Source organism: Leuciscus leuciscus, assembly GCF_965113295.1.
Source record: "Leuciscus leuciscus genome assembly, chromosome: 1".
Classification (NCBI taxonomy): domain Eukaryota; kingdom Metazoa; phylum Chordata; class Actinopteri; order Cypriniformes; family Leuciscidae; genus Leuciscus; species Leuciscus leuciscus.
In genome coordinates, this window is record NC_138725.1 from 83,028,222 (window position 1) to 83,100,310 (window position 72,089).

General features: G+C 40.2%; 5 long non-coding RNA genes across 6 annotated transcripts; 1 reads left to right on the plus strand and 4 right to left on the minus strand.

Annotated features, from left to right (window-relative positions):
• Positions 1–11,909: 11,909 nt before the first annotated feature.
• LOC309511275 lies at positions 11,910–13,048 on the minus strand. Its single transcript, XR_014210567.1, has 3 exons — positions 13,013–13,048; positions 12,524–12,655; positions 11,910–12,020 (listed from the first exon to the last, which is right to left on the minus strand). It is a non-coding gene; the product is annotated as an uncharacterized lncRNA (long non-coding RNA).
• Positions 13,049–16,458: 3,410 nt separating this feature from the next.
• Positions 16,459–50,544, plus strand: LOC309497747. Of its 2 annotated transcripts, none has more exons than XR_014205693.1 (3): positions 16,459–16,856; positions 34,073–34,174; positions 50,039–50,544. It is a non-coding gene; the product is annotated as an uncharacterized lncRNA (long non-coding RNA). The 2 variants fall into 2 exon arrangements; XR_014205694.1 differs by having other exon boundaries at positions 34,077–34,174.
• LOC309493929 lies at positions 30,718–32,029 on the minus strand. Its single transcript, XR_014204105.1, has 3 exons — positions 31,849–32,029; positions 31,360–31,491; positions 30,718–30,847 (listed from the first exon to the last, which is right to left on the minus strand). It is a non-coding gene; the product is annotated as an uncharacterized lncRNA (long non-coding RNA).
• LOC309482125 lies at positions 46,118–47,516 on the minus strand. Its single transcript, XR_014200203.1, has 3 exons — positions 47,250–47,516; positions 46,761–46,892; positions 46,118–46,247 (listed from the first exon to the last, which is right to left on the minus strand). It is a non-coding gene; the product is annotated as an uncharacterized lncRNA (long non-coding RNA).
• An 11,610-nt stretch (positions 50,545–62,154) lies between the features above and the next one.
• LOC309480919 lies at positions 62,155–63,553 on the minus strand. The gene is made up of 3 exons (XR_014199810.1): positions 63,287–63,553; positions 62,798–62,929; positions 62,155–62,284 (listed from the first exon to the last, which is right to left on the minus strand). It is a non-coding gene; the product is annotated as an uncharacterized lncRNA (long non-coding RNA).
• Between the last annotated feature and the right edge of the window lie 8,536 nt (positions 63,554–72,089).

Genomic DNA, 72,089 nt, shown 5'->3' on the forward strand with positions numbered 1-72,089 from the left:
CATTGATTTAAATTGATGTAAAACAGGTTTTGCTTGGAAAGCCAATATGCGAGGGGGCGTGAACGAGGAGGGGTTTACACCTTAGAATACACCCACTCTGCATAATGATGAGCCATTCACTCAGGTGTGACACTGACTGAGCCACAATGAAAGGACAAAAGATATATTTAGAAGAAGACTTATATTGACCATTTAAGATTTTGCTTACATCTATCTTGTAAATATGTTTTGCTATTTTATTAAAATGGTTACAATTACAACAATAATTACAATTTCAACAATATTTCAAGTGTACTCTTTCTTTGTAAAAAAAAATGATTATAGGCCCTACATTTTATCTATGTATTCATTAGTTTGAATATAACCAACATTGGAACAGCTAACATCTTAGTTGATGACTTTATTTTTGACAAAAATCGTATTTTATATATAGAAATGGCTAAACAAAAGCTTATTTGATGTGGCAGTATATTCTACAGTAAAAACTGTACCCAAATCTACTAAACAAAATGTTGTCTTTCATATTTCGTCTGACTGTAACGTTGTTTTCATGAAATATTAGGGCATATTGTTAATTTGCAGTTTAATACGTTGCTTATACAAATAGCCTACATTTTATTTCAACATTCAGTCGATGTTTACTTATCTCAGTATAGCAATACAGTTTGCTAAAACATCATCATTCATTCACACACGCGATTTAAATTTAAACTGTCTTTGCCAGCTGTGGTAAACAGCGCGCATTCATGCCGTTTATTCATTCATAAACAGAAACCCACGTGAATTCGTGAGAAGGAAAAAACTTACTTGTATTCCTCAGCTCGCTCCTCGATATACCCGCACTTTCTGAGGGACATTTTCGATTAGTATTATTCCTCACAGCGCTGCAAGACGGTGTAAACAATGATCTAAATAAACGTGTGTGTTTTCTCGAGCTGATGGGGGCGTTCACAGGATTGCCTCAGCCATTTGCGTTTGAATAGCGCGCGCTCTCCGTGGGCGGGGCCGATTATAACGTAATGAGATGAGATGAGCTCGACTGGAATCGCTCTCTTTTAATACAGATTTCACAAGATGAGAATAATTGTTTTTTTATATAAATGACTTCATTTAAAAGAAGAGAATTCAAGCTTCATGCCTGTCTGTCTGTATGTCTGTTTGACTGAGTATTCGCTGAGTTATTGTTAATTTTCGGACGCGTTTCAGAATGGACTTCACTGGCAGAGAGAAGGCAGAACTCGCTTCGTGTTTATTTTTCTTTATTTGGCAAAAAGCACAACACTTTGTTTTTATTGTGAGTATACACAAAAATAATACACATTTAACAGAATCGATTGATGTATGAAACTCCTATGGAAAATCAAAGTCAACAGAGTATTTGTGAGTTTCTTTTACACTAATAAAAAAAAAGCGAGCTGGTATCGCCGGCGATACCGTAGACCTCAGGGGGTTAATGTTAATCATGTCTGAATTAGCGAACTTCATTGCGAAACCGACGCAAGCTGAGCTGTTTCAAATTAATAGAGTGGATCTTACGAAGATTGCTGCTTATTTTAAGGTCAGTTTTCGTAAGACTTCAACTAAACATGAGCTTCAGATTCTGCTTGTTGACTCATTGCATGAACAAGGCGTTTTTGGTGATGAGGAAAAGATGACGGATTATCCTGATGTTGAATTTGAAGGTAGTTCCGAAGATCTTGCGATGCAGATTAAAAAATTGCAGTTGCAAGCTAAGGAGCACGATATAGTTTTGTTGAGAGAGAGAGAAGAGTGGGAGCGTGAGAGAGAGAGAACTAGAGATCGTGAGAGACATGAACTTGAACTGAAAAAGCTCGAAATGGAGCAAGCGTGCCGTCTAAAAGAGATTGAGTTAAGCGCTCGTGAAAGGGGTTTATCTGACACTTCTGATTTCGACGTGAGTCGTAATATTCGTATTGTTCCTCCTTTTCGAGAACAAGAAGTTGATAAATTTTTTGCTCTTTTTGAACGCGTCGCTGTCAATATGAAATGGCCGAAGACTTTTTGGCCCATGTTGTTACAGTGTGTTTTTGTGGGTAAAGCCCAGGAAGTTTTTTCCTCTTTATCAGTCGAAGACTCTCTTAATTATGAGCAAGTGAAGACATCCGTTCTCAGAGTGTATGAACTAGTCCCCGAGGCTTATCGTCAGAAATTTCGTAATTTACGGAAAACTGATGAGGCTTATGTTGAGTTCGTTCGGGAGAAAGAATCACTGTTTGATCGTTGGTGTGCTTCCATGAAAGTGACCACTTTTGAAGGGCTTCGTGAACTGATTATTTTAGAGGAATTTAAAAACTGCTTACCAGAACGCGTTGTAATCTATCTTAATGAGCAAAAAGCTTCTAAATGTTCTGTTGCTGCGACATTGGCTGAAGAATATGTGCTCACACATAAGAACATGTTTAGTATTGCACCGAAGTTTTCTTCAGCTAACAGCACTCGGTCTTCTCAGCGTAATTTTGAACGCCCCCTGCCTGTTGATAAAGCGGCGCTAAGTTCTGATAAGTCTGTGTTCTCACCCGTTTGTTTTTATTGTAAGAAACGCGGACATATTATTTCTGAGTGCAGTGTGCTCAAAAAGAAAAACCGTGTTCCTAAACCGGTAGGGTTATTGATGACGTCCATGCCACAAGTGGAAGGACTTGAGTTGTTAGCTTCGGAAGCTGACATGTGTGAAAATGAGGGATATGTGCCGTTTTTGATGGACGGATTGGTATCTTTGTCAGGTAGTGCTTCGCGCAAACCAGTCAAGATACTTCGTGATACAGGCGCTGCTCAGAGTTTTATTCTGGAAGGAATATTGCCGTTGTCTGATGAGAGCTCTGTTGGTTCAAGTGTCTTAGTACAAGGATTTGAGATGGGCTTCGTTAAGGTACCTTTGCACGAGATCGAAATTGAATCTTCCCTTGTGTCTGGCCGCGTTGTTGTTGGAGTGCGACCATGTCTTCCTGTTCGAGATGTTACATTTATCTTAGGGAATGACTTAGCGGGAGGAAAAGTTTTTGCTAGCCCTGAGGTAACTGATGATCCTTTTTTGTGTCTTACTGTTGCTGATGCCTTAGCTCAGGAATATCCTGAGGTTTTTCCCTCATGTGCTATTACTCGCGCTATGACTCAGAGACTAAAAGAGAAAAGCCTTAGTGAATCAGAAAATGAGTGTAATTTTGATTTGAGTGATACATTCTTTTCTAATTCTGATTTTTGTGAAGTGAAATGTTCAAATTTTGTTGACGGTTCAGATAGTGCCGTTAAAGAGTTAGATGAACATTTTATAGGGCCTACTAAATTGTCTCTGTCTCGCGAGCAGCTTATGGTTGAACAGAGGAAAGATGAGAAATTGTCGTCCCTCTTTAAAGCTGTTGTTCCTGCTGAGCAACTCGAACACGTATCGCAAGGATACTTTGTAGAAGATGGAGTGTTGATGAGGAAGTGGAAACCAACTACTGCATCTGCTGATGATGAGTGGCAAATCGTCAAACAGATAATAGTTCCCTCCTCGTACCGCTCTGAAATTTTGAGTCTTGCGCATGATAGCCCGTTTGCCGGTCACTTAGGAGTAAATAAGACGTACGATCGAATACTCCGAAATTTTTTCTGGCCTGGCCTGAAAACTGATGTAGCCAGTTATTGCAGAAGTTGTCATGTGTGCCAAATGACGGGAAAACCGAACCAGAATGTTTTACCTGCTCCGTTGCATCCTATTCCAGCTATCGGTGAACCATTTGAGCGTGTGATGATCGATTGTGTCGGTCCTTTGCCTCGCACGAAGTCGGGAAACCAATATCTGCTCACTATAATGTGCACGTCAACGCGTTTTCCAGAGGCCATTCCTTTGCGTAAAATCACTGCACCAGTGATCGTAAAATCACTTATAAAGTTCTTCTCACTGTTTGGACTTCCACATACTATTCAGTCGGACCAAGGCACGAATTTTATGTCCCGTGTGTTCAGGCAAGCTCTAGATCAGCTGCATATCCAACATTGCACCTCAAGTTGTTATCATCCAGAAAGTCAGGGAGTACTTGAGAGGTTCCACCAGACTTTAAAATCAATGCTGCGTGCGTTTTGCCTTGAGTTTCAAAAAGATTGGGACGAAGGAGTACCTATGGTCATGTTCGCAGTGAGAGAAGTAGTGCAGGAGTCGTTAGGTTTTAGTCCGGCCGAGTTAGTGTTCGGGCATACTGTTCGTGGCCCACTGAAGCTGATTCGAGATCATTGGACTAGTGATATAACTCAAAATAACCTACTTGACTATGTCTCAGGCTTTCGTTTTAAGTTGCATCGTGCATGCGAGTTGGCCAAAGAGAATTTAGAGATTGCACAGCAACGAATGAAGAAGCGTTTTGATCGTCGTGCTAAACTTCGTAGCTTTACTCCTGGTGACAAGGTACTTGTGCTGATGCCAGTGCCTGGGTCTGCCTTGCAGGCTCGTTATTATGGTCCCTATCGAGTGAAAGAAAAGGTGAGTGAGCTTGATTATGTTATCTCGACGACAGACAGAAGAAAGAAAACTCGTCTCTGTCACATTAACATGCTCAAGCCGTACTTTGAGAGATCGCCAGATTTGTCTGGAAGAAAGTCGGCTGTGTTAATTGTCTCACCCACAGACTTTCCGGTGGCCGGAGGACAGGCGCTGTCCAGTGCTGATATACCTGACACCGAGGCGTTGTCCAGTCCTGAATCTTTGATCCACCCATCGTGTTCTGCTGTATCGGACAGCGGCGATGTTTCTTCTTTCGAGGAGGATGTAGAGTTTCCTTCTACCGAACTGGTTGCGGGAAGATTGAAAAATTCTGAGATCATTCTAACCTTAGACTCGCACCTTTCTCATTTGACCTTTGCCGAACGAGCTGATGTGACTAATATTATTCGGACGTACAGTAATTTGTTCTCTGATATTCCATCTCGTACTTCGTTAATAGAGCATGACATCGATATTGGTGACTCGTTGCCTATTAAACAGCACGCATATCGGGTAAGTCCTGAAAAGAGAATTTTGTTGCAAAATGAGGTGACCTACATGCTTGAGAATGACATCGCAGAGCAAAGTTTTAGTCCTTGGAGCTCACCCTGTTTGCTCGTAAAAAAATCTGATAGTACATTTAGTTTTTGTACTGATTTTAGACGCGTTAATGCTGTGACCAAACCAGATAGTTATCCATTGCCTCGTATGGAAGATTGCGTGGATCATGTAGGAAATGCTGTGTTTGTTACGAAGATCGATCTGCTTAAAGGATACTGGCAGGTCCCGTTGTCAGATCGTGCGAAAGAAATCAGTGCGTTCGTAACACCAGATAATTTTCTCCATTATACCGTAATGGCTTTCGGTTTACGAAACGCCCCGGCAACCTTTCAGAGACTGGTCAATCGCGTCATCGAAGGCATGCATAACGTTGAAGCATATTTGGATGATTTGGTCCTTTATAGCGCGTCCTGGTCAGAACATGTGGAGCAACTCGATGCGCTTTTCAGTCGTTTGTCTCAAGCTAACCTTACGGTTAATTTAGCGAAGTGCGAATTTGGCCGGGCTACGGTCACTTATTTGGGAAAGATTGTTGGTAGCGGTCAGGTTCGACCCGTTGAGTCTAAGGTAGAGTCCATCACTCATTTTCCCGTGCCTAATACACGTCGTGAGCTTCGTCGATTTTTGGGTATGGTTGGGTACTACAGAAATTTTTGTAAGAATTTTTCTGTAGTTGCTTCGCCCTTAACCGACCTTCTTAGTCCTAAGGTTCCATTTAAATGGTCTGAGATTTGTCAATCGAGTTTCGAGAGAATTAGAGCACTTTTAGTTAATTCTCCTGTTTTGTCTGCTCCCGATTTTACAACTCCGTTTTCTCTTGCTGTTGATGCAAGTGACACCGGTGCTGGAGCTGTTCTCCTTCAATCAGATTACACTGGCGTCGAGCATCCTGTTTGCTATTTTTCACGTAAATTTAATGAACATCAACGACGTTACTCGACTATTGAGAAGGAGGCGCTCGCCCTTGTTCTTGCTATTCAACATTTTGACGTTTATGTTGGTTCTGTTTCGTACCCACTGACTGTTTACACGGATCACAATCCCTTGGTTTTTATTGATCGGATGAAAAATAACAATCAACGTTTGATGCGTTGGAGTTTATTCCTACAGCCTTTTGAGCTTGACATTCGTTACATTCGGGGTAAGGATAACGTGGTTGCGGATGCTTTATCTCGCATCTAGATTAATTGCAGTCTCTGAGGTAAGATATGTATTCTTTTCACCCTACAATTAATTATTTAAGGGTGAGGGTGTTATGTGGTGGTGATTTAAATTGCTGAATGTTAATTGTTCTATCTGAGATCGCAGGTGCAGTCATGAATGACGTCATGGGAAACCCCGTATTTAAGCCGGTCCGGAATTGAGGCTGGTCTCTCTGGGTTCTCTCTGCTCTCTCGCGATGCTCGCTGCTCTCGTTGCCTCCACCCTTCTGATCAGTGTCAGCTGGGGTTACTTGCCTCATGGCGGGTAGTCTACGATCTTTGCCTCGACTGATCCAGATCATGGACTGATTTTTTATTTGTTATTTTCAAGCCAGGTAGTGGGTATTTTCTTTGATCACTTTTATTATTTAGTTAACACAGCGTAGGAAAGCAGTGGCCCGGAAGACTCACTCTGTTTGTTGTTTTCCTCGGGAGCAGATAAGATCTTGTCTACAGAGTTAGATAGTCAGGTTTTCTGTTTTCCTGTTGCTGCCCTACCTGTGCTATTAGTTTGATTTATTGTTTATTATTGGTGCGCTCTCTCATATGTTTTATTAAAAGAAACGATTCACACCTTGAAACTTCACCCAGTCGTCTGTGATTCTTAATATGTACGGTCCTTGTCTTACATGTGTTTTAACGAGCCAAATTAGATAAAGGGCCGTAACAGATACATTAAAACCAACATTCAAACCACCACTTAAATAGACATGCCAGCAATCAGTGTAATTGGCCAATCAAATACCTTATAGGAAATTAACAGCATGGTAAATAAAAAAAAAAGGATTTATATACACATATATAATGTGTGTGTGTGTGTGTGTGTGTGTGTGTGTGTGTGTGTGTGTGTGTGTGTGTGTGTGTGTGTGTGTGTGTGTGTGTGAGAACGGTCAAATAGGAAAAATTACGCATGTAATTTCAAAGTGAAGGCTTAGAATAGACCCTACACTTAAAATCACTTTTTTTTTTTCTTCTTGGACAACCAACCAATCACAGTCTTCAAAAGATTGTGTCATACATAGCAACGGGGTCAACCCCGCCTCCTTACTAAGATGAAAGTTTTTGTCTTTTCCTTACTCAGAGTTCCTCTCAGATCGGTCCCGAATCGCTTTTAAGCCAAGACTCCTACGTAAAAGTTTTTAAGCTAAATTAAGAGTTTTCTTAGAATCTTTATGAATACGGGCCCTGATTTCTTTGTTAAATCCAATCTGACTTAGTCGCTATTGAGTCCATGTGCTGTCCTGATTTATCAGTGGTTGGGGATTAACATAGCTTTTCTTTTAACCTTTGTGATTTTTTCCTGACAGTACTTCCCTGACAAAGAGGATAAACCTCAACATGAACTGTGAAAGCTGTTAACCCTCTGAGGTCTGAGGGGTTTTTGGGGCCCTTGAGATGTTCTGACATGCCCTGACATTTGTGCTTTTTTCAGTTAATTATAAACATGTTAATGGCAAAGGTGTAAATTCACTCTATATAGCACAAACAGGGCTAGCATAATATGTGAGCAACATGTATGTAGATGTTTGTATTTTTAAGAGAATAATGTTTATGCGTGGTTGTTGAAAAAAATAAAAATGAAAGTTGCTGAAATAAGATCACAAAACTCATACTAAATATGCGTCAATAAGACTTTTGACTAATGGATGTTATCGCTTCGGGTTCTGGCTTCAAAATTATGTGAAAATAGTCTTGCTTTATCGTTCACATAAAACAGTACATTGATTTAAATTGTGTAAGACAGGTTTTGCTTGGAAAGCCAATATGCGAGGGGGGCGTGAAGGAGGAGTGGTTTACACCTGAGAATACAATGTCCCACCCACTTTGCATAATTAGCCATTCATTCAGGTGTGACACTGACTGAGCCACAATGCAAGGACAAAAGATATATTTAGAAGAAGACTTATATTGACCATTTAAGATTTTGCTTACATCTATCTTGTAAATATGTTTTGCTATTTTATTAAAAAGGTTACAATTACAACAATAATTACAATTTCAACAATATTTCAAGTGTACTCTTTCTTTGTAAAAAAATTATTATAGGCCTACATTTTATCATATGTATTCATTAGTTTGAATATAGCCAACATTGGAACAGCTAACATCTTAGTTGATGACGTTATTTTTGACAAAAATAGTATTTTATATATATAGAACATATGAGCAGAAATTGCTAAACAAAAGCTTATTTGATGTGGCAGTATATTCTACAGTAAATAAAAAAATAATCAGTCGGCTATAAACAAAGCAATTGTGAGCGATAAATAAACAAAAGTAAAGGCAGGTATCTCACAGTAAATGCTTATGCCCCGTTGATGCGGGCTCTAAGCAAATCAAATGTGAGCAAAAAAAAAAAAAAAAAAATTCATATCAGATTGATTTCTGAACTCTGATGGTTAGTGGAAGGTGGTCAGCAGAGCACACACATCTGAACACAGTCACACATCTTTATGCCACTCTTGAAAACAGTTCCTGTTCAGTTGAAGACACAAGTGAACATTGCATCCCTGGCATTTCCATGGTGTTAATTGCTTTTTACCACGCACTGCTTTGCAATGCACACATGAGCGGCGACCAACTGTGGCAACATCCCTGTCATTTGATGTCAGCTCAGCTCCTGGAACTGGTACATGGTCACTATCGGTCGGTTTTGGTGCCGTTTTCTGTGACACACCACAGAGCGCTGTGATAAGTTGCTCCATAAACTCTTTATGGGACAAGTTACCATGCAGCTCTTTGTGCACAATGAAAGAGTTGGTGGAAGCAATGTCCAAGAAGTGTAGAAAAATCTTTCTGTACCACTTCATGGTTTTGTGCTGAGTTGTGTAATACTGTATCAGCTGATCAGACAGGTCAACGCCCCCCATGTGTTTGTTGTGTTCAGTCACAGGTGCAGGACATGGAAATGTCTTTGTCCTCCATGTATCTTGCGTTTTCACCCTCCTCTGTGCAGTGTCTCCTGTATAAGCAGGATGGATGGTAGAACAGACAGATACCTCTCGTGTGTCCATCCACTTCACAAATACAAGAGGACCATCGCGAATCAACCTGATGGATCCCCTGGCAGATTTTTTAGAGAGTGAATTAGCTGCATTCCGAGGGCAGTCCTTCCTGTTGTCCCTGTAAGTCCCACATGCACCAAACTTCATTGCAAACAAGTCTTTGAGGAGCTTTGGACTTGTATAAAAATTGTCCATGTACACATGGTACCCAGAACCTAAAAATGTGTGGTCTAAAAGAGATGTTACAGCATCATATGACAGTCCATGGCCTGTGGGAAAGTTGTTCTTTCCTGTGTACACAGAAAAGTCCACAGTGTATCCATTCGATGAGTCTGCAAGAACAAACAACTTGAAACCCCATCTGGTTGGCTTGGCTTTCATGTACTGCGTCATACCTGTGTGTGCTTTGCATGCCACCATTCTTTCATCCACAGCTAAGTTTCTTTTAGGATGATAGATGGATTTACAAACCTGACGGATCGTGTCCATGAGAGGTTTGACCCTGCAAAGACGGTCATGTTCAGGTGTGCCCCTCTTTCTGTCATTATCCATATCTGCATCTGGGTGACTCGTGCACATTCCATGAAATGGTGCGGTATCTGTCCCGGGACATAACTGTAGCTGGAAAGGGTACGGAGAAAACACTGCTTTGCCGCCAGTAGTCGCTGATGGAGCTGACCTTCACCATGGCCATGTAAACCCAATGTATCTATACATCTCACTGATGCTGACATCTGTCCATTTATATTTGCTGCCCTTTGCAGTTGCCTTGGCAGCCTGAGCATTGGTGTTGTGGCACAGAGTTGAGAGCACTTTCTGAAAAAAATTGTTTGAATAGACTCATGGGCGAATGTGAGTCTACAGAGCTCAGTTGTGGTCCAGTGTCCCGTGCAGGACGGAAGCGCACAGTCTGTGGAACCATGTCAACATCAGTCTCTGTTTTCCATGCCAGAGTGGACTGCCTGTTGCTTGCCTGCTGGTTAGCCTTGGCTCTCTTCGGGACAGGTGCTTGGACATGTTCATTGTCACATCTGTAAAAATATATTTTTATATATATTTAATATACAAATATGTTTAAAGAGCAATATTACATTTAAAAAAGTTTACACTTGAGCGTATACACGAATGTTAGGGATACTGTAAGGCAATCGTTCCTGTAAGATGTCAAAAGCTAGCCAAAACTAGGCAAAATATAGTCTGAAAATTCATGAGTTCTATATTATCAGAAAAATAATTATATAGCAGTAAACAACTTACTCAGAACATGTATCCTCGGCGGGATCAATTCGCTCTTGAAAATGCACCCGTTCGTCGTCCGAATTGCAATCTTCCTCTGAGGAAAAGGTGAATTCTTCCTCGCTGTCCAGAATCATCTGAAGGGCGTCTTTACCGGAGAAACGTGCCATCCTCGGAGCGCGATGAACTATCAGTGAATCTGATGAAGAGACTTTGTGTTTTTATGGCATTGATCGGGGGGCGTGTGCGATGCAAATAGATTACCTAAACTATTTACCATGTGAATAGCGCCGGGGGCGGGGCGGCCTCAGCTCATTAAAGTTAATGAAGGGAGAACGTACAAACAGTACCTCTCCTTGCTTTCAAATGGATTACATAAGCTGAGAATATTTGTTTTTTATATAAATTACTTCGTGTAAAAGAAGAGATTTAAAGCTTCATAAAGACATATCTCACGTGTCTGTGTGAGAAGTATTCGCTGAGTTATTGTTCATTTTCGGACGCGTTTCAGAATGGACTACACTGACAGAGAGAAGGCAGAACTCGCTTCGTGTTTATTTTTCTTTATTTGTCAAAAAGCAAAACACTTGTTTTTATTGTGAGTATACACAAAAATAATACACATTTAACAGAATCGATTGATGTATGAAACGTGTTTGTAATATCAAAGTCAGAGCAAAATTAATCTCTTTTGAACTGATAAAAAAAAAAAAAAAAGCGTGCTGGTATCGCCGGCGATACCGCCGACACAGAGGATAACCACATGTATCCACAGAAATGGAGAAGTATTTTTGTTGTACCAAAAACTCCAATCAAGCAAAAACATTTCATTACACAAGATTTATTTGGTGATAAACAAGGAACATTCAATACAAATAAAGTACTGAAATCATCTGTAAAAGAACTTGAGCATGAGTTTGCAAAATCAATGTCACGATTCACATTGGCCATCATGACCGTAGTGGTGATCGTGACCATCATGGTGATCGTGACCGCTGTGACCGTCGTGGCGATCGTGACCGCCGTGGCCATCGTGGCGACTGTGACCGCCGTGGCCATCGTGGCGACTGTGACCGCCGTGGCGACTGTGACCGTCGTGGCGACTGTGACCGTCGTGGCCATCGTGGCGACTGTGACCGTCGTGGCCATCGTGGCGACTGTGACCGTCGTGGCGACTGTGACCGTCGTGGCGACTGTGACCGTCGTGGCCATCGTGGCGACTGTGACCGTCGTGGCGACTGTGACCGTCGTCGTCATCACGACCGCCATGACCATCGTGGCCATCGTGGCGATCGTGACCGCCGCCATCGTGGAGGCCGTGACGACCGTGACCGCCGTGGCGACCGTGGCCGTCGTGGCGACCGTGGCCGCCGTTGCCATCTTGGTGATCGTGATCACTGTGGTGATCGTGACCGCCGTTGCTGCCGTCGTCGTGGTCGCCGTGGCCGTCGTGGGCGTCGTCGCCGTCCGCGTCGTCGCCATGACCAAGGTGTACGGCCCACTCCGGCCCACTTGGCAGTTCGGCCGTATGCTTCACTGCAGGCGTCGGTGGTTCGGCCACAGGCTTCACTGCAAGGATACAGATAGTCATCTTTAGTCTTTAGTCCTTTCAGTGGCATTCAGCACAAAACTCAAATCCTGAATAACAACTGTTACAGAGTGAATTGTATTTTAAATAATCATCTTTATTAATTTTGTAAAGCTATTCTGTGAAACTGTGCTATATGTGCTAAATTCCAGGTACTTTTGTCATGGAGCAGGATATGACAAACGAATTCTAAAAGATACACTGGGAAGGGGAGCACAATTTCCTCCTCCTGTTTTGGTGCTTGGACACTCTCCTGGCTTTGATGTTATGAAGACACATGACAGAAAACATCACTGAATGCTGAAGGTCTAATTTACTGTTTGAATATAAATAATTATATATAGTTCAGTCTTTCTACTTCAAAGTTTCAGGTTTAGTTCAACGTGTTACTTGCAGTTTCTTTGCAATTATTTTGGGAGACCTCTTGCATCCATCATTAATTGAAACTCACTGAAAACAGGCGGCACACACGCGGGCCCACAGGGAAATTGACAGCATTTATGTCCTCCAGAGCAGTCTCTATCAGAAGTACATCCTCGTTTAGACGGCACGACCGTCAGCGTCACCGGACACTGACCGGACTCTACAGAAGAGGATTGTTAAAAGGGACCAGGGAGTGTTGTAACAGTTTCAGTGTTTAGAAGTCAGGGCTTTTGAAATATAGGTCTCAAAACTTGAAAATATGCATATTTATCTGCTTAAAGTCCAGAATAAATTCCATTCATCAATAAACTGTCAATCAGTTTTAAAGACAGAGTAGCGGGGTGTGTAATAAAGCCTAAGCACAATGCAGATAGACATAGACAGTTAATGTGTATTCCAATCGATTGACTATTGCAACTAAATGTACTGTAGCTACACGTTCAAAAGAAGTCATATTTTGTAAGGCACTTATTTATGCATTTCTTCAGACTGTAATTAAGCTAAAAGATCTTCTCACCTGCGACTCCAGCGAGTGTTGTGCACAACCATGCAGACAGGTAGTGATGTTACGTCTGACACCGACGCTCCGAAGCTTGCTTCAAACTCGAACGGTCCTTGCAATGAACCACTGCTTCGGAGCTTGTATCATTACGTCACTAGTCACGTGAAAATGACTTCTGAAGCAAACACACTGGTTCACTCCTGTAGTGAACCACCTGACTGCTTTGACAGCCCAATCCAGTGTTGACAGGTTTGAAACCTGGCGGCTGTATTTCTTTTTTTTAATTATTATTAATTAGAGAACATATGAACATTGTTACATAAAAACATGCATCAAAGACAGAAACTTCAAAAACCCTCTGCTACATTATACAAGTACAACCAGTTACACAGGCACATCCTTTTCAACATACAGTCCCACCAGTTAACAAGTTATAGAGTTCTGCTTCCCACAGCTAAACAAGATAAAGCTTTCACACATGATACTGCCCTGCTAAAAAAAAAAAAAAAAAACTATAGAAACCATTACAGAAATTCTATTGGATTTAATGGTTTTCATGGGAATTTTATTGGTTGTAATGGGAATTATAGTGGTCTCTGTGGGTCTCTACTGATATGTGTTGGGTTCTATTGGTGGGAGCATTAAATCCTAATGGAATATGTCCCAAACACACTACAAAAAATAATTCTGTAGTGGTTTAAATAGTAAAAGCCAATGGTTCCTATTGGTATTTTAATAGAAACCATTAGAATTTCTGTGATGGTTTCCAACTTTTTTTTAAGCTGGTCTGATCTTCTGTCCTTGTCTAAAGAAATAATTACACACACACATCATGCTTAATGTTTTATTATCAAGGTGAACACATGAAATTCATCAGTATATGTAAAATTCACCTACATAAATGAGTTTCACAGCACTAACACTGTTTCAGCTTTGATCGCCTCGGTAAACACGCAATAAACGGGGCGTTAACATATAAGCCTACTTGCATTTTATGGTTGTCAGCTTTGTTGCATTACATTTACTTCACCAGGAGATGGTGCTGCAATTTCTATCTGAATGAAGCTTCGAGTAATGAACCATTTTCGACACAATTGTATCAGAAAGCAATAATGCTTCGAAACGCTTCATTTGGCCATCACTACAGACAGGCACAATAAAACAACTCTCAACGAGCAGTACACTCGAGCTGTCATCCTCTCGACCTGTGATCTCACAATGAGCTCTGCTGCAAAACACGCTGAATTAGTCAGTCAGGAGGAACAGTAAGGCACACAGAACTACACTGGAAACATGTGCTGCTGAATCCTGCAATATAAATCGCTGTATAAAAGTTTCTGAAAACGCGTTTTTAAAGATCCAAGGAGGTCTGGGTAACTCCAACCCTGATCAAACACACCTGCCTGTAGCTTTCTAGTAGCCTCATCTTGAAGACCTTGATTAGCTTGTTCAGGTGTGTTTGATTAGGTTTGGAGGAACGGAGCGCTGCGTTCACGCCAGATGTCGTAATAATAACCGTAATTAGTATTATGACCAATGCCTTGTCCAAATACCCACACTTGCCAAATACCCACTTGTCTACTTGCATGACGTATTTCTTCTATTTGGCCCAAGTGTTCAAGTAGGCGTAAAGACTGCAAGTGTAGAACTTTTGATTACTCGATTGGACACACTTATAATCTTGCAAAAAATGCAAGTGTTTACAGAGCTTTTATTTCTTATTTTCAATGCTTTACATTTAAAAAAAAAAAATCTAAACCTAACCCTGTTCAGTAGTGGTGGGCAGATCGAGGCTTCGTGAAGCAATGAAACAGTTGAACCAAATGGGCCATATTGTTTCGAGGCTTCGAATCAATCCGACACCTGTCTCAACGGTGACACCTAGTGGTCACTTGCAGGTGTTGATCTGAAACAACCTTGACAAGCCATTAAAAAAAATATTTTTTATTTTTTATTATTGTATTTTTCTAATATGTGAAGCTTGTAACCTGTAGGCTCCTCACTGTGCATAATGTTATTTTGGTCCTGCAAAATGAATATTAATAAAAGAAATCAAGCCACAATGTCTCACTTTTTTTGAGATTTTTATTAAAAAATATTAATTTCTCTGCTGTGGAAGGACTTAGCCTACTTCTTTTTTTTACAGATAATGTCTCCAGCCTTTGAAAAAATCCTCTCACAAGGGACACTTGTTGCTGGCATGCAAAGATATTTTTTAGCAAGGACATACAAATGAGGAAAGATTACAGCTCTCTCTTTCCAGTAAGTTAGTGGATCATGAGTTCTGGGCAAATACGCAAATTTCTAATTCTCCTCAAATGGTGCATCATGGATGATGTATTGTTGCAGTAGGCTAGCTGCCGTTCACAATACACACATCTCACTTTATTTGGGGTTTCTAAACGGAAATACTCCCGCACCAATACTGTCATCACCATTGTTAACAATACTCTGTAAATTCAAATTTAAAGTATGTCTTTGGTGGTTATGTTTATTGTTGTTGTTTCTTTGTTGTTGTTTGATTGTTTTACTGTGACTGCTGATCTAAATTGCCCCTCGGGGATAATAAAGTTACCTTGAACACCACAGATGTACGGCATCTCTTCTGGGGAGCCTCCATTTTATCTATCTATCCAAATCTATCTATGTATCTATCTATATGAATCTATCTATGTATCTAGATATGTATCTATAATCTATGTATCTATCTATAATCTATCTATGTATTTATACATGAATCTATAATCTATCTATATGTATCTATCTATTAATCTAGCTGTCTATATATATTTATATCTTTGTATTAGGGGTCGACCGATTAATCAGTCGGACGATTAATCGGACGATTTTTTGCATTTTTTAACATAATCGGCATCGGCCAATATCCAGTATATCAAGCCGATTATTAGGCGGGCGCATCTGTGGGCAGCCTAGTGTTGTTGTTGTTGTGGAACACGAGTTCGACGCACGCTGCGCCTAGAGTCATTCTCCAGCAGAGTGAGCAGACCTCATCCAGTGCCTAAGGAAGGAGCTAAGTTCCTTGCAGAAAACTCCTTTATATTTAATTAAAACCTTTTGATATGTTACTGCCAACTTCGAGAAAAAATATGAATAGGCGACATGACGTTCGGCGTAGTTGAGGTTGCATTAGCACAGCAGAAGGGTTGCTATCATGTCACAATAAGTAAGCAAGAATTTTGCAATTACAGACAGAGAATCTGATACTTTTATTTGTTCTGTTTTGTGTGTCTTATATTTGAGAGGGTTGTCACTCAAAGCAGAGAAATAAGTAATAAAAAAAGTGGCCATAGGTTAGTGAAGAACTGGCTTTGCTTTGCTAGCGTCGTCGCTAGGGTTGGGTAGCTACAGACAGACCCGGTGCTAATACGGCACTGGTGCCTTAACGACCGTTATTTACCGGACCGAATATCAATGCGGATTTCTGTGCTTCATTTCGGTGCTACTGTTATGCCTGTGCTTCTCTTGGATGCTCTGAAAACGGACGTTAGAAACGTGACGCTAGTCAGCAGTTAACTTTAGCATACTGTTAGCTAGTAGCTGAATTAAACACGGTTAAAATGCTGGCCAAACAGTGTAATGTGTGACTGTATTTCACTGTAGACTAGGGGTGGAACATGTATTCGTATTGAACCGAAACGGGGCGTCACGGTTCGGTGTATAAATTTACACGGAGAATACATGGTATAATAATAAATAAAACTTGCGTGCAAATTAATTCATGTAATGCGGAACTACTGTTAGATACGCGGGTTCTTTGGGGACACCTAATCTGTAGCCCCGCCTTAGCTCTGAAGCAGGCTGCGATGTAAAGATTGCAATGCTGGAATATGGTGTGTGTGTGTGGGAGAGGGAGACTCGGGAGAGGGAGAGGGGCGCGGGCGCGATCGAAAAGTCGCGTGTGTTTAAAGTCGCAAAGTGTTTACTTATATTTGTGTGTGTGTGTGTGTGTGTGTGTGTGTGTGTGTGTGTGTGTGTGTGTGTGAGTGTGTGTGTGTGAGGCGCGGATGCGATCGAACAGTGGAAACATAAAAACATACTCCGTCATTTTGTTTACAAGACATCATTCAAACTGCAAAGTGTTTAAGTTACTGTTAATTAAAATTTTAAGGAAAACAAATATATTAATCTGAAATGTAGCAAATTAATTTTCAATTCATTCAGGTACAATTACCAAACATATCTCAAGGTCGCAACAAGTGCAGATTGGTCAAGTGTTCAATAAATGTTTTTGTTGAGAAATCTTGTATTTTATTTGTGTTATATTTTATCTTTCAAATAGAGGTTAAAAACAAGCACATAACCGGCCAAAATAAATCGGCAGCATTAATCAAAAGATCGGCATCGGCCTGAAAAAACCCATATCGGTCGACCTCTACTTTGTATCTATTAATGTGTCACTATATGTATACTCTGTACTGTCTCTAGCCTATCAGTCAATGTGTTGTGTAAATTTAAATGTAAGCCTAAATAGCCTATAACTAATCAAATCGCACTATGTCACTATATCACCAAAAATCCGCTATCTCAAAATCAAACTCCTCTCACAAAAACCCACAAGGTCAATATGCGCTGATTTCACTTTTATACAGATGTGCGATTGTGTGGTCTGTTCCCGACCCTGTCAATCAAACGCTGATTCGGCGGACCACACCTGATGAAACACTTAGTGAAACACTTCGAGGCTTCGTTTGGCCATAGTCACGTGACATGGGTGTTTTGAATCACGCTTCGGATCAGTGTTTCGAAACATCTGCGCTTCGGGATCTCGCAAAGCTTCGGAACGACTGTTTCGCGTCAGCCATCCCTACTGTTCAGTAGTCACTATGTAACTAACCGAAAACACAAATTTAAAATTGTGATGCTTCTAATTAAAGGGTTAGTTCACCCAAAAATGAAAATGATGTCAGAAATTACTCACCCTCATGTTGTTCCAACCCCGTAAGACTTTCGTTCATCTTCGGAACACAAATTAAGATATTTTTGATGAAATCTGAGAGCTGTCTCACTCCTCCACAGGCTTATGGACACTATAACTTGCTGGCCCAGAAAATGTATTAAAGACATTGTTAATATAGTCCAAGTGATTGTGTTGCACGTCACCACGTAGGCTCACTATTGGGCGACGCTAGTCATGTGTGTGATACGTAGTGGCGTGCAACACAGACACGCTACGCTATTAAACTACGTGAAAAGACTCGAGGCCCAGAGAGAAGGAAATGAAAAGTGGAATAAAGTCGTTATTTTTGTTTGTTTTTGCGCACAAAAACTATTCTCGTCACTTTATAAACTTAAGATTGAGCCACTGGAATCACTTGGACTATATTAACAATGTCTTTAATACATTTTCTGGGCCAGCAAGTTATAGTGTCCATAAGCTTATGGAGCAGTGATCCAGCACTCAGATTTCATCAAAAATATCTTAATTTGTGTTCCGAAGATGAACGAAAGTCTTACAGGGTTGGAACAGGATTCTAACCGTAGAGACGGAGCGTACTATTTTCTTTAGCGGAAGCAATACAATCGGGTTTAAATCAATAAACTCCCTTTTAAATCAATATTTTGTGTCAAATTAATTATTTATTTGGTAGGTAGCCATGTAATAAGCGGGATAATGTATTGCGATTATCCCTTACACATTAGCTAGTCTAGTAGCTCATGAGGCATGCATGCTAGCAAAACACAGGTTAACTATATTTGTCTTTGGCTAATCAGCAGTAAATTCGAGCCTCGACCAGTGCCGAGAGAGAGAGAGAGAGAGAGAGAGAGAGAGAGAGAGCTTCAGAACTCCTGACATTTAGATATACTATTCTTCAATAAATATATTTGTTTGACAGGGAAGCTGTGCGCAAACAGGAATATATATTATTTTTCAACAAAAAAAAAAAAGCACCCCAGAAAAAAGAGCACTTTCTTTCCAGGAATAAAAAGGGCAGGTGCTCAAGCCCCCTTTGATGTCTATGTGTGCACGTGCCTGATCCTAGCTGTATATGACATTCTTCTTTCAGACAAATACAAAAATGTCCTGGCTCTTCCAAGCTTAATAATGAGAGTGAAGGGCTGTTTGACTTTTTTTAATATAACTCTGATTGTATTCGTCTGAACGAAGAATGTCATATAGACCTAGGATGGCTTGAGGGTGAGTAAATCATGGGCTAATTTTCATTTTTGGGTTAACTATCCCTTGAGGACTGACTTACACCCAGGTACAAAGCATTGCAGTAATCAAGAAGAAATAAAAGCATGGATTACTTTCTCCAGATCACTGAAAGACAAGACATTTAATTTTAGCAATATTTCGCATTTGAAAGAAACTATTCTATTATAGATAATATATATCTATAATAGATTCTATTCACTCCACCAATAAGGACCAATGGGGGTGCGGTTATGATTTCAGGGAAAAATCTTGCAATGATCAGAAAAATGGTTGGAGAGTATGACATCTGGTTCCGATTTTAGCCCCGATTCACCCCTTCCGACAATCTTAAGGATGCTCCGATTATCGTAAAATAAACTGATCAGATATTCCTGCCGTGTGTGGTGTGTTAAGACTGCTCTCGTCTGCTCGGAAGGACGTCGGGACCGCTCCGATCTCAAATCGGGGATATCCAACATGTTGGATTTTTTGGCCCGATTTCTCGTGTGTGGTGTCCCCCGGGGACAAACGAGCACGCAGCCTGTGGACTGTGGCGTGTAGCCAATCAGAATGATTGTTTACTCTGAAGTCACGTTTGATCTCGAGGGATTTTGCGAGATTTCCCGTCTGACCTGGGAATGCTCGGGAGTCAAATCGGTTCGTGTGTGATGTGTTGATTTTGCCGTGTGGCTGCGCACCACACACTGTACGACCAAAACTGTTAGACCCGTGATCTTTTAATCGTACAGTGTGGTCATACAGTGTGTGGTGGCGCAGCCACACGGCAAAATCAACACATCACACACAAACCGATTTGACTCCCGAGCATTCCCATAAATAGGTCTAAGGTGTTTTTGGGGTCCTTGAGATGTTCTGACATGCCCTTACATTTGAGCTTTTTTCAGTTACTTATAAACATATTAATGGCAAAGGTGTAATTACACTCTATTTAGCACAAACATGGCTGCCATAATATGTGAGCAACATGTATGTACATGTTTGTATTTTTGAGAGAATAATGTTTATGCATGGTTATTGAAAAAACTAAAAATTAAAGTTTCTGAAATAAGGCCACAAAACACAATATGTGTCCACAATACTTCTGAATAATGCATTTTGTCGCCTAGAGTTTTTTCTTCAAAATGATGTGAAAATCATCCTGCCTAATCATTCACATAAAACAATACATTGATTTAAATTTTGTAAGACACTTTTTGTTTGGAAAGGCAATATGCGGGTGGGCGTAAACGATTCAACACCATCATGAATATTGAGTGAACCTGAGAAGTTCACACCCATAATTAGCCTTTCATTCAGGTGTGTCACTGAGCCACAAGAAATAATGCAAGGACAAAATAAATAAATAAATATATATATATAATTGGTTCACAGTTCACATATACATAATATATATATATATATATATATATATATATATATATATATATATATATATATATATATATATATATATATATATATTTAACGTGAGCAGAAATTGGCAACATTATAAGCTTATTTGATGTGGCAGTATTTTACAGTAAAAACTTTATAATCTGAACGACTGACATCTCTCTCTTTTCATACATATTACATAAACTGAGAATATTTGTTTTTTTATAAAAATTACTTCATTTAAAAGAAGATAATTCAAGCTTCATGCCCGTGTGTCTGTATGCCTGTTTGACTGAGTATTCGCTGAGTTTCAGAATGGACTACACTGACAGAGAGAAAGCAGAACTCGCATCATGTTTATTTTTATTTATTTGGCAAAAAGCACAACACTTTGTTTTTATTGTGAGTATACACAAAAATAATACACACTTAACAGGATCGATTGATGTATGAAACTTTGTAAGATCAAAGTCAACAGAGTATTTTGAGTCTCTCTTGCACTGATAAGAAAAAAAGCGAGCCTATCGCGCCGGCGTGATAGCCGACCTCAGGGGGTTAATGGTTTAAGTTTAGCAGAAATCTGCATTATAGGAGGTCTATATACAAGGACACATAATACAGGACAATGGTCAATGTCCACGTGCACCTGTGCGGTGCTGATTGACGGAGATTGGAAACTCCGAACGACAACGCGCAGGCAGAGGGGTATGTTCAACATTAAGCTTTATTGGAAAATCCAGAAACAGTTACATTAATGGATTTCGTTGACAGAACTATATACTATCACCACAATATCAGCTGTCTGAAACATTCTGTCATAGCCGTGTGGTTTACTGGATCACGCTAAAAGTTAAACAAATATGTCTATTGTCATGTCTGACGTTCGGTCACAAGATGGCGATGTTGCACTGGATTCTGAAAAAGAAAAAAGGGTTATTAACCCTCTGGGGACCAAAAACGCGCCCGCGCGTTTTGCTCGTTTTTTTTTTTAGCAATGAAAAATAAACACAAAATGCTCTGTTAATTTTGATCTTTCATTTTCGTGTAATACATCAATCGATCCTGTTCAGTTTCTATTTTTTTTCTGTATACTCACAATACAAATAAAGTGTTTTGCTTTTTGACAAATAAAGAAAAACTAACATGATGCTATTTCTGCCTTCTCTCTGTCAGTAAACTCCCATTTGAAACGCGTTCGAAAATTATCTATAACTCCGCGAAAATTCAGTCAAACAGGCAAACAGACCCACGGGCATAAAGCTTGAGATCGCAGCTTTTAAATGAAGTAATTTATATAAAAAACAAATATTATCAGCTTCTGTAATCTGTATAAAAAGAGAGCGACTCCAGTCGAGCTCATTACGAGCCATTCAAAAGTAATTTGACCACGCCCCGGAGAGCGCGTGCTATTCAAACGCAAATTCTGAGAACCATTTCAGTCTGTGAAACGCCCCCACATCAGCTGTAAACAAAGAGGCATAATATAGCCTACCTTATGGAGAAAATTTTCCGTGCTGATATGAGGAGCAGATCCCGCTGAGGAGTGAGGTAGGCTAAGTTATCCTTTCTCAAGTGTTAATGTGGAATAACGTTATGGAATAACGTTGTAGGCTTATGTAAACAAAAAGATGAATCGCGTTTCTATAATATGAATCGCGCGTCTATTTGTAAAGAGTGTTTAGCCTAAATATGAATCGCGCGTCTGTGTGTGAAAGAATAAACTGCTTTTACAGTTACAGTTACTGCGTTACAGTCAGGCGAAGTATGAAAGACAACATTTTGTTGACTAGATTTGGGTACAGTTTTTACTGTAGAATATACTGTCACATCAAATAAGCTTTTCTGCTCATATATATAAAATACTATTTTGTCAAAAATAAAGTCATAGACTAAGATGTTCCAATGTTGGCTATATTCAAACTAATGAATACATATGATAAAATGTAGGCCTATAATCTTTTTTTTTTTTTTTTTTACAAAGAAAGAGTACTTTTTTGCAGAAATATTGCTGAAATTGTAATTATTGTTGTAATTGTAACCTTTTTAATAAAATAGCAAAACATATTTACAAGATAGATGTAAGCAAAATCTTAAATGGTCAATATAAGTCTTCTTCAAAATATATATTTTGTCCTTGCATTGTGGCTCAGTCAGTGTCACACCTGAATGAATGGCTAATTATGCAGAGTCATTATGCAGAGTGGGTGGGACTAAGGTGTAAACTACTCCTCCCCCTCGCATATTGGCTTTCCAAGCAAAACCTGTTTTACACCATTTAAATCAATGTATTTTTTTTTGTGAACGATAAAGCAAGACTATTTTCACATAATTTTGAAGCTAGAACTGAAAGGGACAACATCCATTAGTCAAAAGTCTTGTGGGCACATATTTTGTATGAGTTTTGTGGTCTTATTTCAGCAACTTTCATTTTTATTTTTTTAAATAACCACGCATAAACATTATTCTCTTAAAAATACAAACATCTACATACATGTTGCTCGCATATTATGGTAGGCCTGTTTGTGCTATATAGAGTGAATTTACACCTTTGCCATTAACATGTTTATAAATAACTGAAAAAAGCACAAATGTCAGAGCATGTCAGAACATCTCAAGGGCCCCAAAAACAGCTTGGTCCCCAGAGGGTTAAACACACTGCTAAAGGTTTGGAAATGTTCATTGAAAACTGTCAGAAAATAAGAAACTTGAAATGTAAACAAGCTAAAAAGTTAATGGAATTGCTGAAAGAGCTCATGAAATCAAAGGAGAATGCAAATGAAGTGCAATTTAACTTGGTTAAATTAATCAACATCTGTGATGAAGCCAAAATAAATCATGAGTCATTGGTGAAGTTACCACTACCTGAAAATGAACTTGAAAGGCAAAATCACTGGTTTCAACAAAAAATGGAAACTTTTGATGGTTTTATACAGGATGTAAATGTGTGGTTTTCAGAGGTTGGATGGCACAAAAAACACACCATTGCTGAAAGTGTAATCACAGATGACATTGGACCGGATGACAGTGTTTCTAATGTGTCAAAACATAAATCAAACCACAAATCAAGTTCTTCATCACGTGCATCTTCAACATCCTCTGCTCGCATTAAAGCTCAGGCAGAAAAGGCTGCTCTCATGGAACGGGTTGCCGCTCTGCAGAAAAGGCATGACCTTGAGGCACAGGAAGAACAACTGAAAAAGAAGAAAGAACAACTGGAATTAGAGACTGAACTGGCAGCAACCAATGCAAAAAATGAATGTACTTGAATCAATGGGATCAAGAAACAGCTCAAGAGTATCTGATGGGATGAACTCGTATTTGAGAAAAGGAACTGCTCAAAAGAAAACGTCAGTCAAATTAAATCCACATGCAAAGACCTATTTACCTGATCAAGTGCAACAAAGACAGAATGTGCGGATGGGAACTGAATCTTCTTCCCAGCAACAGGTTGTTCGACCAAAGGAAAGAGCTGATGAACCATCTCTGCTAGAGCTCAGGATATGACTCATCTAACACAACAACCTGTATTTAATGATGATAATCAAGGTGATGTCTATCACATAATTCAAAGGCAAAGTGACATCACAGCTCTTCTCACTCAACAAAATCTCTCTTCTACTTTACCACCAAGAGACATTCCTGTTTATGATGGTGATCCATTGCAATATGGAGTTTTCATCAGGGCATTTGAGAGAGGAGTGGAAAGAAAGACTGATGACTACAGTGACTGTCTGCATTTCCTAGAGCAATACACCAGAGGGCATCCAAAAGATTTAGTCCACAGCTGCCAACACTTGCCTTCAGCTGAGGGCTATAAAAGAGCAAAAGATCTGCTTAAAGAACATTTTGGTAATGAACATAAGATTGCCACAGCATACATGGACAAAGCATTTGCCTGGCCAGCGGTCAAGCCAGAGGATGTGAAAGCATTGCAAGCGTTTTCATAATTCCCGAGAGGTTGTTGAAATGCAATGCGACAGCTCACCTATATGGAGGAGTTGAATGTTGCTTCCAGTATGAAGACCATTCTTCTGAAACTGCCTTACAAGCTTAGAGACAAGTGGAGGAATAGGGCATGTCAGCTCCAAGAACAACATGTACGTCGAGCTAGTTTCTCTGACTTGGTAGACTTCATGGAGAGACAAGTGAAGATATTGTCAGATCCACTTTTTGGAAACATCCAGGATGCTAAGACAATTACATCCGTCAAAAGCTCCACCTTTGTCAAAGCAAGAGAAAAGCCGAGACCAAGAGGAAGCAGTTTTGCAACTACTGTAACACCTGTAGAAACAGAAAAACAAGAAAAATTACAACAAATGGAACGAAAAATGTATCTGCCACTAATTCTCAAAATTGCTGTTTGTTCTGTGATAGAGGTTGTCACACATTGGTGCGGTGTCCACAAATCAGGAAAAGGATGCACAGGGAAAAAATAGACTTCCTAAAGAAAAGGGGAGTCTGTTTTGGATGTTTGAAGGTAGGACACATGAGCAAAGACTGCAATAGTCGTTTGACTTGTGACGTGTGCAATAAAAATCATCCTGAAATACTTCACATTGAACAAAAGGACATGGGAAAGAATACAGAACTGAATGAGAAATCAATTGGGAGCAATGTCGTTCTCTCACCTCATACATGTGGGCATATTGGGGCCGGTGAAGAAGCCTGTCTCTTCTCTATTGTTCCAGTACAAGTAAAGACCCCCAAGGGAGACACAGTGTTGCAAACTTATGCATTTTTGGATCATGGAAGCTCATCTACCTTCTGCACAGAAAGCTTGATGAGAAGACTGAATGTTACAGGACAAAAGGCTAGTATTCTTCTGCGTACAATGAACCAAGAGAAACCTGTGACCTGTCATCATATCTCAGGTTTAGAGATATCAAGTCTGGACAAAAATGATTTCATACAACTGTCCAATGTATTTACACATAAGACCATGCCTGTTTCCAAGCTCAACATTCCAAGAAAGGAAGACCTGACTCAATGGCCTTACTTGAAGGACGTCAAGATTCATGAAATAGACGCCGGTATTGACCTGCTCATCGGCACAAATGCTTCCAAGGTATTGGAACCTTGGGAGGTGGTCAATAGCCAAGGGAATGGACCACACGCTGTGAGGACCCTACTGGGGTGGGTCATCTATGGTCCCTTGAGAGGACACAACAACGTCAGGGATGAGAATGGCTGCCCTGTTGCTGCTGTCAATCGAATGTCTATTGTGAATCTAGAGGAGCTACTGGTTAAACAATACAATCATGATTTCAATGAAGTAACCAGTAAGGAAACAGAGGAAATGTCCAGAGAAGAGATAAAATTCTTGGATATTGTGAATCACTCAATAAAAAGTACAGAAGGTCACTACTGCCTAGACTTACCTTTCAAGCAAAAAAAAAAAATCACAGCTTGCCAAATAACCGTTGCAGAACAGAGCAGCGCATCCAAAGCCTGAAACGCAAGTTTGGTAAAAATGAGATGTTTCACAATGAATATACAACTTTTCTCAAAGAAATGATTGACAACGGCTATGCTGAAATGATACCAGTAGATCAACTGAATCGTAATGATGGGAAACTCTGGTATATCCCACATCACGGGGTGTATCACTCAAGAAAAGGAACCTTAAGAGTGGTCTTCGACTGCGGTGCTGGCTTTAAGGGAACATCGCTCAATGAACAATTGCTACAGGGTCCAGATCTTACCAACTCACTCATCGGAGTACTCATCAGATTCAGACAAGAGCCGGTTGCCCTGATGGCTGACATCAAAGCAATGTTTCACCAGGTCAAAGTGTCAGAAAAACATATTGACTATCTGCGATTCCTGTGGTGGCCTGATGGTGATGTGCAGCAGGATATTGTCGAGTACCGGATGAAAGTACACCTCTTTGGAGCAGTGACATCACCGAGTTGTGCAAACTTTGCACTAAGAAAGACCGCTGAAGATAACAAAGCTCACTTTCCAGCAGAAGTTACAGACACCGTAAAGAACAACTTTTACGTACATGATTGCTTGAAATCCATGTCCACAGAACAGGACGCTGTTCTTATGGTGAAAGACCTTACTGCTCTCTGCCAGAAGGGAGGTTTCGTACTGTCAAAGTGGATCAGCAACAGCCATAAAGTATTGGCATCCATTCCACAAGAAAACAGAACCAAAGAGACAAAAGAGTTGGACTTGGACAGGGACAACCTGCCGATTGAAAGAGCACTAGGATTGCACTGGTGCGTTGAAACAGATGTGTTCATGTTCAGAATTACTGCACAGCCACGAGCATACACCAGACGCGGCATCTTGTCCGTGGTTGGCTCTGTATACGACCCTTTAGGATTCCTAGCACCATTTATTCTGCCAGCCAAACTGATTATGCAGGAACTCTGTAAAAAAAAAACTCGGATGGGATGAAAACATACCCCAAACTGTTTCTCAGCAGTGGACAGGATGGTTGGCAGATCTGAACAAGATGACAGAGTTTAGAGTGGACCGTTGCATGAAGCCCACAAGCTTTGGTCAAATCAGAAATGCAGAGTTGCACCACTTTTCAGATGCAAGCGAGAGTGGATACGATACGGTTTCATATCTTAGACTGGAAAACAACGACAAGGAGGTACATGTTGCTTTCATGATAGGGAAAGCAAGAGTATCACCATTAAAGCAAGTAACGATTCCCAGATTGGAGCTCACAGCTGCAGTTCTAGCTGTCAAGGTTGACAGAATGCTTCGGAAGGAATTACATCTTCAGCTGAACAAATCCATCTTCTGCTGAACAAATCCATCTTCTGGACTGATAGCACAACAGTGCTGAAATATATCAACAACGAAACCAAACGTTTCCGAACATTTGTAGCAAACAGGATCTCCTTTGTAAGGGATACTACTGATGTGTCACAATGGAGATATGTTAGCACAAAGGAAAATCCGGCAGATGAAGCCTCTAGGGGGCTAACAGCAAATCGCTTCTTAAGCTGCAAAAGATGGATCAAGGGACCAGAGTTTCTCTGTCAACCAGACAGAGAATGGCAGAAACCTCATTTGGAAACTGCAATCTCTGCCAATGATCCGGAAGTCAAGCAAGACATCACAAGCAACCTCATTGTTAAAGGTCCATTGAACCCCACCAGCTCTCTGATAAGTTATTTATCTTCATGGAGAAGTCTGATGACAGCTGTAGCTTGGCTACTTAAAGTAAAAACAACTATCTTACTGCTGACTAGAAAAAGAAAGGAGATTCAGACCAGAGTCCTGCAACGGGTACCCGCATAAAAGTGGCTGAAACGGGTGGATTGTGACATTCCTAAAATTCACGGGCGGGGACGCGGGCGGATAATGAACTCCTTGCGGGCGGGTAGCGGATGAAAAATATGTGCAATATTTGTATGTCTAAATTACCAGCATTACACATACGCAAATATGTGTTTTAGTCAGGCCATCCTTAAAAATAATCTTGTTTGCCGTAACCCGACCGACCCTGTCAATTTAGGACCGACCCAATTACATTTTTTTCTCCCCTTTTAGTCCGACCAAGTTGCGACATTAAATTTCTCTGTACTGTAGGCTAATAGGCCTATGTGTTGTAGCCCAGTCATTAAAAAACGATTTAGTTTCATATTCATGTTTAAATAAAATAATATAATTTGTTTTATATATTTCATGTTGATTATATGAAAAGTGAAAAGCATGAATAAGATAAGATGATCCTGAATATCGTGAGACAAATGGAGTGGGCAGACATGATTTTGACCACTTCATTAAGTTTGTTCAGCCTTTCTTTAAAGTGAATTTCGTTTTGTATTAATTGTATCTTAATTTTAATCAATGTTTCATCTACCAAATTCCGGGATTTAATAAATAAGCAGTAAAAATAGCAGGCAGGCAATATAATCAGGACACGGCCGGAGGCGCCCGCGCGTGAACTGATCGTCTCTTAAATGAACCGAAACTCATCGTATAAGCTACTTGCCTCACAGACCTGAGAAATAGAAAGCATGAAATGTGTACTTTTAAACAAAACAATTCAAAACGAAAGAAAACAGACTGTTCTCTGCTTATAATCCGTATGAAATGTGCATTTCTCTCTGGCGCGTTCACTACTGCGAAGATCGCGAGTCAGCATCGTCATCTTTGACACAGAAAACACTTGCTTATTAATAAACAATTGAAATGTCTCATTGATATATTTGACATAGGCCTATTAATAATCATTACTTTTCCAAGTTCTTTGTGACAGCTTTTAGGTGCGTTATTGGCAGCGCACCCTTACATGTTGTTACATGAACGCGTCACCTGTGTGGTTTATCGCGGGCACGGGTCGGGTAACGGGCCAAATATTAACGGGTCTGGGCGGGTGCGGATTTAATTTTGATATTATCACGGGTGACGGGTCGGATCTGGCGCTGAACTTTGCGGGTACGGGCGGGGGCGGGTCTCCAAAAATGGACCCGTGCAGGACTCTGATTCAGACTGCTGCGAGTAACTTTAAAGATCCGGTGTTGGATGATGGACTTCTGAAAGTAGGTGGTCGCCTGAGTAGACTAGCGATGCCTGAAGAGGCCAAGCATCCAGTTATTCTCTCGAAAGACCTGCACATATCCACACTATTGCTACGACATATCCATGAACAACTTGGCCACGGAGGAAGAAATCATATGCTATCTCGACTCCGTAAAAAATACTGGATAATCAAAGCTAACTCGGCAGCAAGAAGGATCATAACAGACTGTGTTGTGTGCAAACGGCAGCGGGGACGAGTTGGAGAACAGAAAATGTCAGACTTACCCCTGGAAAGGATTGTACCAGACAAGCCTCCATTTACAAATGTTGGAGTAGACTACTTCGGTCCTATAGAGATCAAGAGAGGACGAAGTCTTGTTAAAAGATATGGCGTAATCTTCACCTGCATGGCAAGCAGGGCAGTACATCTTGAAGTTGCATATACTCTTGACACAGACTCCTGCATCCATGCATTACGAAGATTTATTTGTCGACGAGGTCAAGTATTGTCTTTAAGATCAGACAATGGCACAAATTTTATTGGAGCTGAAAGAGAACTGAGAGAAGCACTCAATGCCTTGAATCAGGACAAAATCCAGACTGCTATGCTTCAGAAGGGAATAGAATGGTACTTTAACCCCCCAACAGGATCGCATCACGGTGGTGTATGGGAGCGTTTGATCCGCATGGTTCGAAATGTGCTGCACCAATAACAAAGATATGTCTGATTAAAGAGACTGAGATTGAGAAGGACTGATGGTAAAGACCAGATCCCACCATGTGCCATGTTCTGGACACCTTTGGCCCAAACAAAAAAAAAAGGGTGTAATGTATATAGCTCCTTTCATTATTTATTTTAAAAAAATTTGGGTAATTGTTATGTTACATAAGACAATTAGGGGCCAGTGTGTAGGAACCATTTATGTTTGCATAATATTTTTTTGTTTGGATAGATTTATATTAGTATTTGGGACACTGGGTGACAGTGATTAGATGCACATGGTTGTATATAATGGGGCATAGGTGACAGGAAGTGATAGCCACAGGTAGGGGGAGCACACACAGTTCTCACCAGACCACAGATTACACGCAAACAACTGGAAACAAGATATGAAATCAACTGGCATGTTCATCTGTTTGCACAATTTATTACAATAAACCACAACTGCAATAATCTCTGTGTGTCTGCGTAAAAACTTCACCCCTACCTGTGCATGATGGCAAAGATATGGTTAAAAAAAAAAGATAAGGATTGCCAAAACACAGAGGATGAAACTTCTGTTGACACAGAGGATAACCACATGTATCCACAGAAATGGAGAAGTATTTTTGTTGTACCAAAAACTCCAATCAAGCAAAAACATTTCATTAAACAAGATTTATTTGGTGATAAACAGGGAACATTCAATACGAATAAAGCACTGAAATAATCTTCAAAAGAACTTGAGCATGAGTTCGGCAAAATCAATGTCACGATTCACATCGGCGACCGTGACCGCCGTGGCCGTTGTGGCGACCGTGGCCGCCGTCGTTGGCGCGACCGCCATGACCATCGTGGCGACCATGGCCGTATTGGCGATAGTGACCACCGTGGCGACCATGGCCATATTGGCGATAGTGACCATCGCGGCGACCATGGCCGTATTGGCGATCGTGACCGCCGTTGCTGCCGTGGCCGCTGTCGTGGTCGTCGTGGCCACCGCGGCGATCGTGACCGCCATGGCCAAGGTGTACAGCCCACTCTGGCCCACTTGGCGGTTCGGCCGCAGGCTTCACTACAGGCTTCGGCGGTTTGGCCACAGGCTTCACTGCAGGGATACAGATCATCTTTAGTCTTTAGTCCTTTCAGTGGCATTCAGCACAAAACTCAAATCATGAATAACAAGTGTTACAGAGTGAATTGCATTTTAAATAATCTTTATTCATTTTGTAAAGCTATTCAGTGAAACTGTGCTATATGTACTAAGTTTCAGGTACTTTTGTCATGGAGCAGGATATGACAACAGAATTATAAAAAATACACTGGGAAGGGGAGCACAATTTCCTCCTCCTGTTTTGGTGCTTGGACACTCTCCTGGCTTGTTATGTTTTCTGTCATGTGTCTTCATAACATCACTGAATGCTGAAGGTCTCATTTACTGTTTGAATATAAATAATTATATATAGTTCAGTCGTTCTACTTCAAAGTTTCATGTTTAGTTCAACGTGTTACTTGCAGTTTCTTTGCAATTATTTGTGAAGTTTACTAGCAACGTCTGAGTGAAAATTCTCAGCGTTTCTTTTGGGAGACCTCTAGCATCCATCATTAATTGAAACTCACTGAAAACAGGCGGCACACACGCGGGCCCACAGGGAAATTGACAGCATTTATGTCCTCCAGAGCAGTCTCTATCAGAAGTACATCCTCGTTTAGACGGCACGACCGTCAGCGTCACCGGACACTGACCGGACTCTACAGAAGAGGATTGTTAAAAGGGACCAGGGAGTGTTGTAACAGTTTCAGTGTTTAGAAGTCAGGGCTTTTGAAATATAGGTCTCAAAACTTGAAAATATGCATATTTATCTGCTTAAAGTCCAGAATAAATTCCATTCATCAATAAACTGTCAATCAGTTTTAAAGACAGAGTAGCGGGGTGTGTAATAAAGCCTAAGCACAATGCAGATAGACATAGACAGTTAATGTGTATTCCAATCGATTGACTATTGCAACTAAATGTACTGTAGCTACACGTTCAAAAGAAGTCATATTTTGTAAGGCACTTATTTATGCATTTCTTCAGACTGTAATGAAGCTAAAAGATCTTCTCACCTGCGACTCCAGCGAGTGTTGTGCACAACCATGCAGACAGGCACAATAAAACAACTCTCAACGAGCAGTACACTCGAGCTGTCATCCTCTCGACCTGTGATCTCACAACGAGCTCTGCTGCAAAACACGCTGAATTAGTCAGTCAGGAGGAACAGTAAGGCACACAGAACTACACTGGAAACATGTGTTGCTGAATCCTGCAATATAAATCGCTGTATAAAAGTTTCTGAAAACGCGTTTTTAAAGATCCAAGGAGGTCTGGGTAACTCCAACCCTGATCAAACACACCTGCCTGTAGCTTTCTAGTAGCCTCATCTTGAAGACCTTGATTAGCTTGTTCAGGTGTGTTTGATTAGGTTTGGAGGAACGGAGCGCTGCGTTCACGCCAGATGTCGTAATAATAACCGTAATTAGTATTATGACCAATGCCTTGTCCAAATACCCACACTTGCCAAATACCCACTTGTCTACTTGCATGACGTATTTCTTCTATTTGGCCCAAGTGTTCAAGTAGGCGTAAAGACTGCAAGTGTAGAACTTTTGATTACTCGATTGGACACACTTATAATCTTGCAAAAAATGCAAGTGTTTACAGAGCTTTTATTTCTTATTTTCAATGCTTTACATTTAAAAAAAAAAAATCTAAACCTAACCCTGTTCAGTAGTGGTGAGCAGATCGAGGCTTCGTGAAGCAATGAAACAGTTGAACCAAATGGGCCATATTGTTTCGAGGCTTCGAATCAATCCGACACCTGTCTCAACGGTGACACTTAGTGGTCACTTGCAGGTGTTGATCTGAAACAACCTTGACAAGCCATTAAAAAAAATATTTTTTATTTTTTATTATTGTATTTTTCTAATATGTGAAGCTTGTAACCTGTAGGCTCCTCACTGTGCATAATGTTATTTTGGTCCTGCAAAATGAATATTAATAAAAGAAATCAAGCCACAATGTCTCACTTTTTTTGAGATTTTTATAAAAAAATATGAATTTCTCTGCTGTGGAAGGACTTAGCCTACTTCTTTTTTTACAGATAATGTCTCCAGCCTTTGAAAAAATCCTCTCACAAGGGACACTTGTTGCTGGCATGCAAAGATATTTTTTAGCAAGGACATACAAATGAGGAAAGATTACAGCTCTCTCTTTCCAGTAAGTTAGTGGATCATGAGTTCTGGGCAAATACGCAAATTTCTAATTCTCCTCAAATGGTGCATCATGGATGATGTATTGTTGCAGTAGGCTAGCTGCCGTTCACAATACACACATCTCACTTTATTTGGGGTTTCTAAACGGAAATACTCCCACACCAATACTGTCATCACCATTGTTAACAATACTCTGTAAATTCAAATTTAAAGTATGTCTTTGGTGGTTATGTTTATTGTTGTTGTTTCTTTGTTGTTGTTTGATTGTTTTACTGTGACTGCTGGCTGCAATCTAAATTGCCCCTCGGGGATAATAAAGTTACCTTGAACACCACAGATGTACGGCATCTCTTCTGGGGAGCCTCCATTTTATCTATCTATCCAAATCTATCTATGTATCTATCTATATGAATCTATCTATGTATCTAGATATGTATCTATAATCTATGTATCTAGATATAATTTATCTATGTATCTATATATGTATCTATCTATAATCTATCTATGTATTTATACATGTATCTATAATCTATCTATATGTATCTATAATCTATCTATATGTATCTATCTATTAATCTAGCTGTCTATATATATTCGGCACTGGTGCCTTAACGACCGTTATTTACCGGACCGAATATCAATGCGGATTTCTGTGCTTCATTTCGGTGCTACTGTTATGCCTGTGCTTCTCTTGGATGCTCTGAAAACGGACGTTAGAAACGTGACGCTAGTCAGCAGTTAACTTTAGCATACTGTTAGCTAGTAGCTGAATTAAACACGGTTAAAATGCTGGCCAAACAGTGTAATGTGTGACTGTATTTCACTGTAGACTAGGGGTGGAACATGTATTCGTATTGAACCGAAACGGGGCGTCACGGTTCGGTGTATAAATTTACACGGAGAATACATGGTATAATAATAAATAAAACTTGCGTGCAAATTAATTCATGTAATGCGGAACTACTGTTAGATACGCGGGTTCTTTGGGGACACCTAATCTGTAGCCCCGCCTTAGCTCTGAAGCAGGCTGCGATGTTAAGATTGCAATGCTGGAATATGGTGTGTGTGTGTGGGAGAGGGAGACTCGGGAGAGGGAGAGGGGCGCGGGCGCGATCGAAAAGTCGCGTGTGTTTAAAGTCGCAAAGTGTTTACTTATATTTGTGTGTGTGTGTGTGTGTGTGTGAGTGTGTGTGTGTGAGGCGCGGATGCGATCGAACAGTGGAAACATAAAAACATACTCCGTCATTTTGTTTACAAGACATCATTCAAACTGCAAAGTGTTTAAGTTACTGTTAATTAAAATTTTAAGGAAAACAAATATATTAATCTGAAATGTAGCAAATTAATTTTCAATTCATTCAGGTACAATTACCAAACATATCTCAAGGTCGCAACAAGTGCAGATTGGTCAAGTGTTCAATAAATGTTTTTGTTGAGAAATCTTGTATTTTATTTGTGTTATATTTTATCTTTCAAATAGAGGTTAAAAACAAGCACATAATCGGCCAAAATAAATCGGCAGCATTAATCAAAAGATCGGCATCGGCCTGAAAAAACCCATATCGGTCGACCTCTACTTTGTATCTATTAATGTGTCACTATATGTATACTCTGTACTGTCTCTAGCCTATCAGTCAATGTGTTGTGTAAATTTAAATGTAAGCCTAAATAGCCTATAACTAATCAAATCGCACTATGTCACTATATCACCAAAAATCCGCTATCTCAAAATCAAACTCCTCTCACAAAAACCCACAAGGTCAATATGCGCTGATTTCACTTTTATACAGATGTGCGATTGTGTGGTCTGTTCCCGACTCTGTCAATCAAACGCTGATTCGGCGGACCACACCTGATGAAACACTTAGTGAAACACTTCGAGGCTTCGTTTGGCCATAGTCACGTGACATGGGTGTTTTGAATCACGCTTCGGATCAGTGTTTCGAAACATCTGCGCTTCGGGATCTCGCAAAGCTTCGGAACGACTGTTTCGCGTCAGCCATCCCTACTGTTCAGTAGTCACTATGTAACTAACCGAAAACACAAATTTAAAATTGTGATGCTTCTAATTAAAGGGTTAGTTCACCCAAAAATGAAAATGATGTCAGAAATTACTCACCCTCATGTTGTTCCAACCCCGTAAGACTTTCGTTCATCTTCGGAACACAAATTAAGATATTTTTGATGAAATCTGAGAGCTGTCTCACTCCTCCACAGGCTTATGGACACTATAACTTGCTGGCCCAGAAAATGTATTAAAGACATTGTTAATATAGTCCAAGTGATTGTGTTGCACGTCACCACGTAGGCTCACTATTGGGCGACGCTAGTCATGTGTGTGATACGTAGTGGCGTGCAACACAGACACGCTACGCTATTAAACTACGTGAAAAGACTCGAGGCCCAGAGAGAAGGAAATGAAAAGTGGAATAAAGTCGTTATTTTTGTTTGTTTTTGCGCACAAAAACTATTCTCGTCACTTTATAAACTTAAGATTGAGCCACTGGAATCACTTGGACTATATTAACAATGTCTTTAATACATTTTCTGGGCCAGCAAGTTATAGTGTCCATAAGCTTATGGAGCAGTGATCCAGCACTCAGATTTCATCAAAAATATCTTAATTTGTGTTCCGAAGATGAACGAAAGTCTTACAGGGTTGGAACAGGATTCTAACCGTAGAGACGGAGCGTACTATTTTCTTTAGCGGAAGCAATACAATCGGGTTTAAATCAATAAACTCCCTTTTAAATCAATATTTTGTGTCAAATTAATTATTTATTTGGTAGGTAGCCATGTAATAAGCGGGATAATGTATTGCGATTATCCCTTACACATTAGCTAGTCTAGTAGCTCATGAGGCATGCATGCTAGCAAAACACAGGTTAACTATATTTGTCTTTGGCTAATCAGCAGTAAATTCGAGCCTCGACCAGTGCCGAGAGAGAGAGAGAGAGAGAGAGAGAGAGAGAGAGAGAGAGCTTCAGAACTCCTGACATTTAGATATACTATTCTTCAATAAATATATTTGTTTGACAGGGAAGCTGTGCGCAAACAGGAATATATATTATTTTTCAACAAAAAAAAAAAAGCACCCCAGAAAAAAGAGCACTTTCTTTCCAGGAATAAAAAGGGCAGGTGCTCAAGCCCCCTTTGATGTCTATGTGTGCACGTGCCTGATCCTAGCTGTATATGACATTCTTCTTTCAGACAAATACAAAAATGTCCTGGCTCTTCCAAGCTTAATAATGAGAGTGAAGGGCTGTTTGACTTTTTTTAATATAACTCTGATTGTATTCGTCTGAACGAAGAATGTCATATAGACCTAGGATGGCTTGAGGGTGAGTAAATCATGGGCTAATTTTCATTTTTGGGTTAACTATCCCTTGAGGACTGACTTACACCCAGGTACAAAGCATTGCAGTAATCAAGAAGAAATAAAAGCATGGATTACTTTCTCCAGATCACTGAAAGACAAGACATTTAATTTTAGCAATATTTCGCATTTGAAAGAAACTATTCTATTATAGATAATATATATCTATAATAGATTCTATTCACTCCACCAATAAGGACCAATGGGGGTGCGGTTATGATTTCAGGGAAAAATCTTGCAATGATCAGAAAAATGGTTGGAGAGTATGACATCTGGTTCCGATTTTAGCCCCGATTCACCCCTTCCGACAATCTTAAGGATGCTCCGATTATCGTAAAATAAACTGATCAGATATTCCTGCCGTGTGTGGTGTGTTAAGACTGCTCTCGTCTGCTCGGAAGGACGTCGGGACCGCTCCGATCTCAAATCGGGGATATCCAACATGTTGGATTTTTTGGCCCGATTTCTCGTGTGTGGTGTCCCCCGGGGACAAACGAGCACGCAGCCTGTGGACTGTGGCGTGTAGCCAATCAGAATGATTGTTTACTCTGAAGTCACGTTTGATCTCGAGGGATTTTGCGAGATTTCCCGTCTGACCTGGGAATGCTCGGGAGTCAAATCGGTTCGTGTGTGATGTGTTGATTTTGCCGTGTGGCTGCGCACCACACACTGTACGACCAAAACTGTTAGACCCGTGATCTTTTAATCGTACAGTGTGGTCATACAGTGTGTGGTGGCGCAGCCACACGGCAAAATCAACACATCACACACAAACCGATTTGACTCCCGAGCATTCCCATAAATAGGTCTAAGGTGTTTTTGGGGTCCTTGAGATGTTCTGACATGCCCTTACATTTGAGCTTTTTTCAGTTACTTATAAACATATTAATGGCAAAGGTGTAATTACACTCTATTTAGCACAAACATGGCTGCCATAATATGTGAGCAACATGTATGTACATGTTTGTATTTTTGAGAGAATAATGTTTATGCATGGTTATTGAAAAAACTAAAAATTAAAGTTTCTGAAATAAGGCCACAAAACACAATATGTGTCCACAATACTTCTGAATAATGCATTTTGTCGCCTAGAGTTTTTTCTTCAAAATGATGTGAAAATCATCCTGCCTAATCATTCACATAAAACAATACATTGATTTAAATTTTGTAAGACACTTTTTGTTTGGAAAGGCAATATGCGGGTGGGCGTAAACGATTCAACACCATCATGAATATTGAGTGATTCACACCTGAGAAGTTCACACCCATAATTAGCCTTTCATTCAGGTGTGTCACTGAGCCACAAGAAATAATGCAAGGACAAAATAAATAAATAAATATATATATATAATTGGTTCACAGTTCACATATACATAATATATATATATATATATATATATATATATATATATATATATATATATATATATATATTTAACGTGAGCAGAAATTGGCAACATTATAAGCTTATTTGATGTGGCAGTATTTTACAGTAAAAACTTTATAATCTGAACAACTGACATCTCTCTCTTTTCATACATATTACATAAACTGAGAATATTTGTTTTTTTATAAAAATTACTTCATTTAAAAGAAGATAATTCAAGCTTCATGCCCGTGTGTCTGTATGCCTGTTTGACTGAGTATTCGCTGAGTTTCAGAATGGACTACACTGACAGAGAGAAAGCAGAACTCGCATCATGTTTATTTTTATTTATTTGGCAAAAAGCACAACACTTTGTTTTTATTGTGAGTATACACAAAAATAATACACACTTAACAGGATCGATTGATGTATGAAACTTTGTAAGATCAAAGTCAACAGAGTATTTTGAGTCTCTCTTGCACTGATAAGAAAAAAAGCGAGCCTATCGCGCCGGCGTGATAGCCGACCTCAGGGGGTTAATGGTTTAAGTTTAGCAGAAATCTGCATTATAGGAGGTCTATATACAAGGACACATAATACAGGACAATGGTCAATGTCCACGTGCACCTGTGCGGTGCTGATTGACGGAGATTGGAAACTCCGAACGACAACGCGCAGGCAGAGGGGTATGTTCAACATTAAGCTTTATTGGAAAATCCAGAAACAGTTACATTAATGGATTTCGTTGACAGAAGCATATACTATCACCACAATATCAGCTGTCTGAAACATTCTGTCATAGCCGTGTGGTTTACTGGATCACGCTAAAAGTTAAACAAATATGTCTATTGTCATGTCTGACGTTCGGTCACAAGATGGCGATGTTGCACTGGATTCTGAAAAAGAAAAAAGGGTTATTAAACACACTGCTAAAGGTTTGGAAATGTTCATTGAAAACTGTCAGAAAATAAGAAACTTGAAATGTAAACAAGCTAAAAAGTTAATGGAATTGCTGAAAGAGCTCATGAAATCAAAGGAGAATGCAAATGAAGTGCAATTTAACTTGGTTAAATTAATCAACATCTGTGATGAAGCCAAAATAAATCATGAGTCATTGGTGAAGTTACCACTACCTGAAAATGAACTTGAAAGGCAAAATCACTGGTTTCAACAAAAAATGGAAACTTTTGATGGTTTTATACAGGATGTAAATGTGTGGTTTTCAGAGGTTGGATGGCACAAAAAACACACCATTGCTGAAAGTGTAATCACAGATGACATTGGACCGGATGACAGTGTTTCTAATGTGTCAAAACATAAATCAAACCACAAATCAAGTTCTTCATCACGTGCATCTTCAACATCCTCTGCTCGCATTAAAGCTCAGGCAGAAAAGGCTGCTCTCATGGAACGGGTTGCCGCTCTGCAGAAAAGGCATGACCTTGAGGCACAGGAAGAACAACTGAAAAAGAAGAAAGAACAACTGGAATTAGAGACTGAACTGGCAGCAACCAATGCAAAAAATGAATGTACTTGAATCAATGGGATCAAGAAACAGCTCAAGAGTATCTGATGGGATGAACTCGTATTTGAGAAAAGGAACTGCTCAAAAGAAAACGTCAGTCAAATTAAATCCACATGCAAAGACCTATTTACCTGATCAAGTGCAACAAAGACAGAATGTGCGGATGGGAACTGAATCTTCTTCCCAGCAACAGGTTGTTCGACCAAAGGAAAGAGCTGATGAACCATCTCTGCTAGAGCTCAGGATATGACTCATCTAACACAACAACCTGTATTTAATGATGATAATCAAGGTGATGTCTATCACATAATTCAAAGGCAAAGTGACATCACAGCTCTTCTCACTCAACAAAATCTCTCTTCTACTTTACCACCAAGAGACATTCCTGTTTATGATGGTGATCCATTGCAATATGGAGTTTTCATCAGGGCATTTGAGAGAGGAGTGGAAAGAAAGACTGATGACTACAGTGACTGTCTGCATTTCCTAGAGCAATACACCAGAGGGCATCCAAAAGATTTAGTCCACAGCTGCCAACACTTGCCTTCAGCTGAGGGCTATAAAAGAGCAAAAGATCTGCTTAAAGAACATTTTGGTAATGAACATAAGATTGCCACAGCATACATGGACAAAGCATTTGCCTGGCCAGCGGTCAAGCCAGAGGATGTGAAAGCATTGCAAGCGTTTTCATAATTCCCGAGAGGTTGTTGAAATGCAATGCGACAGCTCACCTATATGGAGGAGTTGAATGTTGCTTCCAGTATGAAGACCATTCTTCTGAAACTGCCTTACAAGCTTAGAGACAAGTGGAGGAATAGGGCATGTCAGCTCCAAGAACAACATGTACGTCGAGCTAGTTTCTCTGACTTGGTAGACTTCATGGAGAGACAAGTGAAGATATTGTCAGATCCACTTTTTGGAAACATCCAGGATGCTAAGACAATTACATCCGTCAAAAGCTCCACCTTTGTCAAAGCAAGAGAAAAGCCGAGACCAAGAGGAAGCAGTTTTGCAACTACTGTAACACCTGTAGAAACAGAAAAACAAGAAAAATTACAACAAATGGAACGAAAAATGTATCTGCCACTAATTCTCAAAATTGCTGTTTGTTCTGTGATAGAGGTTGTCACACATTGGTGCGGTGTCCACAAATCAGGAAAAGGATGCACAGGGAAAAAATAGACTTCCTAAAGAAAAGGGGAGTCTGTTTTGGATGTTTGAAGGTAGGACACATGAGCAAAGACTGCAATAGTCGTTTGACTTGTGACGTGTGCAATAAAAATCATCCTGAAATACTTCACATTGAACAAAAGGACATGGGAAAGAATACAGAACTGAATGAGAAATCAATTGGGAGCAATGTCGTTCTCTCACCTCATACATGTGGGCATATTGGGGCCGGTGAAGAAGCCTGTCTCTTCTCTATTGTTCCAGTACAAGTAAAGGCCCCCAAGGGAGACACAGTGTTGCAAACTTATGCATTTTTGGATCATGGAAGCTTATCTACCTTCTGCACAGAAAGCTTGATGAGAAGACTGAATGTTACAGGACAAAAGGCTAGTATTCTTCTGCGTACAATGAACCAAGAGAAACCTGTGACCTGTCATCATATCTCAGGTTTAGAGATATCAAGTCTGGACAAAAATGATTTCATACAACTGTCCAATGTATTTACACATAAGACCATGCCTGTTTCCAAGCTCAACATTCCAAGAAAGGAAGACCTGACTCAATGGCCTTACTTGAAGGACGTCAAGATTCATGAAATAGACGCCGGTATTGACCTGCTCATCGGCACAAATGCTTCCAAGGTATTGGAACCTTGGGAGGTGGTCAATAGCCAAGGGAATGGACCACACGCTGTGAGGACCCTACTGGGGTGGGTCATCTATGGTCCCTTGAGAGGACACAACAACGTCAGGGATGAGAATGGCTGCCCTGTTGCTGCTGTCAATCGAATGTCTATTGTGAATCTAGAGGAGCTACTGGTTAAACAATACAATCATGATTTCAATGAAGTAACCAGTAAGGAAACAGAGGAAATGTCCAGAGAAGAGATAAAATTCTTGGATATTGTGAATCACTCAATAAAAAGTACAGAAGGTCACTACTGCCTAGACTTACCTTTCAAGCAAAAAAAAAAAATCACAGCTTGCCAAATAACCGTTGCAGAACAGAGCAGCGCATCCAAAGCCTGAAACGCAAGTTTGGTAAAAATGAGATGTTTCACAATGAATATACAACTTTTCTCAAAGAAATGATTGACAACGGCTATGCTGAAATGATACCAGTAGATCAACTGAATCGTAATGATGGGAAACTCTGGTATATCCCACATCACGGGGTGTATCACTCAAGAAAAGGAACCTTAAGAGTGGTCTTCGACTGCGGTGCTGGCTTTAAGGGAACATCGCTCAATGAACAATTGCTACAGGGTCCAGATCTTACCAACTCACTCATCGGAGTACTCATCAGATTCAGACAAGAGCCGGTTGCCCTGATGGCTGACATCAAAGCAATGTTTCACCAGGTCAAAGTGTCAGAAAAACATATTGACTATCTGCGATTCCTGTGGTGGCCTGATGGTGATGTGCAGCAGGATATTGTCGAGTACCGGATGAAAGTACACCTCTTTGGAGCAGTGACATCACCGAGTTGTGCAAACTTTGCACTAAGAAAGACCGCTGAAGATAACAAAGCTCACTTTCCAGCAGAAGTTACAGACACCGTAAAGAACAACTTTTACGTACATGATTGCTTGAAATCCATGTCCACAGAACAGGACGCTGTTCTTATGGTGAAAGACCTTACTGCTCTCTGCCAGAAGGGAGGTTTCGTACTGTCAAAGTGGATCAGCAACAGCCATAAAGTATTGGCATCCATTCCACAAGAAAACAGAACCAAAGAGACAAAAGAGTTGGACTTGGACAGGGACAACCTGCCGATTGAAAGAGCACTAGGATTGCACTGGTGCGTTGAAACAGATGTGTTCATGTTCAGAATTACTGCACAGCCACGAGCATACACCAGACGCGGCATCTTGTCCGTGGTTGGCTCTGTATACGACCCTTTAGGATTCCTAGCACCATTTATTCTGCCAGCCAAACTGATTATGCAGGAACTCTGTAAAAAAAAAACTCGGATGGGATGAAAACATACCCCAAACTGTTTCTCAGCAGTGGACAGGATGGTTGGCAGATCTGAACAAGATGACAGAGTTTAGAGTGGACCGTTGCATGAAGCCCACAAGCTTTGGTCAAATCAGAAATGCAGAGTTGCACCACTTTTCAGATGCAAGCGAGAGTGGATACGATACGGTTTCATATCTTAGACTGGAAAACAACGACAAGGAGGTACATGTTGCTTTCATGATAGGGAAAGCAAGAGTATCACCATTAAAGCAAGTAACGATTCCCAGATTGGAGCTCACAGCTGCAGTTCTAGCTGTCAAGGTTGACAGAATGCTTCGGAAGGAATTACATCTTCAGCTGAACAAATCCATCTTCTGCTGAACAAATCCATCTTCTGGACTGATAGCACAACAGTGCTGAAATATATCAACAACGAAACCAAACGTTTCCGAACATTTGTAGCAAACAGGATCTCCTTTGTAAGGGATACTACTGATGTGTCACAATGGAGATATGTTAGCACAAAGGAAAATCCGGCAGATGAAGCCTCTAGGGGGCTAACAGCAAATCGCTTCTTAAGCTGCAAAAGATGGATCAAGGGACCAGAGTTTCTCTGTCAACCAGACAGAGAATGGCAGAAACCTCATTTGGAAACTGCAATCTCTGCCAATGATCCGGAAGTCAAGCAAGACATCACAAGCAACCTCATTGTTAAAGGTCCATTGAACCCCACCAGCTCTCTGATAAGTTATTTATCTTCATGGAGAAGTCTGATGACAGCTGTAGCTTGGCTACTTAAAGTAAAAACAACTATCTTACTGCTGACTAGAAAAAGAAAGGAGATTCAGACCAGAGTCCTGCAACGGGTACCCGCATAAAAGTGGCTGAAACGGGTGGATTGTGACATTCCTAAAATTCACGGGCGGGGACGCGGGCGGATAATGAACTCCTTGCGGGCGGGTAGCGGATGAAAAATATGTGCAATATTTGTATGTCTAAATTACCAGCATTACACATACGCAAATATGTGTTTTAGTCAGGCCATCCTTAAAAATAATCTTGTTTGCCGTAACCCGACCGACCCTGTCAATTTAGGACCGACCCAATTACATTTTTTTCTCCCCTTTTAGTCCGACCAAGTTGCGACATTAAATTTCCTATGTGTTGTAGCCCAGTCATTAAAAAACGATTTAGTTTCATATTCATGTTTAAATAAAATAATATAATTTGTTTTATATATTTCATGTTGATTATATGAAAAGTGAAAAGCATGAATAAGATAAGATGATCCTGAATATCGTGAGACAAATGGAGTGGGCAGACATGATTTTGACCACTTCATTAAGTTTGTTCAGCCTTTCTTTAAAGTGAATTTCGTTTTGTATTAATTGTATCTTAATTTTAATCAATGTTTCATCTACCAAATTCCGGGATTTAATAAATAAGCAGTAAAAATAGCAGGCAGGCAATATAATCAGGACACGGCCGGAGGCGCCCGCGCGTGAACTGATCGTCTCTTAAATGAACCGAAACTCATCGTATAAGCTACTTGCCTCACAGACCTGAGAAATAGAAAGCATGAAATGTGTACTTTTAAACAAAACAATTCAAAACGAAAGAAAACAGACTGTTCTCTGCTTATAATCCGTATGAAATGTGCATTTCTCTCTGGCGCGTTCACTACTGCGAAGATCGCGAGTCAGCATCGTCATCTTTGACACAGAAAACACTTGCTTATTAATAAACAATTGAAATGTCTCATTGATATATTTGACATAGGCCTATTAATAATCATTACTTTTCCAAGTTCTTTGTGACAGCTTTTAGGTGCGTTATTGGCAGCGCACCCTTACATGTTGTTACATGAACGCGTCACCTGTGTGGTTTATCGCGGGCACGGGTCGGGTAACGGGCCAAATATTAACGGGTCTGGGCGGGTGCGGATTTAATTTTGATATTATCACGGGTGACGGGTCGGATCTGGCGCTGAACTTTGCGGGTACGGGCGGGGGCGGGTCTCCAAAAATGGACCCGTGCAGGACTCTGATTCAGACTGCTGCGAGTAACTTTAAAGATCCGGTGTTGGATGATGGACTTCTGAAAGTAGGTGGTCGCCTGAGTAGACTAGCGATGCCTGAAGAGGCCAAGCATCCAGTTATTCTCTCGAAAGACCTGCACATATCCACACTATTGCTACGACATATCCATGAACAACTTGGCCACGGAGGAAGAAATCATATGCTATCTCGACTCCGTAAAAAATACTGGATAATCAAAGCTAACTCGGCAGCAAGAAGGATCATAACAGACTGTGTTGTGTGCAAACGGCAGCGGGGACGAGTTGGAGAACAGAAAATGTCAGACTTACCCCTGGAAAGGATTGTACCAGACAAGCCTCCATTTACAAATGTTGGAGTAGACTACTTCGGTCCTATAGAGATCAAGAGAGGACGAAGTCTTGTTAAAAGATATGGCGTAATCTTCACCTGCATGGCAAGCAGGGCAGTACATCTTGAAGTTGCATATACTCTTGACACAGACTCCTGCATCCATGCATTACGAAGATTTATTTGTCGACGAGGTCAAGTATTGTCTTTAAGATCAGACAATGGCACAAATTTTATTGGAGCTGAAAGAGAACTGAGAGAAGCACTCAATGCCTTGAATCAGGACAAAATCCAGACTGCTATGCTTCAGAAGGGAATAGAATGGTACTTTAACCCCCCAACAGGATCGCATCACGGTGGTGTATGGGAGCGTTTGATCCGCATGGTTCGAAATGTGCTGCACCAATAACAAAGATATGTCTGATTAAAGAGACTGAGATTGAGAAGGACTGATGGTAAAGACCAGATCCCACCATGTGCCATGTTCTGGACACCTTTGGCCCAAACAAAAAAAAAAGGGTGTAATGTATATAGCTCCTTTCATTATTTATTTAAAAAAAATTTGGGTAATTGTTATGTTACATAAGACAATTAGGGGCCAGTGTGTAGGAACCATTTATGTTTGCATAATATTTTTTTGTTTGGATAGATTTATATTAGTATTTGGGACACTGGGTGACAGTGATTAGATGCACATGGTTGTATATAATGGGGCATAGGTGACAGGAAGTGATAGCCACAGGTAGGGGGAGCACACACAGTTCTCACCAGACCACAGATTACACGCAAACAACTGGAAACAAGATATGAAATCAACTGGCATGTTCATCTGTTTGCACAATTTATTACAATAAACCACAACTGCAATAATCTCTGTGTGTCTGCGTAAAAACTTCACCCCTACCTGTGCATGATGGCAAAGATATGGTTAAAAAAAAAAGATAAGGATTGCCAAAACACAGAGGATGAAACTTCTGTTGACACAGAGGATAACCACATGTATCCACAGAAATGGAGAAGTATTTTTGTTGTACCAAAAACTCCAATCAAGCAAAAACATTTCATTAAACAAGATTTATTTGGTGATAAACAGGGAACATTCAATACGAATAAAGCACTGAAATAATCTTCAAAAGAACTTGAGCATGAGTTCGGCAAAATCAATGTCACGATTCACATCGGCGACCGTGACCGCCGTGGCCGTTGTGGCGACCGTGGCCGCCGTCGTTGGCGCGACCGCCATGACCATCGTGGCGACCATGGCCGTATTGGCGATAGTGACCACCGTGGCGACCATGGCCATATTGGCGATAGTGACCGCCGTTGCTGCCGTGGCCGCTGTCGTGGTCGTCGTGGCCACCGCGGCGATCGTGACCGCCATGGCCAAGGTGTACAGCCCACTCTGGCCCACTTGGCGGTTCGGCCGCAGGCTTCACTACAGGCTTCGGCGGTTTGGCCACAGGCTTCACTGCAGGGATACAGATCATCTTTAGTCTTTAGTCCTTTCAGTGGCATTCAGCACAAAACTCAAATCATGAAGAACAAGTGTTACAGAGTGAATTGCATTTTAAATAATCTTTATTCATTTTGTAAAGCTATTCTGTGAAACTGTGCTATATGTACTAAATTTCAGGTACTTTTGTCATGGAGCAGGATATGACAACAGAATTATAAAAAAATACACTGGGAAGGGGAGCACAATTTCCTCCTCCTGTTTTGGTGCTTGGACACTCTCCTGGCTTGTTATGTTTTCTGTCATGTGTCTTCATAACATCACTGAATGCTGAAGGTCTCATTTACTGTTTGAATATAAATAATTATATATAGTTCAGTCGTTCTACTTCAAAGTTTCATGTTTAGTTCAACGTGTTACTTGCAGTTTCTTTGCAATTATTTGTGAAGTTTACTAGCAACGTCTGAGTGAAAATTCTCAGCGTTTCTTTTGGGAGACCTCTAGCATCCATCATTAATTGAAACTCACTGAAAACAGGCGGCACACACGCGGGCCCACAGGGAAATTGACAGCATTTATGTCCTCCAGAGCAGTCTCTATCAGAAGTACATCCTCGTTTAGACGGCACGACCGTCAGCGTCACCGGACACTGACCGGACTCTACAGAAGAGGATTGTTAAAAGGGACCAGGGAGTGTTGTAACAGTTTCAGTGTTTAGAAGTCAGGGCTTTTGAAATATAGGTCTCAAAACTTGAAAATATGCATATTTATCTGCTTAAAGTCCAGAATAAATTCCATTCATCAATAAACTGTCAATCAGTTTTAAAGACAGAGTAGCGGGGTGTGTAATAAAGCCTAAGCACAATGCAGATAGACATAGACAGTTAATGTGTATTCCAATCGATTGACTATTGCAACTAAATGTACTGTAGCTACACGTTCAAAAGAAGTCATATTTTGTAAGGCACTTATTTATGCATTTCTTCAGACTGTAATGAAGCTAAAAGATCTTCTCACCTGCGACTCCAGCGAGTGTTGTGCACAACCATGCAGACAGGCACAATAAAACAACTCTCAACGAGCAGTACACTCGAGCTGTCATCCTCTCGACCTGTGATCTCACAACGAGCTCTGCTGCAAAACACGCTGAATTAGTCAGTCAGGAGGAACAGTAAGGCACACAGAACTACACTGGAAACATGTGCTGCTGAATCCTGCAATATAAATCGCTGTATAAAAGTTTCTGAAAACGCGTTTTTAAAGATCCAAGGAGGTCTGGGTAACTCCAACCCTGATCAAACACACCTGCCTGTAGCTTTCTAGTAGCCTCATCTTGAAGACCTTGATTAGCTTGTTCAGGTGTGTTTGATTAGGTTTGGAGGAACGGAGCGCTGCGTTCACGCCAGATGTCGTAATAATAACCGTAATTAGTATTATGACCAATGCCTTGTCCAAATACCCACACTTGCCAAATACCCACTTGTCTACTTGCATGACGTATTTCTTCTATTTGGCCCAAGTGTTCAAGTAGGCGTAAAGACTGCAAGTGTAGAACTTTTGATTACTCGATTGGACACACTTATAATCTTGCAAAAAATGCAAGTGTTTACAGAGCTTTTATTTCTTATTTTCAATGCTTTACATTTAAAAAAAAAAAATCTAAACCTAACCCTGTTCAGTAGTGGTGAGCAGATCGAGGCTTCGTGAAGCAATGAAACAGTTGAACCAAATGGGCCATATTGTTTCGAGGCTTCGAATCAATCCGACACCTGTCTCAACGGTGACACCTAGTGGTCACTTGCAGGTGTTGATCTGAAACAACCTTGACAAGCCATTAAAAAAAATATTTTTTATTTTTTATTATTGTATTTTTCTAATATGTGAAGCTTGTAACCTGTAGGCTCCTCACTGTGCATAATGTTATTTTGGTCCTGCAAAATGAATATTAATAAAAGAAATCAAGCCACAATGTCTCACTTTTTTTGAGATTTTTATTAAAAAATATGAATTTCTCTGCTGTGGAAGGACTTAGCCTACTTCTTTTTTTACAGATAATGTCTCCAGCCTTTGAAAAAATCCTCTCACAAGGGACACTTGTTGCTGGCATGCAAAGATATTTTTTAGCAAGGACATACAAATGAGGAAAGATTACAGCTCTCTCTTTCCAGTAAGTTAGTGGATCATGAGTTCTGGGCAAATACGCAAATTTCTAATTCTCCTCAAATGGTGCATCATGGATGATGTATTGTTGCAGTAGGCTAGCTGCCGTTCACAATACACACATCTCACTTTATTTGGGGTTTCTAAACGGAAATACTCCCACACCAATACTGTCATCACCATTGTTAACAATACTCTGTAAATTCAAATTTAAAGTATGTCTTTGGTGGTTATGTTTATTGTTGTTGTTTCTTTGTTGTTGTTTGATTGTTTTACTGTGACTGCTGGCTGCAATCTAAATTGCCCCTCGGGGATAATAAAGTTACCTTGAACACCACAGATGTACGGCATCTCTTCTGGGGAGCCTCCATTTTATCTATCTATCCAAATCTATCTATGTATCTATCTATATGAATCTATCTATGTATCTAGATATGTATCTATAATCTATGTATCTAGATATAATTTATCTATGTATCTATATATGTATCTATCTATAATCTATCTATGTATTTATACATGTATCTATAATCTATCTATATGTATCTATAATCTATCTATATGTATCTATCTATTAATCTAGCTGTCTATATATATTTATATCTTTGTATTAGGGGTCGACCGATTAATCAGTCGGACGATTAATCGGACGATTTTTTGCATTTTTTAACATAATCGGCATCGGCCAATATCCAGTATATCAAGCCGATTATTAGGCGGGCGCATCTGTGGGCAGCCTAGTGTTGTTGTTGTTGTGGAACACGAGTTCGACGCACGCTGCGCCTAGAGTCATTCTCCAGCAGAGTGAGCAGACCTCATCCAGTGCCTAAGGAAGGAGCTAAGTTCCTTGCAGAAAACTCCTTTATATTTAATTAAAACCTTTTGATATGTTACTGCCAACTTCGAGAAAAAATATGAATAGGCGACATGACGTTCGGCGTAAGCAAGAATTTTAAGTAAGCAAGAATTTTGCAATTACAGACAGAGAATCTGATACTTTTATTTGTTCTGTTTTGTGTGTCTTATATTTGAGAGGGTTGTCACTCAATGCAGAGAAATAAGTAATAAAAAAAGTGGCCATAGGTTAGTGAAGAACTGGCTTTGCTTTGCTAGCGTCGTCGCTAGGGTTGGGTAGCTACAGACAGACCCGGTGCTAATACGGCACTGGTGCCTTAACGACCGTTATTTACCGGACCGAATATCAATGCGGATTTCTGTGCTTCATTTCGGTGCTACTGTTATGCCTGTGCTTCTCTTGGATGCTCTGAAAACGGACGTTAGAAACGTGACGCTAGTCAGCAGTTAACTTTAGCATACTGTTAGCTAGTAGCTGAATTAAACACGGTTAAAATGCTGGCCAAACAGTGTAATGTGTGACTGTATTTCACTGTAGACTAGGGGTGGAACATGTATTCGTATTGAACCGAAACGGGGCGTCACGGTTCGGTGTATAAATTTACACGGAGAATACATGGTATAATAATAAATAAAACTTGCGTGCAAATTAATTCATGTAATGCGGAACTACTGTTAGATACGCGGGTTCTTTGGGGACACCTAATCTGTAGCCCCGCCTTAGCTCTGAAGCAGGCTGCGATGTAAAGATTGCAATGCTGGAATATGGTGTGTGTGTGTGGGAGAGGGAGACTCGGGAGAGGGAGAGGGGCGCGGGCGCGATCGAAAAGTCGCGTGTGTTTAAAGTCGCAAAGTGTTTACTTATATTTGTGTGTGTGTGTGTGTGTGTGTGTGTGTGTGTGTGTGAGTGTGTGTGTGTGAGGCGCGGATGCGATCGAACAGTGGAAACATAAAAACATACTCCGTCATTTTGTTTACAAGACATCATTCAAACTGCAAAGTGTTTAAGTTACTGTTAATTAAAATTTTAAGGAAAACAAATATATTAATCTGAAATGTAGCAAATTAATTTTCAATTCATTCAGGTACAATTACCAAACATATCTCAAGGTCGCAACAAGTGCAGATTGGTCAAGTGTTCAATAAATGTTTTTGTTGAGAAATCTTGTATTTTATTTGTGTTATATTTTATCTTTCAAATAGAGGTTAAAAACAAGCACATAATCGGCCAAAATAAATCGGCAGCATTAATCAAAAGATCGGCATCGGCCTGAAAAAACCCATATCGGTCGACCTCTACTTTGTATCTATTAATGTGTCACTATATGTATACTCTGTACTGTCTCTAGCCTATCAGTCAATGTGTTGTGTAAATTTAAATGTAAGCCTAAATAGCCTATAACTAATCAAATCGCACTATGTCACTATATCACCAAAAATCCGCTATCTCAAAATCAAACTCCTCTCACAAAAACCCACAAGGTCAATATGCGCTGATTTCACTTTTATACAGATGTGCGATTGTGTGGTCTGTTCCCGACCCTGTCAATCAAACGCTGATTCGGCGGACCACACCTGATGAAACACTTAGTGAAACACTTCGAGGCTTCGTTTGGCCATAGTCACGTGACATGGGTGTTTTGAATCACGCTTCGGATCAGTGTTTCGAAACATCTGCGCTTCGGGATCTCGCAAAGCTTCGGAACGACTGTTTCGCGTCAGCCATCCCTACTGTTCAGTAGTCACTATGTAACTAACCGAAAACACAAATTTAAAATTGTGATGCTTCTAATTAAAGGGTTAGTTCACCCAAAAATGAAAATGATGTCAGAAATTACTCACCCTCATGTTGTTCCAACCCCGTAAGACTTTCGTTCATCTTCGGAACACAAATTAAGATATTTTTGATGAAATCTGAGAGCTGTCTCACTCCTCCACAGGCTTATGGACACTATAACTTGCTGGCCCAGAAAATGTATTAAAGACATTGTTAATATAGTCCAAGTGATTGTGTTGCACGTCACCACGTAGGCTCACTATTGGGCGACGCTAGTCATGTGTGTGATACGTAGTGGCGTGCAACACAGACACGCTACGCTATTAAACTACGTGAAAAGACTCGAGGCCCAGAGAGAAGGAAATGAAAAGTGGAATAAAGTCGTTATTTTTGTTTGTTTTTGCGCACAAAAACTATTCTCGTCACTTTATAAACTTAAGATTGAGCCACTGGAATCACTTGGACTATATTAACAATGTCTTTAATACATTTTCTGGGCCAGCAAGTTATAGTGTCCATAAGCTTATGGAGCAGTGATCCAGCACTCAGATTTCATCAAAAATATCTTAATTTGTGTTCCGAAGATGAACGAAAGTCTTACAGGGTTGGAACAGGATTCTAACCGTAGAGACGGAGCGTACTATTTTCTTTAGCGGAAGCAATACAATCGGGTTTAAATCAATAAACTCCCTTTTAAATCAATATTTTGTGTCAAATTAATTATTTATTTGGTAGGTAGCCATGTAATAAGCGGGATAATGTATTGCGATTATCCCTTACACATTAGCTAGTCTAGTAGCTCATGAGGCATGCATGCTAGCAAAACACAGGTTAACTATATTTGTCTTTGGCTAATCAGCAGTAAATTCGAGCCTCGACCAGTGCCGAGAGAGAGAGAGAGAGAGAGAGAGAGAGAGAGAGCTTCAGAACTCCTGACATTTAGATATACTATTCTTCAATAAATATATTTGTTTGACGGAGAAGCTGTGCGCAAACAGGAATATATATTATTTTTCAACAAAAAAAAAAAAGCACCCCAGAAAAAAGAGCACTTTCTTTCCAGGAATAAAAAGGGCAGGTGCTCAAGCCCCCTTTGATGTCTATGTGTGCACGTGCCTGATCCTAGCTGTATATGACATTCTTCTTTCAGACAAATACAAAAATGTCCTGGCTCTTCCAAGCTTAATAATGAGAGTGAAGGGCTGTTTGACTTTTTTTAATATAACTCTGATTGTATTCGTCTGAACGAAGAATGTCATATAGACCTAGGATGGCTTGAGGGTGAGTAAATCATGGGCTAATTTTCATTTTTGGGTTAACTATCCCTTGAGGACTGACTTACACCCAGGTACAAAGCATTGCAGTAATCAAGAAGAAATAAAAGCATGGATTACTTTCTCCAGATCACTGAAAGACAAGACATTTAATTTTAGCAATATTTCGCATTTGAAAGAAACTATTCTATTATAGATAATATATATCTATAATAGATTCTATTCACTCCACCAATAAGGACCAATGGGGGTGCGGTTATGATTTCAGGGAAAAATCTTGCAATGATCAGAAAAATGGTTGGAGAGTATGACATCTGGTTCCGATTTTAGCCCCGATTCACCCCTTCCGACAATCTTAAGGATGCTCCGATTATCGTAAAATAAACTGATCAGATATTCCTGCCGTGTGTGGTGTGTTAAGACTGCTCTCGTCTGCTCGGAAGGACGTCGGGACCGCTCCGATCTCAAATCGGGGATATCCAACATGTTGGATTTTTTGGCCCGATTTCTCGTGTGTGGTGTCCCCCGGGGACAAACGAGCACGCAGCCTGTGGACTGTGGCGTGTAGCCAATCAGAATGATTGTTTACTCTGAAGTCACGTTTGATCTCGAGGGATTTTGCGAGATTTCCCGTCTGACCTGGGAATGCTCGGGAGTCAAATCGGTTCGTGTGTGATGTGTTGATTTTGCCGTGTGGCTGCGCACCACACACTGTACGACCAAAACTGTTAGACCCGTGATCTTTTAATCGTACAGTGTGGTCATACAGTGTGTGGTGGCGCAGCCACACGGCAAAATCAACACATCACACACAAACCGATTTGACTCCCGAGCATTCCCATAAATAGGTCTAAGGTGTTTTTGGGGTCCTTGAGATGTTCTGACATGCCCTTACATTTGAGCTTTTTTCAGTTACTTATAAACATATTAATGGCAAAGGAGTAATTACACTCTATTTAGCACAAACATGGCTGCCATAATATGTGAGCAACATGTATGTACATGTTTGTATTTTTGAGAGAATAATGTTTATGCATGGTTATTGAAAAAACTAAAAATTTAAGTTTCTGAAATAAGGCCACAAAACACAATATGTGTCCACAATACTTCTGAATAATGCATTTTGTCGCCTAGAGTTTTTTCTTCAAAATGATGTGAAAATCATCCTGCCTAATCATTCACATAAAACAATACATTGATTTAAATTTTGTAAGACACTTTTTGTTTGGAAAGGCAATATGCGGGTGGGCGTAAACGATTCAACACCATCATGAATATTGAGTGATTCACACCTGAGAAGTTCACACCCATAATTAGCCTTTCATTCAGGTGTGTCACTGAGCCACAAGAAATAATGCAAGGACAAAATAAATAAATAAATATATATATATAATTGGTTCACAGTTCACATATACATAATATATATATATATATATATATATATATATATATATATATATATATATATATATATATATATACATATTTAACGTGAGCAGAAATTGGCAACATTATAAGCTTATTTGATGTGGCAGTATTTTACAGTAAAAACTTTATAATCTGAACGACTGACATCTCTCTCTTTTCATACATATTACATAAACTGAGAATATTTGTTTTTTTATAAAAATTACTTCATTTAAAAGAAGATAATTCAAGCTTCATGCCCGTGTGTCTGTATGCCTGTTTGACTGAGTATTCGCTGAGTTTCAGAATGGACTACACTGACAGAGAGAAAGCAGAACTCGCATCATGTTTATTTTTATTTATTTGGCAAAAAGCACAACACTTTGTTTTTATTGTGAGTATACACAAAAATAATACACACTTAACAGGATCGATTGATGTATGAAACTTTGTAAGATCAAAGTCAACAGAGTATTTTGAGTCTCTCTTGCACTGATAAGAAAAAAAGCGAGCCTATCGCGCCGGCGTGATAGCCGACCTCAGGGGGTTAATGGTTTAAGTTTAGCAGAAATCTGCATTATAGGAGGTCTATATACAAGGACACATAATACAGGACAATGGTCAATGTCCACGTGCACCTGTGCGGTGCTGATTGACGGAGATTGGAAACTCCGAACGACAACGCGCAGGCAGAGGGGTATGTTCAACATTAAGCTTTATTGGAAAATCCAGAAACAGTTACATTAATGGATTTCGTTGACAGAAGCATATACTATCACCACAATATCAGCTGTCTGAAACATTCTGTCATAGCCGTGTGGTTTACTGGATCACGCTAAAAGTTAAACAAATATGTCTATTGTCATGTCTGACGTTCGGTCACAAGATGGCGATGTTGCACTGGATTCTGAAAAAGAAAAAAGGGTTATTAAACACACTGCTAAAGGTTTGGAAATGTTCATTGAAAACTGTCAGAAAATAAGAAACTTGAAATGTAAACAAGCTAAAAAGTTAATGGAATTGCTGAAAGAGCTCATGAAATCAAAGGAGAATGCAAATGAAGTGCAATTTAACTTGGTTAAATTAATCAACATCTGTGATGAAGCCAAAATAAATCATGAGTCATTGGTGAAGTTACCACTACCTGAAAATGAACTTGAAAGGCAAAATCACTGGTTTCAACAAAAAATGGAAACTTTTGATGGTTTTATACAGGATGTAAATGTGTGGTTTTCAGAGGTTGGATGGCACAAAAAACACACCATTGCTGAAAGTGTAATCACAGATGACATTGGACCGGATGACAGTGTTTCTAATGTGTCAAAACATAAATCAAACCACAAATCAAGTTCTTCATCACGTGCATCTTCAACATCCTCTGCTCGCATTAAAGCTCAGGCAGAAAAGGCTGCTCTCATGGAACGGGTTGCCGCTCTGCAGAAAAGGCATGACCTTGAGGCACAGGAAGAACAACTGAAAAAGAAGAAAGAACAACTGGAATTAGAGACTGAACTGGCAGCAACCAATGCAAAAAATGAATGTACTTGAATCAATGGGATCAAGAAACAGCTCAAGAGTATCTGATGGGATGAACTCGTATTTGAGAAAAGGAACTGCTCAAAAGAAAACGTCAGTCAAATTAAATCCACATGCAAAGACCTATTTACCTGATCAAGTGCAACAAAGACAGAATGTGCGGATGGGAACTGAATCTTCTTCCCAGCAACAGGTTGTTCGACCAAAGGAAAGAGCTGATGAACCATCTCTGCTAGAGCTCAGGATATGACTCATCTAACACAACAACCTGTATTTAATGATGATAATCAAGGTGATGTCTATCACATAATTCAAAGGCAAAGTGACATCACAGCTCTTCTCACTCAACAAAATCTCTCTTCTACTTTACCACCAAGAGACATTCCTGTTTATGATGGTGATCCATTGCAATATGGAGTTTTCATCAGGGCATTTGAGAGAGGAGTGGAAAGAAAGACTGATGACTACAGTGACTGTCTGCATTTCCTAGAGCAATACACCAGAGGGCATCCAAAAGATTTAGTCCACAGCTGCCAACACTTGCCTTCAGCTGAGGGCTATAAAAGAGCAAAAGATCTGCTTAAAGAACATTTTGGTAATGAACATAAGATTGCCACAGCATACATGGACAAAGCATTTGCCTGGCCAGCGGTCAAGCCAGAGGATGTGAAAGCATTGCAAGCGTTTTCATAATTCCCGAGAGGTTGTTGAAATGCAATGCGACAGCTCACCTATATGGAGGAGTTGAATGTTGCTTCCAGTATGAAGACCATTCTTCTGAAACTGCCTTACAAGCTTAGAGACAAGTGGAGGAATAGGGCATGTCAGCTCCAAGAACAACATGTACGTCGAGCTAGTTTCTCTGACTTGGTAGACTTCATGGAGAGACAAGTGAAGATATTGTCAGATCCACTTTTTGGAAACATCCAGGATGCTAAGACAATTACATCCGTCAAAAGCTCCACCTTTGTCAAAGCAAGAGAAAAGCCGAGACCAAGAGGAAGCAGTTTTGCAACTACTGTAACACCTGTAGAAACAGAAAAACAAGAAAAATTACAACAAATGGAACGAAAAATGTATCTGCCACTAATTCTCAAAATTGCTGTTTGTTCTGTGATAGAGGTTGTCACACATTGGTGCGGTGTCCACAAATCAGGAAAAGGATGCACAGGGAAAAAATAGACTTCCTAAAGAAAAGGGGAGTCTGTTTTGGATGTTTGAAGGTAGGACACATGAGCAAAGACTGCAATAGTCGTTTGACTTGTGACGTGTGCAATAAAAATCATCCTGAAATACTTCACATTGAACAAAAGGACATGGGAAAGAATACAGAACTGAATGAGAAATCAATTGGGAGCAATGTCGTTCTCTCACCTCATACATGTGGGCATATTGGGGCCGGTGAAGAAGCCTGTCTCTTCTCTATTGTTCCAGTACAAGTAAAGACCCCCAAGGGAGACACAGTGTTGCAAACTTATGCATTTTTGGATCATGGAAGCTCATCTACCTTCTGCACAGAAAGCTTGATGAGAAGACTGAATGTTACAGGACAAAAGGCTAGTATTCTTCTGCGTACAATGAACCAAGAGAAACCTGTGACCTGTCATCATATCTCAGGTTTAGAGATATCAAGTCTGGACAAAAATGATTTCATACAACTGTCCAATGTATTTACACATAAGACCATGCCTGTTTCCAAGCTCAACATTCCAAGAAAGGAAGACCTGACTCAATGGCCTTACTTGAAGGACGTCAAGATTCATGAAATAGACGCCGGTATTGACCTGCTCATCGGCACAAATGCTTCCAAGGTATTGGAACCTTGGGAGGTGGTCAATAGCCAAGGGAATGGACCACACGCTGTGAGGACCCTACTGGGGTGGGTCATCTATGGTCCCTTGAGAGGACACAACAACGTCAGGGATGAGAATGGCTGCCCTGTTGCTGCTGTCAATCGAATGTCTATTGTGAATCTAGAGGAGCTACTGGTTAAACAATACAATCATGATTTCAATGAAGTAACCAGTAAGGAAACAGAGGAAATGTCCAGAGAAGAGATAAAATTCTTGGATATTGTGAATCACTCAATAAAAAGTACAGAAGGTCACTACTGCCTAGACTTACCTTTCAAGCAAAAAAAAAAAATCACAGCTTGCCAAATAACCGTTGCAGAACAGAGCAGCGCATCCAAAGCCTGAAACGCAAGTTTGGTAAAAATGAGATGTTTCACAATGAATATACAACTTTTCTCAAAGAAATGATTGACAACGGCTATGCTGAAATGATACCAGTAGATCAACTGAATCGTAATGATGGGAAACTCTGGTATATCCCACATCACGGGGTGTATCACTCAAGAAAAGGAACCTTAAGAGTGGTCTTCGACTGCGGTGCTGGCTTTAAGGGAACATCGCTCAATGAACAATTGCTACAGGGTCCAGATCTTACCAACTCACTCATCGGAGTACTCATCAGATTCAGACAAGAGCCGGTTGCCCTGATGGCTGACATCAAAGCAATGTTTCACCAGGTCAAAGTGTCAGAAAAACATATTGACTATCTGCGATTCCTGTGGTGGCCTGATGGTGATGTGCAGCAGGATATTGTCGAGTACCGGATGAAAGTACACCTCTTTGGAGCAGTGACATCACCGAGTTGTGCAAACTTTGCACTAAGAAAGACCGCTGAAGATAACAAAGCTCACTTTCCAGCAGAAGTTACAGACACCGTAAAGAACAACTTTTACGTACATGATTGCTTGAAATCCATGTCCACAGAACAGGACGCTGTTCTTATGGTGAAAGACCTTACTGCTCTCTGCCAGAAGGGAGGTTTCGTACTGTCAAAGTGGATCAGCAACAGCCATAAAGTATTGGCATCCATTCCACAAGAAAACAGAACCAAAGAGACAAAAGAGTTGGACTTGGACAGGGACAACCTGCCGATTGAAAGAGCACTAGGATTGCACTGGTGCGTTGAAACAGATGTGTTCATGTTCAGAATTACTGCACAGCCACGAGCATACACCAGACGCGGCATCTTGTCCGTGGTTGGCTCTGTATACGACCCTTTAGGATTCCTAGCACCATTTATTCTGCCAGCCAAACTGATTATGCAGGAACTCTGTAAAAAAAAAACTCGGATGGGATGAAAACATACCCCAAACTGTTTCTCAGCAGTGGACAGGATGGTTGGCAGATCTGAACAAGATGACAGAGTTTAGAGTGGACCGTTGCATGAAGCCCACAAGCTTTGGTCAAATCAGAAATGCAGAGTTGCACCACTTTTCAGATGCAAGCGAGAGTGGATACGATACGGTTTCATATCTTAGACTGGAAAACAACGACAAGGAGGTACATGTTGCTTTCATGATAGGGAAAGCAAGAGTATCACCATTAAAGCAAGTAACGATTCCCAGATTGGAGCTCACAGCTGCAGTTCTAGCTGTCAAGGTTGACAGAATGCTTCGGAAGGAATTACATCTTCAGCTGAACAAATCCATCTTCTGCTGAACAAATCCATCTTCTGGACTGATAGCACAACAGTGCTGAAATATATCAACAACGAAACCAAACGTTTCCGAACATTTGTAGCAAACAGGATCTCCTTTGTAAGGGATACTACTGATGTGTCACAATGGAGATATGTTAGCACAAAGGAAAATCCGGCAGATGAAGCCTCTAGGGGGCTAACAGCAAATCGCTTCTTAAGCTGCAAAAGATGGATCAAGGGACCAGAGTTTCTCTGTCAACCAGACAGAGAATGGCAGAAACCTCATTTGGAAACTGCAATCTCTGCCAATGATCCGGAAGTCAAGCAAGACATCACAAGCAACCTCATTGTTAAAGGTCCATTGAACCCCACCAGCTCTCTGATAAGTTATTTATCTTCATGGAGAAGTCTGATGACAGCTGTAGCTTGGCTACTTAAAGTAAAAACAACTATCTTACTGCTGACTAGAAAAAGAAAGGAGATTCAGACCAGAGTCCTGCAACGGGTACCCGCATAAAAGTGGCTGAAACGGGTGGATTGTGACATCCCTAAAATTCACGGGCGGGGACGCGGGCGGATAATGAACTCCTTGCGGGCGGGTAGCGGATGAAAAATATGTGCAATATTTGTATGTCTAAATTACCAGCATTACACATACGCAAATATGTGTTTTAGTCAGGCCATCCTTAAAAATAATCTTGTTTGCCGTAACCCGACCGACCCTGTCAATTTAGGACCGACCCAATTACATTTTTTTCTCCCCTTTTAGTCCGACCAAGTTGCGACATTAAATTTCTCTGTACTGTAGGCTAATAGGCCTATGTGTTGTAGCCCAGTCATTAAAAAACGATTTAGTTTCATATTCATGTTTAAATAAAATAATATAATTTGTTTTATATATTTCATGTTGATTATATGAAAAGTGAAAAGCATGAATAAGATAAGATGATCCTGAATATCGTGAGACAAATGGAGTGGGCAGACATGATTTTGACCACTTCATTAAGTTTGTTCAGCCTTTCTTTAAAGTGAATTTCGTTTTGTATTAATTGTATCTTAATTTTAATCAATGTTTCATCTACCAAATTCCGGGATTTAATAAATAAGCAGTAAAAATAGCAGGCAGGCAATATAATCAGGACACGGCCGGAGGCGCCCGCGCGTGAACTGATCGTCTCTTAAATGAACCGAAACTCATCGTATAAGCTACTTGCCTCACAGACCTGAGAAATAGAAAGCATGAAATGTGTACTTTTAAACAAAACAATTCAAAACGAAAGAAAACAGACTGTTCTCTGCTTATAATCCGTATGAAATGTGCATTTCTCTCTGGCGCGTTCACTACTGCGAAGATCGCGAGTCAGCATCGTCATCTTTGACACAGAAAACACTTGCTTATTAATAAACAATTGAAATGTCTCATTGATATATTTGACATAGGCCTATTAATAATCATTACTTTTCCAAGTTCTTTGTGACAGCTTTTAGGTGCGTTATTGGCAGCGCACCCTTACATGTTGTTACATGAACGCGTCACCTGTGTGGTTTATCGCGGGCACGGGTCGGGTAACGGGCCAAATATTAACGGGTCTGGGCGGGTGCGGATTTAATTTTGATATTATCACGGGTGACGGGTCGGATCTGGCGCTGAACTTTGCGGGTACGGGCGGGGGCGGGTCTCCAAAAATGGACCCGTGCAGGACTCTGATTCAGACTGCTGCGAGTAACTTTAAAGATCCGGTGTTGGATGATGGACTTCTGAAAGTAGGTGGTCGCCTGAGTAGACTAGCGATGCCTGAAGAGGCCAAGCATCCAGTTATTCTCTCGAAAGACCTGCACATATCCACACTATTGCTACGACATATCCATGAACAACTTGGCCACGGAGGAAGAAATCATATGCTATCTCGACTCCGTAAAAAATACTGGATAATCAAAGCTAACTCGGCAGCAAGAAGGATCATAACAGACTGTGTTGTGTGCAAACGGCAGCGGGGACGAGTTGGAGAACAGAAAATGTCAGACTTACCCCTGGAAAGGATTGTACCAGACAAGCCTCCATTTACAAATGTTGGAGTAGACTACTTCGGTCCTATAGAGATCAAGAGAGGACGAAGTCTTGTTAAAAGATATGGCGTAATCTTCACCTGCATGGCAAGCAGGGCAGTACATCTTGAAGTTGCATATACTCTTGACACAGACTCCTGCATCCATGCATTACGAAGATTTATTTGTCGACGAGGTCAAGTATTGTCTTTAAGATCAGACAATGGCACAAATTTTATTGGAGCTGAAAGAGAACTGAGAGAAGCACTCAATGCCTTGAATCAGGACAAAATCCAGACTGCTATGCTTCAGAAGGGAATAGAATGGTACTTTAACCCCCCAACAGGATCGCATCACGGTGGTGTATGGGAGCGTTTGATCCGCATGGTTCGAAATGTGCTGCACCAATAACAAAGATATGTCTGATTAAAGAGACTGAGATTGAGAAGGACTGATGGTAAAGACCAGATCCCACCATGTGCCATGTTCTGGACACCTTTGGCCCAAACAAAAAAAAAAGGGTGTAATGTATATAGCTCCTTTCATTATTTATTTAAAAAAAATTTGGGTAATTGTTATGTTACATAAGACAATTAGGGGCCAGTGTGTAGGAACCATTTATGTTTGCATAATATTTTTTTGTTTGGATAGATTTATATTAGTATTTGGGACACTGGGTGACAGTGATTAGATGCACATGGTTGTATATAATGGGGCATAGGTGACAGGAAGTGATAGCCACAGGTAGGGGGAGCACACACAGTTCTCACCAGACCACAGATTACACGCAAACAACTGGAAACAAGATATGAAATCAACTGGCATGTTCATCTGTTTGCACAATTTATTACAATAAACCACAACTGCAATAATCTCTGTGTCTGCGTAAAAACTTCACCCCTACCTGTGCATGATGGCAAAGATATGGTTAAAAAAAAAAAGATAAGGATTGCCAAAACACAGAGGATGAAACTTCTGTTGACACAGAGGATAACCACATGTATCCACAGAAATGGAGAAGTATTTTTGTTGTACCAAAAACTCCAATCAAGCAAAAACATTTCATTAAACAAGATTTATTTGGTGATAAACAGGGAACATTCAATACGAATAAAGCACTGAAATAATCTTCAAAAGAACTTGAGCATGAGTTCGGCAAAATCAATGTCACGATTCACATCGGCGACCGTGACCGCCGTGGCCGTTGTGGCGACCGTGGCCGCCGTCGTTGGCGCGACCGCCATGACCATCGTGGCGACCATGGCCGTATTGGCGATAGTGACCACCGTGGCGACCATGGCCATATTGGCGATAGTGACCATCGCGGCGACCATGGCCGTATTGGCGATCGTGACCGCCGTTGCTGCCGTGGCCGCTGTCGTGGTCGTCGTGGCCACCGCGGCGATCGTGACCGCCATGGCCAAGGTGTACAGCCCACTCTGGCCCACTTGGCGGTTCGGCCGCAGGCTTCACTACAGGCTTCGGCGGTTTGGCCACAGGCTTCACTGCAGGGATACAGATCATCTTTAGTCTTTAGTCCTTTCAGTGGCATTCAGCACAAAACTCAAATCATGAATAACAAGTGTTACAGAGTGAATTGCATTTTAAATAATCTTTATTCATTTTGTAAAGCTATTCTGTGAAACTGTGCTATATGTACTAAATTTCAGGTACTTTTGTCATGGAGCAGGATATGACAACAGAATTATAAAAAAATACACTGGGAAGGGGAGCACAATTTCCTCCTCCTGTTTTGGTGCTTGGACACTCTCCTGGCTTGTTATGTTTTCTGTCATGTGTCTTCATAACATCACTGAATGCTGAAGGTCTCATTTACTGTTTGAATATAAATAATTATATATAGTTCAGTCGTTCTACTTCAAAGTTTCATGTTTAGTTCAACGTGTTACTTGCAGTTTCTTTGCAATTATTTGTGAAGTTTACTAGCAACGTCTGAGTGAAAATTCTCAGCGTTTCTTTTGGGAGACCTCTAGCATCCATCATTAATTGAAACTCACTGAAAACAGGCGGCACACACGCGGGCCCACAGGGAAATTGACAGCATTTATGTCCTCCAGAGCAGTCTCTATCAGAAGTACATCCTCGTTTAGACGGCACGACCGTCAGCGTCACCGGACACTGACCGGACTCTACAGAAGAGGATTGTTAAAAGGGACCAGGGAGTGTTGTAACAGTTTCAGTGTTTAGAAGTCAGGGCTTTTGAAATATAGGTCTCAAAACTTGAAAATATGCATATTTATCTGCTTAAAGTCCAGAATAAATTCCATTCATCAATAAACTGTCAATCAGTTTTAAAGACAGAGTAGCGGGGTGTGTAATAAAGCCTAAGCACAATGCAGATAGACATAGACAGTTAATGTGTATTCCAATCGATTGACTATTGCAACTAAATGTACTGTAGCTACACGTTCAAAAGAAGTCATATTTTGTAAGGCACTTATTTATGCATTTCTTCAGACTGTAATGAAGCTAAAAGATCTTCTCACCTGCGACTCCAGCGAGTGTTGTGCACAACCATGCAGACAGGCACAATAAAACAACTCTCAACGAGCAGTACACTCGAGCTGTCATCCTCTCGACCTGTGATCTCACAACGAGCTCTGCTGCAAAACACGCTGAATTAGTCAGTCAGGAGGAACAGTAAGGCACACAGAACTACACTGGAAACATGTGCTGCTGAATCCTGCAATATAAATCGCTGTATAAAAGTTTCTGAAAACGCGTTTTTAAAGATCCAAGGAGGTCTGGGTAACTCCAACCCTGATCAAACACACCTGCCTGTAGCTTTCTAGTAGCCTCATCTTGAAGACCTTGATTAGCTTGTTCAGGTGTGTTTGATTAGGTTTGGAGGAACGGAGCGCTGCGTTCACGCCAGATGTCGTAATAATAACCGTAATTAGTATTATGACCAATGCCTTGTCCAAATACCCACACTTGCCAAATACCCACTTGTCTACTTGCATGACGTATTTCTTCTATTTGGCCCAAGTGTTCAAGTAGGCGTAAAGACTGCAAGTGTAGAACTTTTGATTACTCGATTGGACACACTTATAATCTTGCAAAAAATGCAAGTGTTTACAGAGCTTTTATTTCTTATTTTCAATGCTTTACATTTAAAAAAAAAAAATCTAAACCTAACCCTGTTCAGTAGTGGTGAGCAGATCGAGGCTTCGTGAAGCAATGAAACAGTTGAACCAAATGGGCCATATTGTTTCGAGGCTTCGAATCAATCCGACACCTGTCTCAACGGTGACACCTAGTGGTCACTTGCAGGTGTTGATCTGAAACAACCTTGACAAGCCATTAAAAAAAATATTTTTTATTTTTTATTATTGTATTTTTCTAATATGTGAAGCTTGTAACCTGTAGGCTCCTCACTGTGCATAATGTTATTTTGGTCCTGCAAAATGAATATTAATAAAAGAAATCAAGCCACAATGTCTCACTTTTTTTGAGATTTTTATTAAAAAATATGAATTTCTCTGCTGTGGAAGGACTTAGCCTACTTCTTTTTTTACAGATAATGTCTCCAGCCTTTGAAAAAATCCTCTCACAAGGGACACTTGTTGCTGGCATGCAAAGATATTTTTTAGCAAGGACATACAAATGAGGAAAGATTACAGCTCTCTCTTTCCAGTAAGTTAGTGGATCATGAGTTCTGGGCAAATACGCAAATTTCTAATTCTCCTCAAATGGTGCATCATGGATGATGTATTGTTGCAGTAGGCTAGCTGCCGTTCACAATACACACATCTCACTTTATTTGGGGTTTCTAAACGGAAATACTCCCACACCAATACTGTCATCACCATTGTTAACAATACTCTGTAAATTCAAATTTAAAGTATGTCTTTGGTGGTTATGTTTATTGTTGTTGTTTCTTTGTTGTTGTTTGATTGTTTTACTGTGACTGCTGGCTGCAATCTAAATTGCCCCTCGGGGATAATAAAGTTACCTTGAACACCACAGATGTACGGCATCTCTTCTGGGGAGCCTCCATTTTATCTATCTATCCAAATCTATCTATGTATCTATCTATATGAATCTATCTATGTATCTAGATATGTATCTATAATCTATGTATCTAGATATAATTTATCTATGTATCTATATATGTATCTATCTATAATCTATCTATGTATTTATACATGTATCTATAATCTATCTATATGTATCTATAATCTATCTATATGTATCTATCTATTAATCTAGCTGTCTATATATATTTATATCTTTGTATTAGGGGTCGACCGATTAATCAGTCGGACGATTAATCGGACGATTTTTTGCATTTTTTAACATAATCGGCATCGGCCAATATCCAGTATATCAAGCCGATTATTAGGCGGGCGCATCTGTGGGCAGCCTAGTGTTGTTGTTGTTGTGGAACACGAGTTCGACGCACGCTGCGCCTAGAGTCATTCTCCAGCAGAGTGAGCAGACCTCATCCAGTGCCTAAGGAAGGAGCTAAGTTCCTTGCAGAAAACTCCTTTATATTTAATTAAAACCTTTTGATATGTTACTGCCAACTTCGAGAAAAAATATGAATAGGCGACATGACGTTCGGCGTAAGCAAGAATTTTAAGTAAGCAAGAATTTTGCAATTACAGACAGAGAATCTGATACTTTTATTTGTTCTGTTTTGTGTGTCTTATATTTGAGAGGGTTGTCACTCAATGCAGAGAAATAAGTAATAAAAAAAGTGGCCATAGGTTAGTGAAGAACTGGCTTTGCTTTGCTAGCGTCGTCGCTAGGGTTGGGTAGCTACAGACAGACCCGGTGCTAATACGGCACTGGTGCCTTAACGACCGTTATTTACCGGACCGAATATCAATGCGGATTTCTGTGCTTCATTTCGGTGCTACTGTTATGCCTGTGCTTCTCTTGGATGCTCTGAAAACGGACGTTAGAAACGTGACGCTAGTCAGCAGTTAACTTTAGCATACTGTTAGCTAGTAGCTGAATTAAACACGGTTAAAATGCTGGCCAAACAGTGTAATGTGTGACTGTATTTCACTGTAGACTAGGGGTGGAACATGTATTCGTATTGAACCGAAACGGGGCGTCACGGTTCGGTGTATAAATTTACACGGAGAATACATGGTATAATAATAAATAAAACTTGCGTGCAAATTAATTCATGTAATGCGGAACTACTGTTAGATACGCGGGTTCTTTGGGGACACCTAATCTGTAGCCCCGCCTTAGCTCTGAAGCAGGCTGCGATGTAAAGATTGCAATGCTGGAATATGGTGTGTGTGTGTGGGAGAGGGAGACTCGGGAGAGGGAGAGGGGCGCGGGCGCGATCGAAAAGTCGCGTGTGTTTAAAGTCGCAAAGTGTTTACTTATATTTGTGTGTGTGTGTGTGTGTGTGTGTGTGTGAGTGTGTGTGTGTGAGGCGCGGATGCGATCGAACAGTGGAAACATAAAAACATACTCCGTCATTTTGTTTACAAGACATCATTCAAACTGCAAAGTGTTTAAGTTACTGTTAATTAAAATTTTAAGGAAAACAAATATATTAATCTGAAATGTAGCAAATTAATTTTCAATTCATTCAGGTACAATTACCAAACATATCTCAAGGTCGCAACAAGTGCAGATTGGTCAAGTGTTCAATAAATGTTTTTGTTGAGAAATCTTGTATTTTATTTGTGTTATATTTTATCTTTCAAATAGAGGTTAAAAACAAGCACATAATCGGCCAAAATAAATCGGCAGCATTAATCAAAAGATCGGCATCGGCCTGAAAAAACCCATATCGGTCGACCTCTACTTTGTATCTATTAATGTGTCACTATATGTATACTCTGTACTGTCTCTAGCCTATCAGTCAATGTGTTGTGTAAATTTAAATGTAAGCCTAAATAGCCTATAACTAATCAAATCGCACTATGTCACTATATCACCAAAAATCCGCTATCTCAAAATCAAACTCCTCTCACAAAAACCCACAAGGTCAATATGCGCTGATTTCACTTTTATACAGATGTGCGATTGTGTGGTCTGTTCCCGACCCTGTCAATCAAACGCTGATTCGGCGGACCACACCTGATGAAACACTTAGTGAAACACTTCGAGGCTTCGTTTGGCCATAGTCACGTGACATGGGTGTTTTGAATCACGCTTCGGATCAGTGTTTCGAAACATCTGCGCTTCGGGATCTCGCAAAGCTTCGGAACGACTGTTTCGCGTCAGCCATCCCTACTGTTCAGTAGTCACTATGTAACTAACCGAAAACACAAATTTAAAATTGTGATGCTTCTAATTAAAGGGTTAGTTCACCCAAAAATGAAAATGATGTCAGAAATTACTCACCCTCATGTTGTTCCAACCCCGTAAGACTTTCGTTCATCTTCGGAACACAAATTAAGATATTTTTGATGAAATCTGAGAGCTGTCTCACTCCTCCACAGGCTTATGGACACTATAACTTGCTGGCCCAGAAAATGTATTAAAGACATTGTTAATATAGTCCAAGTGATTGTGTTGCACGTCACCACGTAGGCTCACTATTGGGTGACGCTAGTCATGTGTGTGATACGTAGTGGCGTGCAACACAGACACGCTACGCTATTAAACTACGTGAAAAGACTCGAGGCCCAGAGAGAAGGAAATGAAAAGTGGAATAAAGTCGTTATTTTTGTTTGTTTTTGCGCACAAAAACTATTCTCGTCACTTTATAAACTTAAGATTGAGCCACTGGAATCACTTGGACTATATTAACAATGTCTTTAATACATTTTCTGGGCCAGCAAGTTATAGTGTCCATAAGCTTATGGAGCAGTGATCCAGCACTCAGATTTCATCAAAAATATCTTAATTTGTGTTCCGAAGATGAACGAAAGTCTTACAGGGTTGGAACAGGATTCTAACCGTAGAGACGGAGCGTACTATTTTCTTTAGCGGAAGCAATACAATCGGGTTTAAATCAATAAACTCCCTTTTAAATCAATATTTTGTGTCAAATTAATTATTTATTTGGTAGGTAGCCATGTAATAAGCGGGATAATGTATTGCGATTATCCCTTACACATTAGCTAGTCTAGTAGCTCATGAGGCATGCATGCTAGCAAAACACAGGTTAACTATATTTGTCTTTGGCTAATCAGCAGTAAATTCGAGCCTCGACCAGTGCCGAGAGAGAGAGAGAGAGAGAGAGAGAGAGAGAGAGAGAGAGCTTCAGAACTCCTGACATTTAGATATACTATTCTTCAATAAATATATTTGTTTGACGGAGAAGCTGTGCGCAAACAGGAATATATATTATTTTTCAACAAAAAAAAAAAAGCACCCCAGAAAAAAGAGCACTTTCTTTCCAGGAATAAAAAGGGCAGGTGCTCAAGCCCCCTTTGATGTCTATGTGTGCACGTGCCTGATCCTAGCTGTATATGACATTCTTCTTTCAGACAAATACAAAAATGTCCTGGCTCTTCCAAGCTTAATAATGAGAGTGAAGGGCTGTTTGACTTTTTTTAATATAACTCTGATTGTATTCGTCTGAACGAAGAATGTCATATAGACCTAGGATGGCTTGAGGGTGAGTAAATCATGGGCTAATTTTCATTTTTGGGTTAACTATCCCTTGAGGACTGACTTACACCCAGGTACAAAGCATTGCAGTAATCAAGAAGAAATAAAAGCATGGATTACTTTCTCCAGATCACTGAAAGACAAGACATTTAATTTTAGCAATATTTCGCATTTGAAAGAAACTATTCTATTATAGATAATATATATCTATAATAGATTCTATTCACTCCACCAATAAGGACCAATGGGGGTGCGGTTATGATTTCAGGGAAAAATCTTGCAATGATCAGAAAAATGGTTGGAGAGTATGACATCTGGTTCCGATTTTAGCCCCGATTCACCCCTTCCGACAATCTTAAGGATGCTCCGATTATCGTAAAATAAACTGATCAGATATTCCTGCCGTGTGTGGTGTGTTAAGACTGCTCTCGTCTGCTCGGAAGGACGTCGGGACCGCTCCGATCTCAAATCGGGGATATCCAACATGTTGGATTTTTTGGCCCGATTTCTCGTGTGTGGTGTCCCCCGGGGACAAACGAGCACGCAGCCTGTGGACTGTGGCGTGTAGCCAATCAGAATGATTGTTTACTCTGAAGTCACGTTTGATCTCGAGGGATTTTGCGAGATTTCCCGTCTGACCTGGGAATGCTCGGGAGTCAAATCGGTTCGTGTGTGATGTGTTGATTTTGCCGTGTGGCTGCGCACCACACACTGTACGACCAAAACTGTTAGACCCGTGATCTTTTAATCGTACAGTGTGGTCATACAGTGTGTGGTGGCGCAGCCACACGGCAAAATCAACACATCACACACAAACCGATTTGACTCCCGAGCATTCCCATAAATAGGTCTAAGGTGTTTTTGGGGTCCTTGAGATGTTCTGACATGCCCTTACATTTGAGCTTTTTTCAGTTACTTATAAACATATTAATGGCAAAGGAGTAATTACACTCTATTTAGCACAAACATGGCTGCCATAATATGTGAGCAACATGTATGTACATGTTTGTATTTTTGAGAGAATAATGTTTATGCATGGTTATTGAAAAAACTAAAAATTTAAGTTTCTGAAATAAGGCCACAAAACACAATATGTGTCCACAATACTTCTGAATAATGCATTTTGTCGCCTAGAGTTTTTTCTTCAAAATGATGTGAAAATCATCCTGCCTAATCATTCACATAAAACAATACATTGATTTAAATTTTGTAAGACACTTTTTGTTTGGAAAGGCAATATGCGGGTGGGCGTAAACGATTCAACACCATCATGAATATTGAGTGATTCACACCTGAGAAGTTCACACCCATAATTAGCCTTTCATTCAGGTGTGTCACTGAGCCACAAGAAATAATGCAAGGACAAAATAAATAAATAAATATATATATATAATTGGTTCACAGTTCACATATACATAATATATATATATATATATATATATATATATATATATATATATATATATATATACATATTTAACGTGAGCAGAAATTGGCAACATTATAAGCTTATTTGATGTGGCAGTATTTTACAGTAAAAACTTTATAATCTGAACGACTGACATCTCTCTCTTTTCATACATATTACATAAACTGAGAATATTTGTTTTTTTATAAAAATTACTTCATTTAAAAGAAGATAATTCAAGCTTCATGCCCGTGTGTCTGTATGCCTGTTTGACTGAGTATTCGCTGAGTTTCAGAATGGACTACATTGACAGAGAGAAAGCAGAACTCGCATCATGTTTATTTTTATTTATTTGGCAAAAAGCACAACACTTTGTTTTTATTGTGAGTATACACAAAAATAATACACACTTAACAGGATCGATTGATGTATGAAACTTTGTAAGATCAAAGTCAACAGAGTATTTTGAGTCTCTCTTGCACTGATAAGAAAAAAAGCGAGCCTATCGCGCCGGCGTGATAGCCGACCTCAGGGGGTTAATGGTTTAAGTTTAGCAGAAATCTGCATTATAGGAGGTCTATATACAAGGACACATAATACAGGACAATGGTCAATGTCCACGTGCACCTGTGCGGTGCTGATTGACGGAGATTGGAAACTCCGAACGACAACGCGCAGGCAGAGGGGTATGTTCAACATTAAGCTTTATTGGAAAATCCAGAAACAGTTACATTAATGGATTTCGTTGACAGAAGCATATACTATCACCACAATATCAGCTGTCTGAAACATTCTGTCATAGCCGTGTGGTTTACTGGATCACGCTAAAAGTTAAACAAATATGTCTATTGTCATGTCTGACGTTCGGTCACAAGATGGCGATGTTGCACTGGATTCTGAAAAAGAAAAAAGGGTTATTAAACACACTGCTAAAGGTTTGGAAATGTTCATTGAAAACTGTCAGAAAATAAGAAACTTGAAATGTAAACAAGCTAAAAAGTTAATGGAATTGCTGAAAGAGCTCATGAAATCAAAGGAGAATGCAAATGAAGTGCAATTTAACTTGGTTAAATTAATCAACATCTGTGATGAAGCCAAAATAAATCATGAGTCATTGGTGAAGTTACCACTACCTGAAAATGAACTTGAAAGGCAAAATCACTGGTTTCAACAAAAAATGGAAACTTTTGATGGTTTTATACAGGATGTAAATGTGTGGTTTTCAGAGGTTGGATGGCACAAAAAACACACCATTGCTGAAAGTGTAATCACAGATGACATTGGACCGGATGACAGTGTTTCTAATGTGTCAAAACATAAATCAAACCACAAATCAAGTTCTTCATCACGTGCATCTTCAACATCCTCTGCTCGCATTAAAGCTCAGGCAGAAAAGGCTGCTCTCATGGAACGGGTTGCCGCTCTGCAGAAAAGGCATGACCTTGAGGCACAGGAAGAACAACTGAAAAAGAAGAAAGAACAACTGGAATTAGAGACTGAACTGGCAGCAACCAATGCAAAAAATGAATGTACTTGAATCAATGGGATCAAGAAACAGCTCAAGAGTATCTGATGGGATGAACTCGTATTTGAGAAAAGGAACTGCTCAAAAGAAAACGTCAGTCAAATTAAATCCACATGCAAAGACCTATTTACCTGATCAAGTGCAACAAAGACAGAATGTGCGGATGGGAACTGAATCTTCTTCCCAGCAACAGGTTGTTCGACCAAAGGAAAGAGCTGATGAACCATCTCTGCTAGAGCTCAGGATATGACTCATCTAACACAACAACCTGTATTTAATGATGATAATCAAGGTGATGTCTATCACATAATTCAAAGGCAAAGTGACATCACAGCTCTTCTCACTCAACAAAATCTCTCTTCTACTTTACCACCAAGAGACATTCCTGTTTATGATGGTGATCCATTGCAATATGGAGTTTTCATCAGGGCATTTGAGAGAGGAGTGGAAAGAAAGACTGATGACTACAGTGACTGTCTGCATTTCCTAGAGCAATACACCAGAGGGCATCCAAAAGATTTAGTCCACAGCTGCCAACACTTGCCTTCAGCTGAGGGCTATAAAAGAGCAAAAGATCTGCTTAAAGAACATTTTGGTAATGAACATAAGATTGCCACAGCATACATGGACAAAGCATTTGCCTGGCCAGCGGTCAAGCCAGAGGATGTGAAAGCATTGCAAGCGTTTTCATAATTCCCGAGAGGTTGTTGAAATGCAATGCGACAGCTCACCTATATGGAGGAGTTGAATGTTGCTTCCAGTATGAAGACCATTCTTCTGAAACTGCCTTACAAGCTTAGAGACAAGTGGAGGAATAGGGCAT